At 43.5% G+C, this 72,089-nt stretch overlaps 1 protein-coding gene and 1 long non-coding RNA gene across 2 annotated transcripts; one reads left to right on the forward strand and one right to left on the reverse strand.

The window, feature by feature from the left end:
• Nucleotides 1-18,964: 18,964 nt before the first annotated feature.
• Nucleotides 18,965-37,252, forward strand: DPT (dermatopontin). The gene is made up of 4 exons (XM_082221045.1): nucleotides 18,965-19,304; nucleotides 25,483-25,608; nucleotides 30,526-30,633; nucleotides 35,375-37,252. Exons 1-4 carry the CDS (start codon nucleotides 19,006-19,008, stop codon nucleotides 35,445-35,447), a joined length of 606 nt encoding a protein of 201 aa, XP_082077171.1. The 5' UTR covers nucleotides 18,965-19,005; the 3' UTR covers nucleotides 35,448-37,252.
• LOC309531489 lies at nucleotides 36,642-52,400 on the reverse strand. Its single transcript, XR_014219328.1, has 2 exons — nucleotides 52,357-52,400; nucleotides 36,642-37,638 (listed from the first exon to the last, which is right to left on the reverse strand). It is a non-coding gene; the product is annotated as an uncharacterized lncRNA (long non-coding RNA).
• Between the last annotated feature and the right edge of the window lie 19,689 nt (nucleotides 52,401-72,089).

A 72,089-nucleotide genomic window follows, 5' to 3' on the forward strand; every position in this document is an offset into this window, starting at 1 on the left:
ACCCTACGTAGCGATACCACACATGCGTCATACATAGCAGCGCAATGCGTGTGCAGGCGGCGGTTTGCCCCACCCCGAGTGTTGGTAAGCCTTCGTTTGCCCCTGGTGAAGAAGAAGAAGAGACGAAGAGTTTGGATTTGATATCCCGCTTTATCACTACCCGAAGGAGTCTCAAAGCGGCTAACATTCTCCTTTCCCTTCCTCCCCCACAACAAACACTCTGTGAGGTGAGTGGGGCTGAGAGACTTCAGAGAAGTGTGACTGGCCCAAGGTCACCCTGAAGGCAGAGGCATGGCTGCTAGGTCCTGAAACTGGGAGTTGGGAGACCTTCCCGCTGTCGAACAACCCATAATGTCAGAAAATTATTCCTGATGTTCAGTCGGCAATGGATCCAAACTACAAGAAAGAAGATTCCACCTAAACATTAGGAAGAACTTCCTGACAGTAAGAGCTGTTCGACAGTGGAATTTGCTGCCAAGGAGTGTGGTGGAGTCTCCTCCTTTGGAGGTCTTTAAGCAGAGGCTTGACAACCATATGTCAGGAGTGCTCTGATGGTGTTTCCTGTTTGGCAGGGGGTTGGACTCGATGGCCCTTGTGGTCTCTTCCAACTCTATGATTCTATGATTCTATCTTGAAGCCATTGCTTCAGGCCCTAGCCTCCAGAGCAGGAGAAAACAACCCTCCTTTAGATATTTGAAGATGGCTATCACATCCCCTCTCAGTCTCCTCTTTACCAGGCTAAGCATACCCATCTCCTTCAACTGTTCCTCATAACGCTTGGTTTCCAAACCATTTTATCGTCTTGGTCACCCTCCTCTGCACACGTTCCTGCTCGTCAATATCCTTAAACTGTGGTGCCCAGAACCGCAGTCCTATTGCCCAACCTTCTCCAATCTGTGGCTGGATGGAGTTGTAGTCAAAAATTTCTGGAGGGTGCCAGGTGAGGGAAGGCTGCTATTGGCTATTTTGTGTGTGTATGTGAATTTCATTTGTGTAAACAGCCCATTATATATACATTATATATCTGTTTTTCCAGTATAACATCTATTTGTTGATGCTTGAGTACATTGGTTTTTGTTTTTAAATATTTCCAGGTAGCATCTCATTGTGGAGAACTTTGAACATGACTTTCCCTTCCTATTGTACTGATGGAGATGTTGCTGGGAATTTTTCTTTCTTTCTTTCTTTTTGGAAAAGATATTTATTAGAGGTTTAGAAATTACAGAAAAAAGGAAAAAGGAAAACAACAAAAAATTCAACAAGACATACATTTCGATACATAAAAAAGGAAAATAAAAAACATAAAAACCAATACAACAATAAAAAACACACATCCAATACTCCATATCCTTATCTTTCATTTGCTTGTTTCCTCGACCTCCTCACACCTCCCTAGTTTGTATTCTAGTTTTGTAAACCCTATTTACAAAAAGTGGAAGGCGGACTTCCTGTTTAGAACCTTCCCGCTTCAGTGCCAAATTAAAATGTTTCTTAATCCAATTTTCCGTTTTACTCACGGGTACTTGTTTAGAGTCCAATTGTCCACAGGAAAAAGTCAGCGCTCTCCGGCAACAGCTGTGCGGCTTCACTCCGTAAAAGTAGCGGTCGATTCAAAACACCGCGCCGCTCACCCCACGTTGCTTCGGATCCCCAAAAAGGGGTTTCCCTGCGAGTAGGGGAGGCGCTCCTGGTGTCAGCCGAATCCCACGTTCCCAGGCTTCCTCCGTCTGGGATTTTTAAAGGGTCTCTGCCTTCGCTGCGGCGGCAAGACCCGATTTTCACGGAGCGGGTTCCTCCCAGTCAGAGGAACTCCGCCATTGACGATGGCGCTAACCTGGAAGTCCTGTTGCTGGGAATTTTTCTGATCCCCATAGCTTTTACACTGAACTCTATTTAGATCGAAGGAAGAAGCTCAAAGGATGAGCGTTCTGGCAGAGCACTGTGACTGTTGTGTAGCCAAAACTAGTTCCTATGTGAAGTGAACTATGGGTGAGCTTGGATCAGTCTCCAAAAGGATTATAATTAATATTGTGATTAAGATAAAAAAATCCTGTAATAATTTTGTGTTTTTTTCTTTCCTGAGGAAGGTTTCTGAATGGTGGTGATAGCAGCTGGGAAGCCAGTGGTTTAATCTTTTATGCCTTCTTTATCTGGAAGTAATATTTTCCCACTGATTTCTTTCTGCATCATCAGGTGACCTTGATACTCTGCCAAGTGAGGTGAGCACAGTTAATAAATATTCAGTTTTCCATCATTTTTGCTGGGTCAGAAAATGAACCTTATAAAGATTCAGTTGAGGGTTTATTGCCCAATTCTCCCTTTAGAGAGCCTTCTTTTTGCCTTGGCAATGGAAAAAATGCAGGTAGTTCAAAAGCACATCAAAAGTGCAAGTAGATAAATAGGTACCACTCCGGTAGGAAGGTAAATGGTGTTTCCGTGCGCTGCTCTGGTTCACCAGAAGCGGCTTAGTCATGCTGGCCACATGACCCGGAAGCTGTACGCTGGCTCCCTCGGCCAATAAAGCAAGATGAGCGCAGCAACCCCAGAGTCGGTCATGACTGGACCTAATGGTCAGGGGTCCCTTTATGTTGCTCCATTAGAAAAAAAAATCAACTGCAAATACAAAAACCAGCGACCAAACTTTTTAAGTTCATCTTTCAATAACTCATCTTAATTCTCAATTCAAAGCAAAAAATCCCACCCCATGTATTTTGCTTAACATCTGGCCTGAAGAAGAATTCTAGTGAACCTGAAAACTAGCTCACTTCTTTTTAGTGGAGATTGTGTTGCTATTGCTGTTTGGATTTTTTCAGCCATGACGCTGTGAGCCGTCTAAAAACGGCAAAAGGAAGTGGCTTGTAGTAGGTCCTCGTTTTATTTTTTCTTTCTCCTTTGTAGTAAAATGTTTGAGCGACATGTTGGCTGGATGGCAGCCAAATCACTCTGGTAGTAACCTTTTAGCCCCTTCAACCAAAGGAGCGGGGAACGAAGCAGAAGGACTTCATACGAGCTGCAGGGTGTCAGAAATTCCGAGTCTGAATGAGAAAATGCGGAAGCCACAGGAAATTCACCTATGATGAGTCACTGACTTGTGGAAGAACGTGGGAGAAAAGAACTGTTCATCTTCACGATTTGCCTTTCGTCCTCTGCTGTGCTGCCTTTCTGTCATCACCCTCAACTGAAAGCAGCTACAGTGTGTACGTATAAAAGAAGGTGCTCTTTTTCCTTAGGAAACATGTGACTAATTGTAACTATGAAGGCTGCAACCCCAAAGCCATTTACTAGAGAGTCCCCCCTAAACTAACCTACTTGTGAGTAAACATGTATAGAATTTCATCATAAGCTGGTGGTTTCTGCCTATGAAAAGCAGTGAGATCCTATCTATAAGCAGTGGCATAGAAGCCAATTAGCTCACTTGCTGTGGATAACTATAGTTTGCGAGCACTCAAGAGAATACTAAGCAATATGGAAGAGGGATTATGATGATAATTTATTTATCATTTATACCCCACCCATCTGGCTGGGTTTCCCCAGCCACTCTGGGTGGCTCCCAACAGAATATTAAAAAACATGATAAAACATCAAACATTAAAAACTTCCCTAAACAGGGCTGGCTTCAGATGTCTTCTAAAAGTCAGATAGTTGTTGATTTCCTTGACATCTGATGGAAGAGCGTTCCACAGGGTGTTCCACTACCAAGAAGGCCCTCTGCCTGGTTCCCTATAATTTCGCTTCTCGCAGTGAGGGAACTGCCAGAAGGCCCTCAGTGCTGAACAATGGGGGTGGAGACGCTCCTTCAGGTATACTGGACCGAGGCCCTTTAGGGCTTTCAAGGTCAGCACCAACACTTTGAATTGTGCTTGGAAGCATACTGGGAGCCAATGTAGGTCTTTCAGGATCAGTTTCATATGGTCTTGACGGCCACTCCCACCATTCTACCTGCTGCATAGAGGCACCATAGCCTGCTGTTGCCTGCTCCACCTTTTCCTTTGGGAATGAAAACCGGCTGTGGATACAAATGGTCTAGTCAAACTTACAGACATGGATTATCTCCCCATAAGACTTCTCCTGTACAATATTTGAATCTTGAGCTGTATTTGTTCCTGACCATTTGGGGCACAACACCAAAAAATAGGCATTGTGCCCATGGAGGAGAAGGTTATCACTAGCTACGAGCCATAATGGTTATCCTGGAAGTACTATGCCTCTGAATGCCAGTTGCTGGGAATCACAAACAAGAGAGTGCTGTTATGCTTATTTTCTTCCTGAGGCCATTCCATAGGCATTTGGTTGGCCACTGTGGGAAGATGTTTGACTAGATGGGACTTTCATCTGATCCAGCAGTACCTTTTTATGTTCTTCAGTTCATACACCCATCTTCTTCTTATATGTCAATGTAATGTAACTGTGAAATTATCCAGTTGTATGGGAAGTACATGAAAAGGTGTACTGGAGAAAAAGTCGGCTTGAATGTGACAAATGAAGTTGAATGTTTGAAGATTCTGAACAGATAAAAGAGAGTGGTGGAGTCTACACACCTATAAAAAACATATTGTGAAAAAGCTTTTTAAAAAACTGTTTTGAAAAATGGATTCAATTTGCCATAGCTCACCATTGCCATCTAGTGTCACATTTGTATATTGCTCTTTACAACACACTTAAAACGTTTTATTTGCAGTTGTGTGGCTGAGTCCGGTTTGCAAGTGTTGCTTCACATCTGCATTATCTTGAGAGGCAGCAGGCTACGGCTGGTGTTATTCTGTGAGAACCTTCTTTCCAACAACAGTGGCAGGTTTCCCATATGATTCATGTCTCTCCGATTATGTGTCTTGAGGGGCATTTCGTTTTTGGAAGCCACCCTTGGTATGTTGGGAAGTGTGACAAGTCCCCTCATTAGCTGAATTTCCCAGCTGTTGAAGTGAACAAAATATTATATTGGTAAGCCACAACTGTCCAAAAATTATGACTAAGCCCTTAAGACTGAAATAGGTTTAGATCTTAAAGAAACAGGCACCTCAGTAAATACACTGACCCACATCCTTTTTCTAATTTTTGTTTTCTTTAATACTGAACCTCATTACTCTGCCAAGCTTTCCTTTTGTTTTTTCTTTAAAAAAACCCTACTTTTTATTATTATTGATTTATCATAAACATTTGTACAAATTACAACAGATTTATCATAAACATTTGTACAAATAATAACAGAACCCTAGATGGGGCATATTCAGTATAAAAAAAAAATTACAGAGATGTGGTTACATATAGCCAAGTTTTAAAGATGTTAAGATTGCTGTGTAGTTACTACTTAAAGTTATAATAATGCTTAACATTTGTATAGTGCTTCCAAGCATTGCAAGCCCTTCACAAGCCTTATCTAGTTGTAATCTACCTATAAGGCAAGTCAATATCATTATTTCCTCTACTACAGATGGCTGAGAGAAGATAACTTGCCTAAGATCACTTAAGTGAGTTCATGGCAGAAATGAGGTTCAGACAACAACAACAATTTATTATTTATACCCTGCCCATTCCTAATAATAATAATAATATATTTATACCCCACCTATCTGGCTGGTTTCCCCAGCCACTCTGGGCAGCTTCCAACAAAATATTAAAAACAAAAACAAACAAACCAGACATTAAAAACTTCCCTAAACAGGGCTGCCTTCAGATGTCTTCTAAACATCAGATAGTGGTTTATTTCTTTGACATCTGATGGGAGAGCGTTCCACAGGGCATTCCACTACCGAGAAGGCCCTCTGCCTGGTTCCCTGTAACTTCGCTTCTTGCAGTGAGGGAACTGTCAGAAGGCCCTCGGAGCTGGACCTCAGCGTCCGGGCAGAACGATGGGGGTGGAGATGCTCCTTCAGGTATACTGAGACGAGGAACTTTCCAATTCCTAGCTGAGTCTCTTAACTACTACACTGCACTACACCAGTTTACAAAAAATGTGCCAAGACTCCTCGAGTTTTTATGACAACGGTTGTAACGGATATCTGCTGCCACTGTATTATGTTCACCCTACTGGATAAAGATCAAATCATATGTGTTGCTCCTCCCACTTCTGCCTCTGGCCTCACTCACCATTTGCATGTGGCCCCTGAAAGGTTAGGGTGCAGCCCTCTGTCCCCCATCCCTGCTGTATAAGCACATGATGCTCAAACCACATTGTGTAGATAGGTCTGAACACGTCTGTCATATTGTGGGCATTCTGTCCCAACAGGAGCATGGTGAAGCTAGCAGCAGCCAAGACACCTCTTCAAACAACAGCAAAGTTTGTTGTTGTTAAAAGAAAGAAGCAGGAAAGAGGGGGGAAACCCTCAGCCACCTCATATTTGAAGGTAATACCAAAAATTTCAAAATGAAATCACCTAAACCCTGGAAATCATTGAATACCCTCTTCTTTGAAATACCCTCCCCTGTGAAAGGGGGCAGAATCTCTGGCACAGCTTGAGTACTGACAAGTCTTAGCTAAAAACCTAATGGAAAGTGAAATCAATAGATGGTGAAGCAAAACCCCGGTGCAGAGAACTATTGAAGCACATTGGAAAATTTGCATCTCTGTAGGGAGCTGGTATCCCTTGCCATCTTGAACCTGTTAATCCTAGTAAAGAGATTCAGGAGACAGGCAGTTGGGTGACGACTCTTGTCCAAGCAGAATGTGCCGCCTCTTTGAATAGGCACTGAGTACAAAAGGCTAGACCAAGGACCACTGTAAGCTTTGACAAGATCCTACATGAGCCACATTTTCCATGTCCCTAATGCAACAACTGAAGTAGTGAACATGTTTAATGTGGCAGAAATCCAGAGGAACAAGCCTGCCAAAACAAACCGAGGCAGCCCTCCAGCAGAATGGTTTGGAGTCAAATGTTAACGTGCACGAAAGCTTTAAGGGGGAATTAAAAAGAAAGAGAGAGAGAGACTCTTTTACCAAAGAATCACTATGGTCTAGTTATCGCAAACTGCCGATAAAGTGGTAAACTTGTGTCTGGATTGAACTACTTCCGATTACAGTAGAGGTCTGACATAATGGAATGCTCACTTATGGGGAAAATATCCTGAGTGTCAAAAATGGGAATTCTAGGCTAGCATCCTTCACCCTCTATAGTTTCCTAGGTACAGGGTAGTTTTTTGTATGTAAGAGCATTCCATCATCTGACTCCAGAGACAGCCTTGACCTATGGCAGCAAGTTAGCAAGACAGAATCTGTAGCAGTGTGTGTTAATGATTTTTTAAAAGTTAGAAACAGACGTCCTACACTTCCACAGATATTCATAAATCAGATTAAAAGGCAGTTTCAAATGAAAAGGGGTGAGTGTAGAAATTAGCTCCTGTACTCTACCCATTTTTGCCTTTAGTACAGCCCACCTTGGGCATGTCATCGCCCCCTCCCGAAGCTTGCCCAAAAGGGAATATGGCCCTCAGCTTAAAAATAAATAAATCTCCACTCCGCTTTGGAAGAAGGGGCGGGATGGAAATGTGACAAATATTCCAACAAAGCAGAACTCAGACTACACCCAAATATATAATAACATGCCCCAGAAGAATAATGCTTGAATTGGTTCTGTTTTATTTTAAAAAGAAATGGAATCTCATGCACTTACACAAAAGGCAGCACATAGATGGGACAAGCAGATGACAGGAGCTCAAGGAAGCAGTGAAGTGAAATGATTGGTAGTTGAGTTTTCTCTTGTAAAAGATAAACTTCTGGCACATTTACAAGGAAGCCGTATCCATGCATCACCTCCCGTGTGGCAGCCACATCAGACGCGAGCCACGGAAGACAGAGGAGAGACCTGAGAATTCAAGGAAGATCAATTTCGCTATGCAAATTTCCTTTGTTGTCATGAATACAGAAATGCACAGAACCTTCTCACTCAGTTAGTCTAAACTACCCATTTAGACTATAAATGCATATGACCAAACCAAGGGTCCCTCTTTATTTTTCTTGAGACAATGGTTTTCAGTGGTGTGTGTGTGTGATAAAACTTTTCTTTGCGCACCATCTCACCATGTTTGATCAGGTCAACACACCTTGTAGAGCAGGAGAAGGTAAAGGGAAAGAACAACCAAAATGATTGAGGGGCTGGAGCTACTCCCCTATGAGGGAAGGTTATTTAAGCTTAGACAAACGGTCAGAGGGGGGCCCAATGGAGGCATTTACAATGATTCATTGTGTGGAAGAAATAGTTAGAAATATGTTTTGCTCTGTCTTTCATACTACTAGGAGATGAGGTCATCCAATAAAGATGAATGGTGGGAGGTTCAGGACAGAGAAAAGGAAGGCCTTCTTTACACAGCGCATGGAATTTGCTGACAGCTTGTATGACTTTAAAGGGGGATTAGACAAATTGAGAACACAGCGTGTTGGATCCTATCTAGTCCAGCATCCCATTTTCACAGCCTATGGGAAGCCAGCAAGCAGGCCCAGCTCGTACATTACCAGTCCTTTATGTCTTTGTTTGTTGCTCTCACACAACCTGCTAAGGTGGGGTCTGGCTCCTGAGATGGTACAGAGCAGATTGGCCCAATTTGGGGGCCACAGATCAGGGCCACAAAGTGAATCGGGTGTGGGGGTGTATGCATAGTTTGACTTCTCATTTTGTTCTGCTACTGAAATGCTTTTTGGAATACTTTACTAATGTTTCAACTGTATCTACTATCTTGTTACTGAAACCCTTACCTCCATGAATACAGCAAACATCTTCCTTTGGGATGTCAATCTTAAGGTAATCGTTTATCTTCCCCTTGGATGTTCTGCTCATGAGAATAAGATAATTGATAATTTTTTAATTGTACCATGCAGAGTTGAAGCGCTGATGTGCAGCGTGGCATTCCTGCAAACGCTTACATGGTTCAAAGTTCAGTGTAAAGCCTTGCAGTTTCCTGGAACTTGGATCCTATTGTTAATTTTTGAACTACGTGCGGCTTACTCAAGAAACTCTGCCAGTATTAATAGCTCATTTTAGTATAATGCTGTGGGCACACTGAGTTCAATAAGTGCTTCAGTGAGCAATTCTCTTCTTAACGGTAGATCAGAATGGGTTACCCACATAAACCTTTTGGGAGCAAGCCTTGAGCATCAAGGAATGCTACAGAGATTTCTTTTGCAAGCAAAGGTTTGAGTGTCAATGAGCTTGCTCTGTTCTGTATTATTTTTGAATTTGGTTGTCTTCATTACTGCAAATAGGCTTGTGGTTTTGCCTGAGTAATCTGACGGATAATTAGGGAATTAACCAAAGGAGGTGGATGGTTCTTAATGTTCTGGAATCTCTCTTCAGCCTTTGGAATATTATACCCGTCACAGAATGTTAGAGAGATGGAAAGAGAGTTGGGAGGAGTATGAATTTCAGTGAGTAGGGGAGAGCTATGATATGCCAGAATATGAAGATCCTTAGGGTACATCTGCCTTCTTAAGAGCCTAATGCAGGATTAGCACCTCTGCCTGTTTTTAGAAGTCTGTCTGCTCCCGATAGGCTCTGCTTATATACTTGTGAGTCAATAGATATAGCAAATACATCACAAGTCTCCAGCACTTTTTCATCCATGTTAAATCCAGTAGCACTGAATACTTTCACTTTCGGATGTAATCGGTTGATTACAAAAAAAATATTATATTGCTAATACAAATGAAACTTATTATTTCATGTACATACATATTGATTAGTACTTTTCCTCACCATGAAACTGGCCTGGGATATGGCAGGATTCCTGAAGGTGATTTTGTGCTATATAGGGATGATGTGAAGCAGTCATAAAATCGATTGAGAGTCAGTGGTTGCCTGTGTTTCGGAGCTTGCCAAGATGATTTATCTCCTTGCTGTGTTTATGAGTTCCAAATCAAATGCCCTGTATTTACTGATTTGCCTCTGATGCATCTAGGTTGACGTCATGGTTCCTAGATGTATCTTTACAAAGGGGGTGGCAAGTCAAGGAGGTACTGGGTGGTAGGGAATAGAGAAAAAGGGGTCATGCAGAACGAGTGAACCATAGGAACTAGCCCTACTTTTGGCAGATGGATCTAATTTGGAGGGCTTTTATAGAGCCACGTTTTCTATCTGCCTGCACAAACAAAAGGAATGTATTACACTCATAAATCTTTTCCCCCTCCTTCCCACAAAAGCCAAACAGAAGGCTGGGAGATGTGCACAAGGAGCAGAAGTGGTTTCCAAGAAGATTCAGGGAAAACAAAGCAGGAAAGAATATGATGCTGTGCCAGAATATAAGTATCTCATGCCAGGGGGGGCGTGGAAGGCTTGATGACAGCAGCCATGGCCACAATGGTTTGCTATTTTTTGCACGAGTTTTCAGTTCATGCTCTTCACTCTTTCTTCTTGTCCTCAGCCATGGCATAGGGATGGGGAAGAAATCGAATTTGGATTCCATTTTTACAGGAATGTAACTAACTCACACTTCCTGAAAAATACAAACAACACAGCCATCCTTCAAAATTCTTAGTTTTCTGAATTTTGCATTTATTAGGGGGAAGTGTGCAGGAAAAATGCATATGTTGATGCTGGGGGAAATGGCTTGTAAAGATGTATATATTGGGCAAACATGCAGGAAAAGTTGTAATTGGCTGATTGGTCTGTCCCTGGAATGTCCATAAGGAGCTCTTGCTTCTTATTTCGATAAACTACAGTTTAGTGCTATGTCCGAAACCTAAATAGTTGTTGCTTAACTGGCTTGGTTAGTTGAAGGAAGCCAGATTTATAACCAGTGATTTGAAGTTTGCTCATTCAACTATCTTCAGTTAAGACTAAATTAAGTTTTTTTCTGAGTTTGGGCATAAAAGTAAGCTGTGGTTAATCTAAAGTGAAAATTTCCAATCTCCTTCTCCTGGTTGCACAGGGGGAAGGGCACAAACCTGAGGTTTGCCTGTGATTGTTCCTCTAACCACTGTTTATAATTTCAGCCCAACCCACCCATGGACTGCACAGGGATAAATCTAGGCCCCTTCTAAATTTTCCATGGAGATTGATGAATTGATGGGACTTCTAAAAAAATTACTAAGTATGGGCATACTCTGGTAGCCCATGGGTTTAATTAAGCCCACCAGGCATCCTAATTTGACCCACGGGCCTTTTTACCACAGTCACACCCAGCTGTTTTGTACCTGACATCAGGTGTGGGTCAGGTAAAGCTAATAATCACAATACACCCCCGATTGTTTCACTGAAAGCTAGGCTTGCCTTTGTTGTTGCTTTACCCTCAACAAAAAGGAGCCTAGAATAGCAGGTATAGAGTACTGGATACAAGGGTGAGCTGGGAAATCTCAGCTCAAACATAAAGTCTTTAAGTGCTCTTAGGCAGGTCACTATTCCCTCACGGCTCAACCTCCACTTTGTAATATGTGCATGTCAAGTATCTTCCTTATTAGAATGCTACATTTAAAAATGAACAGATAATGTTTTTATTGTGTTTTATATCATCTTTTCAACATTTTTTTTAAAAAAGCAACATCAAGAAATAATGTAAACAACCTTTAAACTTTGTTTCTCAAAGATGCATAAAGATGGAAGCAGATGAAAATGAGAATACTCTACACTTCCATTGCTCCAGTGTACGTAGCGTGTACATAGAGGAATTAAGCCCTTCAGCAACGCTTTCAAGAATGAAGCAATAATTGTGCTTCCCTGAGAACTACTCAACACACAGGCTGGACTCAATCTCATTCCCATGACCAGCCTGAGAATTACAGTCCACTTCTGACGCTTTAACTCAGAAGATCAATCAAGCGCTGACCTCTGATTTACCCCTGTGGATCTGTGGAGAATTATTAAGAGTGATTAGTTAGGAATTACCCCACAGCAGTTTGCAATGATATTATTATTGTTCTGTCATGGCATAGACACACTGCACAGAACAACAGGAACAAGTTTCCAGCGAAACCCTCATGCTGGAAACAACCCAACTCAATGTACAGACATAGATTTGTTCCCATGACAAGCACCAGAGCTTTTGCACATCTTAGTACTGTTGAGTAAGCACAGCGTTAGGAGGACCCAGAACACTGGAGGTATTGGGTTGGATCAAGACTTAGTCATGCTTAGAGTAGACCCTGTTCCACTGATTTCAATGGGTCTACAACTCTCATCATGACTTATGTCTGACTCTAACCCAATAAGGTTAAGAATGGACCTCCAGAACAAATTAAGTTCGTAACCAGAGGTACCACTGTAATGATATTAATAATAGTAATAATAGTAATATTAGTGACATGATAACAATGTTGGTGAAAAATAACGAAGCAAAACTGCATTATTAAGGAAAAATGCCTTGCAAATATGTATGTATTAGGCAAAACGGCAGATAAAAATGTGTCTATTAGAAGAAATTTGCTCTAAAATGAAGCGTTTGGTGGCAACTTTGACCACATGCACCTCTAATATGCATCATTTGTGGTGGTGGTGGCCAACCTTCAGCGTGGGCTAAAAGGGTTAGCCATCACATATCCTGGATATTTCATTTGCTCATCCACATAATCTACCATTTTGAGGTCTCCGCTTGGCCTGTTCGTGTCTTATAGTTGTTATGAATGTTATTGTGCTTTCATAGGAGAGTGTGATGTATGAAGTCTGGCTGCAGCAAAGAATGGCTCACTCTGTTCCATATCCTGCTCTGTTTGGACATTTGATACCTTGCTGTGCAATTCTAACCATGCCTACTCCAGAAGTAAGCCCTACAGAAATTACTGGGGCTTACACACAGGTAAACAGAGTGAGGATTGCAGCCTTAATTGTGAATTCCTACAAAATTAGCATTTCCTTCTCTAAGAACAAACTTCTTACTATAATCTCAGGAGCTTTCAATGCTAGATGCAGTTTTTAACCTGACAAGATGCTGAAATATGGCAACTCTTGCACTGTATGATGTGGCAAAAAAGAAATGAAAAAGCAGGCGAGTGCTGGTGGTGGAAGAGTCATTGCTATGGTGATTAGCAGCTCTTGCAGAGGCAAACTCTCTTGGGTATAATGTCATCTTCATTGCTGGAGTTGGACATTTTTCTGTACGGTGATGAGTAATCACCCAGGACCTCAATGTAAACCTAGAATGTGTTTCACTGTACAGCTAGTTAAGCATGAGGATATTATTTGGCAACGTGGCAGATTCATATTATCATATAAAATTATTGAGCAATCACAGAGACCATGTGAGAATCTCAGATTTCTTTCTTTGAAGAAGAGAAAGGGTCTGATCAGTCTTGCAGTGCAATCCTATGTATGTGTACTTAGACACATGCCCCACTGTGTTCAATGACGATTATTCCCATGTCTAACTAAACAAACTAAACAAACAAAATATGGCAAGGGTGTAGGAATCCGCCCCCAAGAAATGAATGGTGTCCATTTAATATTTACTGTTTTAATTATTTGTATATATTTGTATAAAGATAAAACTGGAAATAATACTATTACCAACACTATTATCAAGACATGAAAGCACAACTACCTTTTCTTTTTTGTAGGCTGCAAACAGACTTCACTTTCACAAAGTCTAAAAGCATATTTTTTTAAAGTTGAAAATGGAGACATTTGCAGACTTCCGGGGTTGGCGCGATCTGGGAATGGCGGATTCCCTCCGAGCTCCGGAGGGAATCGGCTCAGCGGGGGACGGGTCTTTGCCGTGCCGGCGACACGGGGACCCTTAAAACCGCAGGCACGAAAGCCTGCGGACTGAAGACTCGGTGGGTGCCTTAAGCGCCCCCCCTGATTCGCAAAGAGCCTTTTTAAAGGCTGCGGAGGGGATACGGGGGGTGGCGTGGCACCGAGAGTCCATCGCTACCTCTGCTGAGCGAAGCCGCGAGCCATGACCGGAGAGCGCTGACTTCCTTCCTTGAAATTCGGCTGAGAAAAAGAACCCGTGAGTTAATTGAATTTGGATTCTAAGAATTTCACCTATTGAATTTGAGACGATCGGGGGATGTGTCAAAAGGAAGTCCGCACCCCCCCCTTGCAGACGATCCAGAGCAACGATAAAAGAACTAAGCTGGAGTGCCTACCCTGTAAAGGGTGAGTTTAAAAAGACAGTAACTTCCAAGATTTGGAAAAGGAATTTTTTTTTTTTTTGAGCAGGAGAGAGGAGTGTTGGAAGGGGTATATTTCTGTTGTAAGCAACCCCCCCTCCCGGGCCCGGGAGTGTCCTACTTTGGAGCTGGTATAAGAAGAGCAGAGTTTGACAGCTGTCAAAGCTGTCAAACGGACTGTTAATAGTAGAAAAATTGCTACTTAAGACCCCTCTGGATTAAAAGGAGTTACAATTGAACTAAAATTGTTGGAAACAAAGAATCAATAATAAGACAGAGGACTGTTGGAGAAAAGAACACTAAGTAACCAGATTCCCTCTAGGGGGAAATCTGTGGAATTACAATGGCTGTGGATGGAAAGATACTGGGAGAAATCGAAAGGATGTTTTATTTGGTTGGAATCTTACAGGAACAGACTACGGCTATGAGTGAACAATTGATGACCTTGAATCCTGAAACAAGTAGTTCTGTTCAATGTAATGAGAACCTGGCTGAGAAAGAATCCACAGCTGAGCCGGAAATGATAACCAAAGAAGAGGAGAAGACAAAACAAGAAAGAGAAGAACTGAAATGGGAAAATATTGTCCAGAAGCTGACATCTGTGGAATATAAACAAGGAGACTATTGGACTGAACCTACTACAAACCTACGAAAGATCCAGAAGATGAAAGTGGAGGCCCTGGGAATTTATGAAATCAAGGAATTTAAAATAAAGAAATATAATTGGGGCCTCCACATAGACTCTGACTTTGATTATGTTCAAAATTCATGCCTTGTGGAAATTCCTCAGCAGTTGCTTGCAAATATGGGAAGAGATTTTGGACTGACTGTGAAAGAACTCTTTCGAGACGTGAAGACCGACATAAAGGATTGCCAACTAGGCCGGCGGAGAGGGACTGAAAGAGATTTGAGAGCCTCGGACGTAAGGAATCCGGGCTAATAATTGCTATTTTGGACATGTTTTCGGAAGGGACACAAACCGGGGAAGGGAGGGAGGGAAGAATCTAGTTTCAACAACACTTAAGACTATGGGATTTAGCTAACAAGATTATTATTTAAGACAAAATGGGAAATCGTTGGAAGGGAACTGAGGTCCAACTTAGAATAAATTTAATTTTGCTTTTTTTTATATATATAAAGGACTAATATTAAGATGGATAAGGAAATGCCAATTTGCTGATACAAATTTGGGAATAGGGATGCAAGGGAGGGGGTGGGGGGAAGTCAATGACCAGGGTTAGAAAATAAGTTTTTTTTTGGAAACTATATATGTTTGTTGTTTTACTTTTCTGTTTGTTTGTTTTTATGTTTTTCGTGTTTTTGTCTTTGTCTATATAAAATGTGAAAACCCAATAAAAATTTTATATATATAAAAAAAGAAAATGGAGACATTTGCAGTTCAAAACACAAAGGTCCAGGCTGGATATAGATTATAATTCCCCAGCACCCTGAGAATTGAAGCTGGTTGGAAGAGGGAGCCCTGTGCATGGTGTGTTCATCTCTCTTTCATCCCTGGGAAACAGATTTTGCAGCTTTTTCTACTCTTTCAAAAACCTGCAAATCCTGTTTTTAAGGAAGGCCCATATGTCAGTGGTAGAGCATATACTTTGCATGCAAAATCTCTCAGGTTCAATCCCTTGCCTTTTCAGGGATATATCATCATCATCATCATCATTATTTGCAGTTGGGGGGAAATTACTGGTACTTTCAGAAACCCTGGAGAGCCATTGGCTGTTGGTTTGGAAAATACTAAGCTAGATGGATCAAGTGGCTGACTCACTATAAATCACTTTCCTATATTCCTTCCAACATCAAACAACAGGTGATAATGAGTAAAAACATATACATGCATATGCAAGGACAAACTATCTGAAGTATCAGAATCATACCATCAGAATCAAGCCTCTGACTCAAATCACTTTCTGCCCTCTGAAAATCTGTCCCCCAGCCCCAGAAATAATCAAAAACAAAAACATACTATTCAAGTATTCCAACACTTGGCCGTCTTGAAAATGGAATTAAAAACACCCTACCCAATAAACATTGGGTGTATGGTTTCTAATGTGAGATTCAGCAACTTGCCTATATATCCACTTTTGCTTGGTAATTTTTTCATCCAGGCTGTAAAAAATTTTTTTTATAACATTGGGCCAATGCGGTTTTATGGTAAGAAGTTGGAATGGTCTTTCTATTCAGAAGAAATCTGTGAGTATTTACTAGTAATGCAGTTTATAGGATTGTCAGAGGAGTGCCATTAAAGCTGGATAACTGCAGAATGCAAGATGCTTTTCGGGGAGGTTTCATATCCTGGAGCCGTTATAGGATTAGCATAAATTACCGCTATTTGCTAGGCTGTCAGCATGAGAACAAAACATCAGGTGGAAACTACGTGTTTAGGAAGAGGATGAAAAATAAGCAGGTGCCACTAGGGATGGGCAGATAAGCCTATTTCCCTTCTGAGTCATAAGTCTGTCTTGTCCCAGGTTTTGCACACACAAAATTAGCACTGGCATTGCATGCATTTTTTACTCATTTTGTACACATTCTTCCTCTACAATATCAAATGTATTTCCCCCTAAAATATGTATCTTGGTGTGCATTTTTTTTTTTAACCAAGAGTGCATTGCAGTAATTGGAGAAACACATAATCAAGCACATAATCAGAGCACGCCAGGCACTCCTGTCTTCCACTGCCTCCTGCAGTTTGGTCAAACTCATGCTGGTAGCTTTGAGAACACTGTCCAACCATCTCATCCTCTGTCATCCCCTTCTCCTTGTGCCCTCCATCTTTCCCAACATTAGGGTCTTTTCCAGGGAGTCTTCTCTTCTCATGAGGTGGCCAAAGTACTGGAGCCTCAGCTTCACGATCTGTCCTTCCAGTGAGCACTCAGGGCTGATTTCCTTCAGAATGGATACGTTTGATCTTCTTGCAGTCCATGGGACTCTCAAGCAAGTAGGCATGTATATATATCTGCATATAAGTCTGGGAGTGGCAAACTAGGCCAGTTCTCTTCAAAATGCAGAGCAAGCAGGGGCATCTGTGTCATGCTGGCCCATATCTTCCCTAGTATTATTTATCTTAACTTTCACAGGCAGTGGCTTTCATCTCCAAGTTCACAAGCAGCGGACTTTCCCAGCCTTTCTGCCCAAGATCTTTTCAACAGGAAATGCTACACCTTGTGCATGCCAAACACTCTACTGCCATATGTGCTCTAGAATTCAGAGTCTGGAGTCCCTTCAAACAAATTGTGCTTTTTGCAGAACAGAAAGCAGAATACCAGATTTCAGGGCAAAATACTCCTGTACTTTCTGGTGGCGGGCTTCCCATAAAAGTGGCTCTCTCAACACATGCACATTAGAAGAGAACACATGAACACTTGCTGGATTAAACTAAAGGTTTGTCTAGTTCAGCATCCTGTTCTCACAACAGCCAGATGCCAATGAGAAGACCACCTGCAGTACATGAGGGCAATAGTGCTTTCCCCACTTGTGGTCTTCAGCAACTTCAGAGGCATACTGTCTGCAATACTAGAGGTAGCAGACAGCTATCATCAGGGATGGATTAAATCTGTCCATTTCCATTCTCTCTGTGTCTCATTTTCTCACTTGTTTGGTGACCCCTATTTCCCTTCACAGAGCTACGTTTCTCAGAGTGGTTAAACTATCGTTTCCCCTTCCTAGGGAACTCTGGGAATTGTAGCTCTGTGAGGGGAAATAGGGATTTTCTAGCAACTCTTGACACCCACAGCTATTTACAGTTCTCAGAATTTTTTGGGGGAAGCCATGACTGTGTAAAGTGGGGTGATACTGCTTTAAATGTATAGTGCAAAATTGGGCCTTGGTTAAGAGAAAAGTGGGAAGAGATATGGGTAGAGGTGGCATGTTTAATAGGTACCCAAATAGTATTTTAAAACTGACAAGGAAAGTAAAAAGGACATTAGCAGGCTCATTCAACTGACCAAAGAGGAGACACATGGCAGGAGTTGAAACTAGGAAGCTGGAGGCTGAAGAAGGCAAGTAAAGCAAGCAAGTTTGTTTATTATTATTAATCATGATGTGAAATCAATTTTGCAGCAAGGGCAGCCTCAGATGTTTTTCATTCTTTGCCTCCATTTCCACGCTTGTACTTTAACACTAACTGTTCCGTGTGAGGAGGATTTCAGGACGAAGTTTTGGGACATGAAATGATTGGAAATGAAGCCTAATATCTGTCCAGAGACCTTTGCAGGTGCAAACAGCATGGAAAATGAGATGGCGTATAATCATCATTGAGCACAAATAACCATGACTGGCTAATTTAAAAGGTGTCTGGAGGTGCCCTCAACTGTTCCACAAGAGTTGCACGTTTTATCCTTTCCTGCCTCCCCAATGATCTGTTGATTTTATCACAGGGCAGCAAGCTTACAGTGCAACAAGTTGCATAGGTACATACTTGGATCCAAGACTGTATTTTTTAATCTATGAAGGAATATTTTTCTCCAATATTTTTTCCCCCTCCCCAAGCCAAACAGAGGCTAGGGGTGGAATATTGCAACCTGAAGTTATTTCATTGTGATTCCTGGAATTCCAGCTTTTTGCCAAATCACGATTGCCTGCAGCAGTAGCTGTGCTTTCAAATGGAAAAGGTTTTCTCCCCCCCTCCTGTCCCCATCTTCAGCTACTGTATGAACATCTGTGATATATAACACTCACCTCGTTTTATATGGGAGCCCTTGGGATTGCAACTGGTTTATAGTCCTAGGAAATCCCAGCTCAGACGATGTCAGGAATTAATGTGCTCATAAAATTCCACCTTAAAACTAATTGAATGTGTCTGCGGCCAAGTCTTTCGCCCAGAGAAGCTTCGCTAAACGGTGACACATTGTGTTTGGAGCTAGATATTCCACATCTGGAATCCAAATGTTTGACGTGATGCTAAAAAAAAAAAAAGCCAGCACAACAAACCAGCAGGACACTTTACAGCCAGAAACACAAGCAACATGGACCTCGCTCTCCTCTGCATGGTCCTGCCGCTGCTCACGGTGGCCTGGGGCCAATACATGGACTATTATGACCCGTATAGTGACTACAGGGGCAGCGACGGATGGGTCAATGTGTACCGGCAGGGTTTCAATTTCCAGTGTCCTCATGGACAAGTGATAGTGGCCGTGAGGAGTACTTTCAGCAAAAAGGAAGGCTCTGACAGACTGTGGAACTATGCCTGCATGCCTACCCCTCACACCTTGGGAGAGCCCTCAGAGTGCTGGTGGGAAGAGATCAACAGAGCTGGACTGGAATGGTAGGACACCAAGCTTAAACTTTCTTGAGGAGCTGCCATTGTGTGTGTTTGTGTGAGAGAGTATGTGTGCGCGGAACCCATGTTGCTCAGTGCCAGGCTGATGCGATGGTTAACAGATAGCAATGCATGTGGCACTAAAACAAATTAATTAAGGAATTATCGCTCTGCTTAAGCCAGTGTGAACAATCCAACAAGCTGCAGTGATGATTCTGCTATGTATTTCCATAGATGAGGCAGTCGCAACTTCATTTATTTATTGGATTTATAGCCCACCTTTACTCCAAGGAGCTCCAGGTGGCATTTTTGGCTCTTCCCATCCCTATATAACCCTCATAACAACCCTGTGAGGTGGGTTAAGCTGAAAGGCAGTGACTGGACCAAGGTCACCCAGCGAACTTCATGGCTGAGTGGGGATTGGAACCCTGGCAGTGGTGGCAAACCTATGGCACGTGTGCCAGAGTGGGCACTCAGAACCCTCTCTGTGGGCACGCATGCCATCGGTCCATCCGCGCCGTTGCTGGGGGTTGGCAAAGTGGGCAGCTGTCCCCCCCCAGACCACTGTGGGCAGGAAACTCTCACTAGAGTTCCTCGGGGCCCCCATGCCACTGCAAGCTGGAAATGGGTTATTTGTTGCTTGTGCGAGCTGGAGATTGTCTGTGGTGATTGGGCGGGAGATTATTCCCTGTTGTCGATTGGCTTCCTTGTGTTAGTTTGGTGGCTGCCTCTTGGCATTCCCCTCAAAAAAGCTCAACAAGCCTGGACAAAAAAACACACACACACACCCTGCAACAGCTAAACAACTCCTGGCACCTATTTCTCACAAAGTGCCAACACTAATTGGGTTTTGGGTTGGGGTTTGGGCACTCGGTCTCTAAAAGTTTCACCACCCCTGTCCTGGTCCAACGCTCTAATCACAACACCACAATGGCTCCCATTCGTTTTGTTCCATTCCTTGCTTCCTCTACATTGTGAATGCTCCTTGATTTGTCTCCCTCCTTGTCTTGCAAGCATTGTACTTTTGTCCACTGGTTCAGCAACATTGGCTGGAGTTAGATGGATAATAGTTCTTGTTGTTGTTTGTAATGAGAAGAATTTTTGCTTGGCATGGCTATCATATTCTGTTCTAGCGAAGCAGATTTTAGCAGCGCCAGGAAACCTTGCAAAATCTATTTGACTAGAGAAATATTCCATGTGGGGCGGGAGGGGGGAGAGCAATGAACGTACATGAGCAATGATAGCTCTATTAGAATATGTTCAGCTCTCTGAAGAAAGTGCTGTTGATCTCCCGCCAACATTTTAATGATTTGAGAGATCTGCCCAGTGCTGGATGAATTTTGCAATGAAAGACTCCTGTTCCTGTTCAGTTAAGAATGATTAAAAGTCCTATCTACCACCTCAAAAGATAGGGAGGGGATATTTTATGTAGTCCGAGTTCTCAGTTTCTCTTCATATTATGTGTGCAGAACATTCTGTCACACATACTCACTGTGCACTAAATATTTCTTGGCAGAATATATCTAAACATATCTTCTAATGGTTCGGTGTTAAGTGCACTGCCTCATTTCCTTGCTTATGATTCAATACATATATATTTGTTTAAATTAAACTATAGATGGAAGAATTATCTTGTCCTTTGACTTGTGGTCAAGTAATCTCGCCCCATTCCCCCATTAGTAAGTTCTTCTTACTAAGGTGTTAAGTTGGTTGCAAGGTTCTTCACAATCTCATTTTTACGTTACTGTCTTTAAAAATGGTGTTTGTACTAAAACGACACCACAACTTTCCCTCAATATCCTAAGACCAAAAAAGAATACTGAACAAGAGGGCATAATCTCTCACCACCCCACCTCCCCTAGGAGCCTTTGGCACTTTGTGTTAAACATGAAAATGTTAACTGAACTCAACAAAACATTTTCACATCTTTTAACTGTATTGCTCATCATTGCATATATTTTTCTTCTTCACTTTTCTCACACAGAATGTGCTTATTTGGCACAGGGTAGGAGAGGGAGACCTGCCAGTTTCTTTGCTAAAAAAGAAAGGAAGAGATGGTCTGGAGTTATGTCTTTAAAGGCGAAATGGAAATAAGAAAAAGCATCTAAATCTGGAAAAAATATGCATGTTAAGAAAGCATTAACACTGACCTCTTAAGACTCTGGCTTGGAAATACAAATGAGCATTTCCCCCCATGTATGCACAGATATTTTGCTATCGTTAGCTAATATTTTGCCTAGAAATGCTGATGGAGTCTATGAAATAAAACAGGCCTAGATGACTCATCGTACCAAAGGATGTACATTTATTTCCCACCCTTTTCTTAAGGCCTGGGTTTAGGAAGTAATATATCTTTGTGCCATTTTATCCTCACATTGTTGAATGGTCTCTTTAAATTTGAAGGTTCAATATTGTTCTACAAGATGTGTATGTCTTTAAGGGCCAGAGCAAATAACTTGTTCCAGTTTTACAGCTGTGAAACAGTATAGCAGGTGCTGCTAAGTTGTGTTAATTAAGCTGTGTCAGCAATTGGATATAGTATATAAAGGGCAGCACCCAGCTCTCTCAGTACCCTGGGGGGAGGGGATGGGTTGGTGGTTGGGTCATGCTTGTTGATGTATTTAGTGTAAAAGGAGTTTTTGGTTTTTTTTATTAAAACCTTGTTATTTTTGAGTTCCTTGTAATGCGTGGTCTCCCCAGCAAGCTTTCTGCAGCGCAACTAAACTGCAAATAGCCAACAAGGCTAGGCTAAGAAAGAGCTGGGACAGCTTTATGAGCCTGAGTTCTCCCACTTGCTAGCCTAGCTCTCTCTCTACTCCACCACACTTTCCCTGTGACTGGGGCCACCAATGATGATTTTGGTAATGCTGCTAAAACTTGCAGAGGCAGTTACTAGTGGTGACAGCGGTACACAAGAGTGTGTAGCCACAAGCAGTAACAGGTCTACCGTACTGCCTTCTACTCTTTTAAAAAAGCATTGCTTGCTTCTACCTATGCAGCTGGCGATAACATAAGATGTTCCAGCACACCATCATAACATTAGGTCACATCCACTCCAGACATTTAAAGCACATGGCTTCCCCCAAAGAATCTTGAGAACTGCAGTTTCTGAAGGAAGCTGGGAACTGGGGGGACACACCCTGCACAAAAGTAGTTGTGGGGGCAAGGAGAAAGGGCTTGGCACTGAGGGAGGCTAGTATGGGGCAAGGAGTGCTGGAGCCTGGGCAAACTCATTACAAACTGGAGAAGGGATGCAGCTCATTGGTAAGCAAAAGGTCCCAGGTTCAGTCTGTGGCCTTTTCAGGTCGAGCTAGGGATTGTCCCTTGACTAAAACCCTAGCAAGCCTCTGTGATGGGTCTGCCAGAGTGCAAGACAGCTTCCTTTGGTCTTTGAAAACTGTTATAAGAAAAAGAACCCTGCTCCCTTTCCCTTATGGGGTATTCCGGAGCCCGTATAGAGTCCTTAAGTGGGTTCCCCATTGGTAGAAGAAAATAACAGAGGCCAACCAGAGTATACTGAGAAGCAAAGTGGCTAGTAAGCCTGGCCTTTATTAAAGGAACTGTTGCAACAGGGTCCCCACTCATCACATGCAGGAGGGAGGGGAACCCTGAACAATGGTGCCCAAGCCCTTATATAGACTTTTGAAATTGCCCACCCTGTAGCCCAAGACCACCCCCCAAAACATCACAGAGGGAGGCGGTCTACAGCAGAAATCCTGATAATGGTCACTAATTGCATTACCTGGGCAGTCTGGCCATTCTTTTGTGATGGTTAATACTTTAGTTCCTGAATCCAGGTCACAGGCTCAACCTATTCATACACAAATATGCCCTTAAGACAGTATATGCAAGTAAAAAGACAATGGGAAGGCTTTCCTCATTTGCCTCCCTTACTACGGAGGAATATTTGAGGTCATTGGGAGAGTCAAAATGGCTTCAGGATTGCTCTCCCATACTATTGCAGATACGTTTCATATATTTAGATATGTGTGCATTTATGAATATTCTACATCTGAGACCTTATTTTTTATTTTTTTTAACAAAACCATATCCAAATGCAACTATCTTCGTTCACCCCTTTTTGCTGACAAAGTCGAAAGTGAGTTAAGGGGAAAATGACTGGTTAACAATTCAAGGCTATAGAGCCATTTGAGGTCATGTTCCTTTGGAATGTCTGGCTTTACTTATCCAAGCTGAAACTGAAATCCTTATGTGGAAGTTTTACCTAATCTTAGCACCTCAACCCACCTTTGTACCGTTTAATGATTTAAAAAACAAAACAAAAAACTTCCTTGATGGTGGCACTGGTGACTGTGAAGTGATAGATGAAGCCATTAGCCCCAACTGCTATTTGATGGTGATATGACACAGTAACTGTATCAGCGCTTGAGAAAGAAAAGCACATGAAACAATCATCTTGAAAGAACTGCATGGCTTTTATGGTAATAGCTGAGCAAAGCATCCTTAGTTTATCGGCTGTTTTGAAAAACAGAACACAGGGATTTCTGTGAAATAGTGCCAGCAAAATAACTGTCACACAGTGGTGGCACTATTAGAAGTGCTAATAGATTTGGTTTCCATGACAGGCAAATAGATCTTTAAAAAGCACTTATTCCTAGTCTACAGCAGCATTTCACTTTTGGAAGAATTTACACCTTTGCCAGCAGCCCCTAGAGACTGCAGATAATTTTCTTAGTGCATGTATGGTAGACTCTCACAAAGGAAGGAGAATCATCATTATTAACTATTATTACGTTATTGATTCTGCTGATTTATAAACTATTTCATAGCTACAAGCTATCAAAGCGATGTACAATAAGTTAAAATGAAATACAAAAGATAGACTGCAAAGACAAAAACCGTTTATAAGATATGCAGTTAGCAATCCATAAAACAAATAGCTCATGGGAAAGCCTTCTTAAACAAAAATATATTTAACCTTCAAGGCACCAGGAGCTTGTCTGATTTCAGCTGGTAATTGACTCTGGAGGGTTGGTTTCTGGTACAAACTAAGAGGAACCTTGTGGCATGCACAGCAGTGCCCTATCTGAGGAGCACAGTTTTTGGGCAGGCATACAGCTACAGGTATGAGACCATTTAAAACATGAGAAAAAGTTAAGCTTCAAGGGTTGGCGCTGTTGGGGAGTCACCAATGTCCCGTGTAGGTAGTCCTTTCAGAGTCTGGGTTGCTTCTCCATATTTTGCAATGTTGTTTGCTAGCAGTGTACATATAAATGCATAGATTACTGAGAATACCATACAAAAAATGCAATACATATGGGGAAATTCTTTACAAAAATGTGTTCGTGAGGCAAATTTGCACACAAAAGGTGACTATTAGGAGAAATTTGCACTAAAATATTGATGAATTTTCATGAGGACTTTTTTTAAAAGTTGTAAACTGATGTAGAAAATAGAATGACACAGTTGCACATCAGCCCAGTCTCTGAGTTGCACATCAGCCCAGTCTCTGAGTTGCACATCAGCCCAGTCTCTGAGTTGCACATCAGCCCAGTCTCTGAGTTGCACATCAGCCCAGTCTCTGAGTTGCACATCAGCCCAGTCTCTGAGTTGCACATCAGCCCAGTCTCTGAGTTGCACATCAGCCCAGTCTCTGAGTAGTGCTAGAGTCCAGGGGTTCCATGCACTCACCGTTTCCTTGGAATGAGAGATAGCGGGGACTGTGGTGTCCTTTAGGATATGTGGTTTCTTTACACATATATACAACCTGAGCCTAAGATGGAGGGGCTCACAGCATTTACACTTTCTGATAGTCACAGCCTTAGAATCAAGCAGAAATCAAGCATGTCTCTCACTCTCTGGCTTCTACTTGCTTCTAGCTGAAGCCCCAGGACTCTCGCTATTGCCCTTCTAAGTAGCAGCCAGGGAAAGGCTCGCTCATTTGCCCAGAGGGCACCATCACTTCTTTTGCTACATTAATGGTGGTCCTTAGGTAACAACTATGCCCATTCTCTCACACAAAAACTTGCCTGACTAACTCTGCAAACTCACAACAATAATATTGGAAAATTAGGAACCGAGAAATACCAAAATAGTCATATTTGCTCATCCCTAGTTGCTAGATTCCAGTACTCTGCAAGAAAGTGTTTACAGGCATGTTTACAACAACAACACTGCTACTACTAGTAGTACAACTTATTTTCATTATCATTTTTCTCTTCAGGTATCAAACATGCTCAAATAATGGGTTGGTGGCAGGATTCCAGAGCCAATATTTTCCATCGGTGCTTGATCGAGAGTGGCAATTCTATTGTTGCCGCTACAGCCGGAGATGTCCATATTCATGTTGGTGAGTTCACAAAAGTGCACTGAGTTTTTAATGCATTGAGAGCATTTCTAAAAAAAACCTCCAATATCATTCCCTTAAACTCTAAAAGAAACAAAACCTTTCCAGAGATGTACAATTAATATTTTGTAAATGATTCCTCAGAGAAAGCCTTCTTAAATAAAAATGCCTTCAGTAGGTACCTAAGCATCAAATACTATGTGCCTGGCTGTCCGACTTCAGTTGGTTGACCGCAGAGGGCTGGAACTGTAATACAAAAAAACCAGTTTTTAGTACAAACTGAGCTTTAATATAGAACAAAACAGGGTAATTTGATGTATCACAAGCTGAGCAACTGGGTTGCTGATATAGCTGTCCAAATTAGAAACCAGGATGATTTTTGTCTGTGCAGCTAAGATGAGCACTGGCAAATTGCTTCCTTAAATGGACTGACCAAAGGTGATTCAAAGTATCATAGACAAACAGAACTACAAAGGAAGTGAAGTTTTCAATTAGATGTGCACAAGATGTTTACTTGCCTTTTAGTGAGCCAGCTGCTGACCTACATGCAACAACAATGCATACAAGTCCAGAATAAAAATTGCCTTGCAGATAGGAGGGGAAGTAATCTTGGATTTCCCTTCATAAAATCTTCAAACATCCTTCCAAGTGTCGGCTGATGTTCTGCAGCTGCGCGTGAAGCAACAGCCCTGCCAAAAGTCTTCCTTGTGAAGGAGGTGCTCTTTGCTTTACTAGCGAAGGTCATCATTAAGGCCTTTGCTTACATTTATGAAGGAACTGGTTTTGTACCTCAGTGGGACAAGTCACGCTACTGTATCATTCAATTCAGTTGTAATCTTGGAGCATCGATTTGCCACGTCAATTGAAGGCTCTTGCCTGGCAGCTTCTGAAGCCTCACCTCCCTGCTTCTGCCATCCTCATGAGTGTGTGCTTAGGTATCCATCTCTATCTATACACATGAGAACATAAGCAGAGCCTGCTAGATCAGGGCCAATGGCCCATTAGTTCAGCATCCTTTTCTCACAGAGGCCAACCAGATGCCTGTAGGGAACCTGTAAGCATGAGCTGAGTGCAACAAGATGTTCTCTATTTCTGAATCCCAGTCAATGGTGTTGTCCAACCCACTTTTTAAAGCCATCCAAGTTGGTGGCTGTCACTACTAGCGAATTCCATAGTTTAACTATGCACTGTGTGAAGAACCATGTTCTTTTGTCTGTCCTGAACCTTCCAAAGTTCAGCTTTATTGGACATCCACGAGTTCTAGTTTTATGGGAGTGGGAGAAAAATGTTTCCCTGTCCACTTTCTCCACTCCACACATCAGTTTATATACTTCTATCACCCCCTCCTTTGCTCACATTTTCTCTGAACTGAAATAACTCCAAATATTGTAGCCATTCCTCATGGGAGAGTTGCTTCAACCCCTCACTTGCCCTTTTCTGAGTCTTCTCCAGCTCCACAATGTCCTACACTGTGCACAGAATTTACCCCTAAGACTTTTCAGCAAAGATACATTTTATCATAAAACCTTGTGAAGTGTAGCCTCCTCCTAGTATATCCATTTTACAAACTAGATACAGTTGAACCTTGGTTGATGAATGCCTTGTGACGCCTTGTGCAGGAGCTTCCTGCAGCCAATTGGAAGCTGTGCCTTGGTTTCCAAACGTTTTGGAAGTCGAACGGACTTCCTTTACAGATTGTGTTCGACTCCCGAGGTACCACTGTACTCACTTTGTGTTTGAGCTGGCAGGCTGGTCCAGCAACTTCTGTGTTCAATCAGGATTTGTGCAGAGTCCCTGAGTCCACATACTGACTATTACAGTACTTCGTCATTTAATGAAGCCAAGCAAACCTTGTGCTCAGAATCCTGTTGGTCGGTGTCTTAATGGTCTGACCTTGCCCACAAACAGCTATTTGCATTTCCTTATTATTATTATTCATTTAATTTGTATATTGCCTTTCATCCGCAGATCTCAGGGTAGTTCATCACAACATACCCTCTTTATGACACAAGTCTATGCTTTTGTTAAGCCCATGAAGTTCAGAGGGATTATTTGTACATCAATGTGCATAGGATTACAGCTTTAAAGTGTAATCTTATGCACCTCTACTCAGAAGTAAGCCCTGATGAAGTCTATGGGACTTACTTGCAGGCAACTGTTCCAGAACTCCAGCCTTCATTTACTAGGAACCTGTGAGATCTCATTAGTGCTGAACATGGTTGTCTTGTTCTTTTATATGGGACAGTTTTATTGAGCTATCAAAATATAATATTGGAAGGCAAAGTAAGGTATTTCCCTGGGAAAGGCTCTAGCAATCAGCTACATTTTATGGTTCTGTGATGAGAGGCCAGCTGTTCTATAACTTCCAGCATTAGCCTGGAAGGAATAAAGAAGAAAGTTAAATAGAGAAGTAGCAAATTCTTTGCAGATGTCACTGTGATGTTGCATCTATCTGCAAATCTATATAGGTGGAGGGAAATCTCAGTCCTCAGCTTGAAGCAGTCTGAAAGATAAACAGCATTTGGAATGCTGTTTATAATAATTTCCCTGCTCCAAGCAAGCAGGGCTGCCGAGGTCCAGAAAGGTTTGGCTGGTGCTACAGCTGCTCTCGCTCACCATTGCCTGTCCAAGCAATGACCACATTTACCAAGACCTTACAGAATTATGGACCCTAGCGGATACAACCGTTTCCTCTACACAGTTTGCCATTTGTTAAAGGTGCTGATGTTCATGGACTCTTTCACTGGCAATGTCAGTGTCCGGAAAATGGAGCAACTGCAGAATACAGCTGGTATCCCTAGAAGGGAATGGAGGAAGTCTCTTTTGCCCTTCTTCATGCCTCCTTCCAAGGAGACAGCCTTGCTCAAAGGCTGCTACCCTTCCCATGTTGCCCTCAACATGGCTTCTGGCCACTTCTGGTGATTTTCAACACAATGGCCTGGAAGGAGCCAATGTGCAGCTGGTCCCCCTCAATAAGAGCAGGGAGAAAGGTGCTTTCTTCTCCCTCCTCCTGAGGAGAGCTGCTATGGCGCTGATACTGCTGCAGGGCAAGGAGGAGGAATGACCACCTGCACCTTGGGGCCTCTTCTCTCTCCTATGCTGTGAAGAGATGCCACCTCCTCAAATTTGGTGCCCCAAGCAAATGCCCCGTTTCCCATAAATACATCATTGCCTACCTGGGAATGCCTGGGATTGCACCTGGTTGGTTATTATGAGAATAGGGTGCTGGATGAGGTGGGCCATTGGTCTGATCCAGCAGGTTCCTAAGGACTTTCCATATGCAAAGCAGATGCTCTACCAATGAGCTACAGTTCTTCCAAGGTTTCTTGTGTTTGAAGATGACACAGACATAGCAGGAAGCCTGAAAGGCAATTGTACATCTCCCTTCCATCTTCCACACATGCACACCACATGGCAAGAGAGAAACTTACATAGTACCATTGCTCTCTCTATAAGGCATGGGAGATAAGTTCCCTTTTAAGAATTTTGAGCCGTTCCAGAATTCCAGAGTCAGTTGTTCTTGTTTGTGTTTGTTAGAGAATGTTCTTCTATTACTGGCAATGTTTAGACAGTGCACCGAATGGTCTTTTGAGGGCGGGGGCGGGGGAGATGAGAAAAAAGAGCCAGGAAATGATCTGTAATTAAACCACATCTGCTATGTACATGACATAGTAAACTACTAAACAGAAAAACCAAGTTGTGGAATATATGTTTAATTATATAAAAAATAGGGCAATTTCAGTGTGTCTATAATCACCGAAAATAGCTAAGGGCTTTGTAGACAGAGAGACTCCACTGAAGTAGAATAACCAAGTGAGACACTATGCTCTCTTCATTTCCATTCCTGACTCTGACACAGGCTTCTTGTGTGTACTTGGGCAAGTTGCCTAAACTTTCCATTTCCCTTAATCATTTGACCAAATGGTGCCTTGCAGACTACAACTCCCATCAGCCCCAGCCAAAGGGTGAGAGGGGTCTCACAGGGGCTGAATTTTTGAGGATGCCCAGCAACCCTTAAAAAAGTAAAAGAGGAGGAAGAGCAGCAAATCCAGGCCCAGTACAAAAAGTGATTCCCTGGGCCAGTCTCTAAGAATGCCCTGAGTAGCAGTAAGACATCTGTATTTGATGAAGCATGAATGGGTAAACCAACATGCTGCACAAATGCAGACAATGTTGTTGTTGTTGTTTTATTTTGCCCATCTGACTAGGTTGCCATGGTGACTCTGCATGGCACATCACATGTCACACATCTGAAGCATTTTCTTTTCATTGAAGAAACTAGCAAGAACTAGCTGAAAAGTACTGAAGACAAGAACTGACCAAGACACAACACACTCTCTCTCTTTACATTGCTTTAATTTATTTGTTTATTTGGGGGGGGGGAATGTATTACCAATGTTAAGGTGAGGGTGGGCATCATGGCAGCGAGCAGCATAGTATCCATTACAGAGTTACATCCATTAAAAAAAATTGTCACCCATCAGCTTAATATATCAACCATAGATGGATCAGGTGTGTTTCAAGCAGGTGCCTAAATGCCAATACTGTAGGTGCCTTCCTACATTCATTGGGAGTGCATTCCAAAGGGCTGGTGCTACCACACTAAAGGCCCTGGACTTAGTAGACACGAAATGGACCTTAAGAGAAGACCTTGCTCCAACAGAACCATCTGCTTAATGCTACATTGAACACAGCCCCTCTGTGTTTGTCAAGAGCAGACATGAAATCACAGGATACAGGGAAACTATCCACACTTCAGTTCAAAGTGGGTGTGATATGCACTAGGTTAAGTTACATGTGTGAACAGGTTTTTCAGTGGGCTGACAAAAGCAAAAGTCATAACATTTGAAGCATAACTGTTCTTACTTTTTCTAGAGAAGGCAAATAACTTGGTTTCCCCCCACTCCTCCTGTTTAAAAGGTTGACAACAGAACACCCAGAACACTACGGGGAAGATATGGACATGATGATGTATACCTATGATCATTACATCCGTGGAGCATCCACAACTTTCTCCGGTGTGGAAAGGTCAGATACAGAAATACTCTTGAAACCTGTGCTGCAAAGAAATGGTTTGTTACATTGTAATATTTCCCCCCAAAAAACAATGGTGTGGAAGGTACAACATAGACCAAGGGAGGAATAATAATAATAATAATAATAATAATAATAATAATAATAATAATAATAATAAATAATAATAATTTATTATTTATACCCCGCCCATCTGGCTGGGCTTCCCCAGCCACTCTGGGCGGCTTCCAAAAGAATATTAAAATACTATAATACATCAAACATTAAAAGCTTCCCGAAACAGGGCTGCCTTCAGATGTCTTCTAAAAACCTGGTAGTTGTTGTTCTCTTTGACATCTGGTGGGAGGGCGTTCCACAGGGCGGGCGCCACTACCGAGAAGGCTCTTTGCCTGGTTCCCAGTAACTTGGCTTCTTGCAGTGAGGGAACCGCCAGAAGGCCCTCGGTGCTGGACCTCAGTGTCCGGGTAGAACGATGGGGGTGGAGATGCTCCTTCAGATATACTGGACCAAGGCCGTTTAGGGCTTTAAAGGTCATCACCAACACTTTGAATTGTGCTCGGAAACGTACTGGGAGCCAATGTAGGTCTTTCAAGACCGGTGTTATGTGGTCTCTGCGGCCGCTCCCAGTCACCAGTCTAGCTGCCGCGTTCTGGATTAGTTGTAGTTTCCGGGTCACCTTCAAAGGTAGCCCCATGTAGAGTGCATTGCAGTAATCCAAGCGGGAGATAACCAGAGCATGCACCACTCTGGCGAGGCAGTCTGCAGGCAGATAGGGTCTCAGCCTGCGTACCAGATGGAGCTGGTAAACAGCTGCCCTGGATACAGATTTGACCTGTGCCTCCATGGACAGCTGTGAGTCCAAAATGACTCCCAGGCTGTGCACCTGGTCCTTCAGGGGCACAGTTACCCCATTCAGGACCAGGGAATCCTCCACACCTGCCCGCCTCCTGTCCCCCAAAAACAGTACTTCTGTCTTGTCAGGATTCAACCTCAATCTGTTAGCCGCCATCCAACCTCCAACCGCCTCCAGGCACTCACACAGGACCTTCACTGCCTTCACTGGTTCTGATTTGAAAGAGAGGTAGAGCTGGGTATCATCCGCATACTGATGAACACCCAGCCCAAATCCCCTGATGATCTCTCCCAGTGGCTTCATGTAGATGTTGAAAAGCATGGGGGAGAGGACAGAACCCTGAGGCACCCCACAAGTGAGGGCCCAGGGGTCTGAACACTCATCCCCCACCACCACTTTCTGAACACGGCCCAGGAGGAAGGAGCGGAACCACTGTATAACAGTGCCCCCAGCTCCCAGCCCCTCAAGACGGTCCAGAAGGATGTTATGGTCGATGGTATCAAACGCCGCTGAGAGATCCAGCAGAACTAGGAAACAGCTCTCACCTTTGTCTCTAGCCCGCCGGAGATCATCAACCAGTGTGACCAAGGCAGTTTCAGTCCCATGATGAGGCCTGAATCCCGACTGGAAGGGATCCAAATGGTCCGCTTCTTCCAGGCATGCCTGGAGTTGTTCAGCAACCACTCGCTCAATCACCTTGCCCAAGAATGGAAGATTTGAGACTGGGCGATAGTTGGCTATCGTGGCCGCATCTAAAGATGGTTTTTTAAGAAGCGGTTTAATAACCGCCTCTTTCAGCGAGTCTGGGAAGGCTCCCTCACGGAGGGAAGCATTCACCACCCCACGAAGCCCATCGCCCAGTCCTTCCCGGCTAGCTTTTATAAGCCAGGATGGGCAAGGATCAAGGAGACAAGTGGTTGGTTTCACTCGTCCAAGCAGCCTGTCCACATCCTCGGGGGTAACAGATTGGAATTGATCCCACACAACTTGACTAGACAGGACTCTAGCACTCTCCCACCCCGGCCCTGCTCCCACGGTGGAGTCTACCTCTTCTCAAATCTGAGCGACTTTATCTGCAAAAAACTTTGCAAAGTCATTGCAGGAGATCATGTTGCCCCTACTGGGCCCTGATGGAGCAGGTGGTTCCACTAAATTGTGAACCACCTGAAAGAGTCTCCTGCTGCTGTTTTCCGCAGATGCAATAGAGGCGGTGAAGAAAGTCTTCTTCGCCGTCGCTATCGCCACTTGGTAGGCTCGACATTGAGTTCTAACCCGTGTCCGGTCAGATTCAGAATGGGTTATCCGCCACCGGCGCTCTAGCTGTCTCAACAATTGTTTCATTGCCCTCAGATCCGTGGAAAACCATGGGGCTGTCCGGGCTCCATGCAATCGGAGAGGGCGCTTTGGAGCCAAACAGTCAATAGCCCTGGTTAACTCCACATTCCAGCGGGCCACCAGGGAATCAGCTGAAAGGCCATCAACATGGGATAAAACATCCCCTACCACTCTCTGGAAACCATTTGGATCCATTAAGTGGCGGGGGCGGACCATCCGAATCAGTCCCACCTCCCTGCAGAGGGGAAGGTTCGCGGAGAAGTCCAGCTGCACCAGGAAGTGATCTGACCATGGCACTTCTTTGGTTTCACTTTTACTTAATGTCAGATCACCAACATCCATAGAGGTGAACACCAGGTCTAAGGCATGCCCGTGGCTATGAGTTGGGCCAAACTTATTCAGGGACAGCCCCATGGAGGCCATGCTTTCCATGAAGTCCCGAGCGGCCCTTGTAAGGTCGTGTCGGCATGGATGTTAAAATCCCTTAGGACAACCAAACTAGGTGTTTCCAGGAGGACATCCGCCACGACCTGAAGCAGCTCGGGCAGGGAATCCTTGGTGCAGCGGGGAGGTCGGTACACCAATAGGAATCCTGTACTGCCCCTATTGCCCAACTTCCAGAACATGCACTCAGAGAACTTGGTCTTTCCAATAGGACGCCTGGTGCAAACTAATGACTTCCTAAAAATCACTGCAACCCCCCCTCCCCGCCCACAAGGCCTGGGTTGCTGTGCGTAAGAGAAACCTGGTGGACATGCAGCGGCAAGGACAGGCCCATCTGCTTCATCCAACCAGGTCTCTGTCACACATGCCAGGTCAAAGCCTCCATCCACAATCAGGTCGTGGATAGCAGTGGTTTTATTCATCATTGACCTGGCATTGCACAGCAACACTTTCAGGTCATGTGGGTTTCCCTTGCTGATTCCAGTATCCTTCCGGTCAGGACCAGACCTGGAGGCAGGGATAGTCCTCAGACAACGACTAAGCCTGCTACCTCGACACAAGTTCCATGATGATCCCTCTTCATGCATTCACTGAGCTGGAGACAGAGTGGCAATCTAGCCCTTACCCAATCAGAGCAGTATGGGACTTTTGTATTCCACCCCCTTCCTGTCCCTTAACCAATCAAAGCAATAGGGGACTTTCCGTACCCCAACCCCTCCAATGCTTGCTTTGCTGATCCTCCTCAAGGAACCCTAATTGCAGGGGCAGAGGACTTCAGCTCAAGGGCTGATTGTAGCCCTCTGAGTCTCTCTATTAGGCTCCCAATAGACTCCACCCAACCCCCCTACCAACACCACAGCCCTCACCAGCCCTGCTCTCCTTGAGTACTTTTTCCAGGCTGCAGTTTGTCCTTGAATTGTGATAATTCTTCTTTTGCTTGTTTGGAAGGAGGATTGGGAGATGTGAGTAGGTGGGAATGGAGTGGGGAGAGACCTCTGATTGTTGAGTGTCTCTGGAAGGCACCCTACTCTCCAAAGGTAGAGGCCACACATCCATTACTCTGCCTAATTTATGCTTCTGGCCCTAACCACCACTTGTATGTGGCCCCCAGAAGCTGGCCCATAAAGGAATGTGGTCTGAAATTGTATTGTAGGCCTAGCAATGCCTGGTCACATTTGCAGCTTCTCCTTTGGCTGAGGGCAGGAGTATTCATTTCCAGGCAAACTCTGCCCGCCTTCTGTTTTTCTTTTCTTTTTTCACTTTCAGAGAAAATGAGGTCAAATTTCATTGAGAGCAGTAAAGGACTTGCATTGTACTAAGGCATTTTTGTATTTGAAACAAAATGCCAAAAATGATGCCTTCTCCCCTGTTCATTTTTAATTATGGGAAATGTCCACCACATACCGAGTGTCTCTCGCCAAAGCATCTGTTTCTGTTTGCTTCATGGCAATGCCTTCTCTCTCCCATTGTTTCCTGGAGAAAGCTAATGTCTAGAAGTACCCTAAACATCAAATTAAGGTTCCTCCAACAACCAGAACCCTGGCATTTAGGATCAAACACCCAATTTTTGTTGAAGTTTCCACCTCCAATAGTTCAAAATCATGAGATGATGATGATTAAATCATCACCTGCCTTTCACAAGCAGATCCCAGGGCAGGTTACATTCAAAATTCAGAATTAAAAGCAGTTACAGATTACAGCCACAACAGACAACTCAGGTGTCAAAGGCCAGAGTAAAGATGTGCGTCTTTAGCATTTGCCAAGAGCTGTATGTTGAAGTACCCAGACACACCTCTGTGGGGAGGGAATTCCACACCTTAGGGGCTGCCACAGAGAAGGCCATACCTCTGGCTACACCCTCTGAACTTCCAAGGGCGGTGGAACTACCAAGAGTTGATCTCAACCCCCAGGAAGCTCTGTAGGTAAGAAGGCAGTCTTTTATATATTTTGGGCCTAAGTCATTTAGCTAGAGATGATCAAGTTGAAAGAAACGAGCAAAGTTCATCCTGACAGATCGCAAAACAAAAACAAAAACAGAAGCCTTGCTCTGTTGCAATGTTCTGTCTTGGTCACCACTTCTTTCCTCTATCTTTTCCCTTGCAGGGATCGCCAGTGGAAGTTTATCATCTGCAGGATGACGGATTTTGACTGCCAGTTTGACAATTTTAAGAAGTGAATATGTGCCATGCTTCTGGGGGTGGGGTGGTAGGGGGGAATGAAGGTAGAGGGGGGAAAGGAGAAAAAAACAGCAAAGGCAATATATAAACCATACACCAGTTTCTTTGCAGATGAGTAAGAATGACTCTTCTGCGAAGAGGGCTGCGAAGAACACTGAGCTCAACTTTACAAGACAGGCACATCCATTTGGCTCTTAATTAGGGATTAGATGGGCTGGGTTGATTTACATAATCTCTGCAGAGCATGTGTGCAGAGTACTTCCACTTCCACCGCTTCCTGGCCCTTCAACATACCTGGTGGATGCAACGGCAGGGGACCCATGTTAACACTGTAGTGTGTAGTGTGTGTATCTCTGCCCTTCACTGGGTCACTTCCAGCACTGACCTGAGAGTATGGGTAGCTGCCTTGTGTGTGTGTGCCTTTAGACAACACTTTGGACCATTCCCTTTATTTTTTGATTTTTATTTTTTATTCACAGCTACTTTACATTGTTTAGATGCTTTCTGATATAAACCTAGATGAAGCCATTTCCTTTGCTGTCTAGCTCACCTGTACAGATGCATCTTGATTTTGCATGACATCTTTGTATCCACTGCGCCCCGTTGTCAGTTTACAAAAAGGAACACCAAAACCCCCAAAACTGTGCTTTGCTGATGTTTCAGAGCTAATCATTTGCCAACAAATGCTACCCGTCTGCATGCCTTCATCAAAATAACCCAGAGCAGCAAGCCAAACCACATAGGATGTTAATCATGCCCCTTCGCTTGGAGTCCAGACTTCTTATTGCACAAACTAAGCAGTGTGGCAACTCAATCCATATTGAGTTCTTGGTGTGGGGGCAGGAAGGGGGCTTTAGCTCTCTGTCCCCTGCTTTAGTCTCATTGCCCTCCATGCCCACAATTTGTACTGGGGAGGAGAAGCAGCTGAGCAAATAGGAGCTCCCCCACCCCCCACAAAAGAATGCCAGGTTCCCTCATCATCTCGACTGGGAATGCAGTGGTGGTGATATAGGGCTGAAGCTTCCCTACCCCTGATCCAACTCAAGACCCCATCATGTCAATTTCTGCAAAAAATAAATAAATACTGCTCCCAGTGCCAAAGAACATGATTAATGTTGTGCCTCTAAAATTAGAGGATAGCAGAGGCATTTTTTTTCTATGCCACAATTTTGCAACCCATGCAAATATATCACATTCATATTATCTGTTGTGGGGATCCCTCCCCCCCCGATGTTGTTTACCTACAACTCCCCTCATCCTTGGCCATTGGCCATGCTTTCTGGGGCTGATGGGAATTGTGGTTCAGCAATATCAGGAGGATCAAAGTTTCTCCACACCTGTAATAAAGCAAGCCTGTCTGACAGGAAGGATGCCAGAGATTGCTTATCAACACCATTGCCTGAAATATGATCACTTCTACAATTAATATGTCTAAATTTCAGGTGAACTTGGAAACGGTATCAAGTTGTGTTTTTCTTAATGTTTCTTTTGACATCCTGAATAATCAGAGGCCCACGATGAATAAAATAATACCAACCATCTCCAACTTTTAACTAAAAAGGGAATATAGAGTTGCAGTTTTGCAACTGAACACGATTGTGTAAAACTGACGACATCCTGATGATGGGTGCTATGTAAGTCAAATGTGGGGTATAACTTTATTGGGCATTAAAAGTGTGACCATGTCCCTGTAGCTGGTGACAATTTATTCTATCACAGGAGAGGATTAAATAAATTTTAAAAAGGGAGATACTTAAGAACCCAAAGACAACCCTGTTGAAATAAACTATGCAACTTACTCCAATTGCCTGTATTAGGATATCTTTATTATGTCCGGTATTTACAAGCACATTGTCAATTGTTATCCTAATCAACTGAAAAAAATAAAATAATTTGGTGATGCAGTAACTTTAAAATATTCTCTCTCACCCCCCAACTACCGTATGTTTCTACATTTGCTGGTTGCCAAGAAATAAGTCAATCGTGTTCTTGAGGACTCCAGGGAAAGAAGCAACATTCAGTTTTCAATCAATGACAACAGGAAATATAACTGCTGGCAGATGGAAGCATTATAACTTGTTCTCTTCATTTGACATACCAGGGGTGGGTGGGGGTCATAGCCAGAAGTTGTCATGGCCAGAGCCCAGAGGAGCAAAGATACCCCTTTCTCTCTGAGCTGCTTCCTTTTATCTGAAAAGGAAAATGGAAATGCCATGTTAGAACTGGCCTTATATCACTGTAGGCCCAATGGTGCCTCACACAATGGGTCCCTCATTTAAAGTAAACAAATAAAAGAGTTGGACACTTTCTCTTTAAGTAGCGATGCCCTGAACAAGCACAAATTTCTGGAAAAGACGAGAGACTGCATGAATTTGCAGGCGATAAGATTACAGATGCCTCTGTGAAGAGCAAATGACTCAGTATGATACTGCCGAAGACCTGCACTTTGTTCACAAACGTTTCCTTGTTTGTAGAAGAGCCTCAATGGATTTGTTCTAGCCTGCTTCAGAGACTTTATCTCACTCTAGTCCCTTGCCAGCTCCTGCTGCTCGCCTTGCATGTGGCTCCTCTCTGTCTCTTTAAACAGTTGTGCCTTGTCCATTGTAATGCTCAACTGCAGCAGCCTAAAAGTCACAGGAAGTATGCATCCGCCGCTCTTTTTCTTCATCATGAGTTGTCCCAAATCACTCGAACATATGGAACATAGGAACATAGAAAGCTCTATGGTGCCAAGTCCGGCCTACTAGTCCATTTAGCTCAGTATTGTCTGACTGGCAGGATGAAGCAGATTCACAAGGCTTCAGACAGGGGACAATTCCCAGCCATGCTGCCTTCAGGTAGAATTTATAATGGCCAAACTTAGATGCAAAGCTAATGTGTCTTTGGGGGTTGGGGGTGGTGGCACAATTTTAAGCACATTTGGATATTTGAGCAAGTCCTATGGATCAGCCCTCTGCCCGGGACAGACACTATTCTTTCCCAAGGGATCTGTGTAAAAGTCAGATCCAGTAGAATTCATCTGAGTCTTGAAAAATTCATTGAGCTGAAAGAGGAAGTGGTAAAAAGACTTACTCTTCTCATTTCCTCCCCTAACTCTACGATCTGTTCAAGGGGGGGAAAGGTATCCATCACCTCATGATGACTAAGGAGGCAGTGAGGGGTGGGTACCATAACTGTCAAGGTTTCCCTTTTTTAAAGGAAAATTCCCTTATTTTGAATAGGATTCCTCGCAAGAAAAGGGAAAAGTTGACAGCTATGGTGGGGACTCAGAGGCTTCATGGGCACCAGGGGAAGACCTCAAGGAGACAACAGTGCCGCTGGGCACCATGTTGGCAGTCCCTGCAGTGTCATACCATCCATCTTTTATGGAGCCCAAACCGGGTCATGTGTCTTCCGGGCCGTGCTCCCAGGTGAGTCACATGGCCTGTACCATGCTCTCAACCCAAAAAGTAATTTTTTGAGGTGAGAGCATGACCTGAGATTGTGTGGGATTGAGGGTGTTCTAAAGACCTCTAGGCTACGCGCGGAGAACGCTTGTTTCTCTTGGGCCCGTGGGCCCGCCTAGGGGAAAGTCCCCGGACCCTGGGCAGAGAGTGCCGCGTGCTTTGCAGCGCGCAACAACCCGTCTCGCGAGCCCACGCTTTACTTCGCCAAGAAGCCCTCAGGGCCGAGCGGGTGGGCGCGGGAGGGGCCTCTCGTCACCTCCATAGTCACGCAGGTAGTGTGCATGTGCATCTTTCACGGAGATCGCCGCACCAACAGAACGGGGCTCATTCTCGAGATTGTGTGAGATTGTGGCGCCCAAAATGGCCACCATGATCTTGTGTGGAACTGTATTGCAAAGTCTGGATATGCACAAATTTTGAAAGGTGTTTGTGTGTCGATTCTTGTATTGTTACAGAAAGGGCAAATTTGATATGCAGTGGTACCTTGGTTATCAAACAGTTTGGCTCCCAAACACCGCAAACCTGAAAGTAAGTATTCCAGTTTGCAAGCTTTTTGGGAAGCTGAATGTCCGACACAGCTTCTGTGGCTTCTGCTTGAGTGCAAGAAGCTCCTGCAGCCAATCGGAAGCTGTGCCTTGGTTTTCAAACAGTTCTGGGAGTCGAACAGACTCCCAGAACGGATTAAGTTCGACAACCAAGGTACCACTGTATTCACCTCTCTGTGTGGACTGAATTGAATTTCTGCCCCATCCCTACCCCCGTCTAGGTGTCTGTCTCAGTTTTACAAGTCTCAGACATGGTAAGGCAGAAGCATGTAATCAAGTGGGGAACACTGTGGGAAAATCCAGACATTAAGATTGAAGACTTGCAGATGATAAGCTGGAGAAGGTTCAGAGAGACTGGTCCGATGAGCGCCTGATGCTTACAGAAATGTTATCAGAACTTCGTGTATCTCTTGCTTCCCAGTGCAGCTGGAAATAGCTTGCTAGCCTCTTCTCCCCAGAGAGATTGCAACAGCCCTAGAACTGCCTGGCACTTGAAAGGACATGGTGACATGCAAATTCTTCTTCTTTCCATTTCTTTTTAAAAAAATAATAATAGCTGTGTGATCACCCTGGAGTCTGGGAGACTTGCAAAGCTATAACTGCGCCTTAGCCGAACTGCTGGCTCTTATAACATAAAAAGGAACTGATTTCTCCTGTTAGTAACAATACAAATGGGAACCAGGAGCGATTTCACTGAATGGAGTGAAATTAATTTGAAATTAATGGAATGTAATTTCCATTCAGTGTAGTTAACCTAGTGTAAAATTAGTGCTAATGAGATCAGCACTGGGGATGGGCTCTGGCTCAGAGCAAGAGCACATGTTTGAATGCAGAAGCCTCTAGGTTCAACCCCTCACATCTCCAAGCAGGACTTAAAAAATACCTGAAAACCTGGAGAACCACTACTAGTCAATGCTGACAATAGTCAACTTGGTATAAGGACATTTTCTCTCATCCTAGTCAGTTCCTCAGAAGAAGCCAGTGACTACGCTATGGGTTGATTCTAGAGGTTAAAGGTTATGGGAATGCAGTCCTATATTCACTCACCTAGTAGTACTTTACTTATTTCTGAGTAAACAGGAACATATGAAGCTGCCTTATATCAAGCCAGACCATTGGTTCATCTTGTTCAGTACTGTCTACATTGACCGACAGCAGCACTTCAGGGTTTGAGGCAAAGGACTTTCCCAGCTCTATTTGAAGATGCCTCTGATGGAACAGCGACTTTCAGCAGGTCAAGGATGTCCACCACCACTAAGCAACGTCCCTTCCTATTCAATGCAAGCCTAATAACTTTTACTCAAAAGCATGTTTTGCTATATTTAATTCAGCTTTCTCACATTGCAACAGAAGTAAGCACCAATGAGTTGCATGGGATTTACATCCAAGGAAATGTGTAAAGGATTGTATCCTTAACCTCCTTGGTTCTGTTCAAAGCCATTGACTTGTTTGGGCTGGGTAATGTTATTATATGGCTTATGCAGAACATCAGCATAGGCTCTCCCTACTGAGGTGATATCTTATTCTATGCCATCACAGTTATATCAGAAAGTATTGCACAATAGTAGTGATTTGTCTCAATGAAGCCAATAGTATGGCTCTAGATGACAACTAGACACAGATCTATGTCAAAGAGTTTGCTATCAGACAGAAATTCAATGAAGTATTGGAAGCTCTTTAAAAAGCGCATCTGTGTGTGGAGTGGGGAGGGGAGGGGATAATCCTTCAGCATGGTCTTTTTACGGTGCCATGGGCTGCTGATTGACCATTGCTTTTGCTAGGAAGGATTAATAGTACAGAATAACTCTCTTTCATACACAAATTATTCTAGCTGCATAGGAGTACATTGCTGTCAAAAGGCCCCCCTACTCATGGAGGCCCTTCCAAGGACAACTCAAAAGTAGAATCATAGAATCATAGAGTTGGAAGAGACCACAAGGGCCATCGAGTCCAACCCCCTGCCAAGCAGGAAACACCATCAGAGCACTCCTGACATATGGTTGTCAAGCCTCTGCTTAAAGACCTCCAAAGTAGGAGACTCCACCACACTCCTTGGCAGCAAATTCCACTGTCGAACAGCTCTTACTGTCAGGAAGTTCTTCCTAATGTTTAGGTGGAATCTTCTTTCTTGTAGTTTGGATCCATTGCTCCGTGTCCGCTTCTCTGGAGCAGCAGAAAACAACCTTTCTCCCTCCTCTATATGACATCCTTTTATAGAGGATTTATAAAAGTCTTAATGCAGTGTCAACAGCTCAGAATAGTTGGTTGATATTTCCTCTCAAGTGGGTGAGAAGATAGTTGGCAATTGTTTTTGCTGCCTTGGATATCTGAGTGAAAAGTAGCTTATAAATCCTGGCAACAAACAAATAAATAAGCTTCTCTGTTGGCTTGAACAATAACCTGCCAGAGAATGGGGAAGGTGAAGACACATCTCAAGCTATTGGGTGTGGGATAATGGAAGGATGTGTGTGAAGATGAGAAGAAAAGACACACTGAGGAAGAGTATGCCTTTGCCTACTGTTGGCCTCCATGTTTGGCAGGAATGGAGAACATTTGCTCTTGAACTATAACCTCCATCATCCCTGATCAAAGGCCTTGCTGGCTGGGGCTGGTGGAATCCAACAACATCTAGAGGCCACAGATTCCTCAGTCTTGACTTGGGGTGTACCTTGTATAAAACATATATTACAACAATAGTTGAGGTCCTTCTGAAATGTCTTCTTCAAAGAAGGATACTACTGTCTGTTGAAGCTCTCAACATTCAAGGAAAGCACACAATACTATGCTATCGATTACGCAAATTATGGAAAGTTGTTAAGGAAACATCTGCACGGTACATCTCCAGTACCTTTGACCTTACTCCCCACCCAGTTGATCTGGATGAACTGAAGCAATACTTTCTTCCCAGAAGGGTTAAACTACAATTAGAGACGTGGGTGGCGCTGTGGGTTAAACCACATAGCCTAGGCAGAAGTTTGGCAGTTCAAATCCCAGTGACAGGGTGAGCTCCCGTTGCTCGGTCCCTGCTCCTGCCAACCTAGCAGTTCAAAAGCACGTCAAAGTGCAGGTAGATCAATAGGTACCGCTCCAGCGGGAAGGTAAACGGGGTTTCCATGTGCTGCTCTGGTTTGCCAGAAGCAGCTTAGTCATGCTGGCCACATGACCCGGAAGCTGTACGCCAGCTCCCTTGGCCAATAAAGTGAGATGAGCGCCACAACCCCAAAGTCGGCCACGACTGGAGCTAATGGTCAGGGGTCCCTTTACCATTACTCGACTACAATTAATGGCATCAGCATCTGGGAAGGAGTTATCAAAATACTTCCACATACACACTCTTCCCAAAAAAGAAACACATATTTGCAGTTCCCAACAATAAACCCTGGAGAGAATTGGCTTGGGGCCTCCTCTAGATTAGCATTTGAAATTTCGTAAAATGAGATAACCTTGCCAGGGAGTCACAGGACTCCCAACTGGCTAAGAGGAAGCTAGTGCCTGGCACAGCGATGCTTTTGGCAGAACATCAGCTGGTTCTCAGGAGAAGTCTTTAGATTTCAAGGGACCAGCCCTCAGCTCTCAGTTGGCTCTAAGTAAACAAATCTATTTCTGTTTGCTAAGATTTATCACATCAGTGGGAGGTTCCAGCTGATCTCTTTTAAACAGTACCAGTTTTTTGTGTACCGTGGGATTGTTTGGTGAAATTTCAAGAATTGCATAATTTCAGGAATTGCAAATGCATGCAAATGCATGCAACGAACGCAAGGCTCAAATGCAGATTTCTCATGCTATGAAGAATCCACTTATTCTCTTCAGTTGGGCACCCTGTTGCATTTTGATCATAAACATGACCGGGGCAGGAATTACCATGTATTACAGATTTGCAACCTGGAGAGAAATAATTCCTAGTTGTGATTTGGGTGTGATATCAGTGCTTACTTGTAGCTCTGTAAGACATGGTGACTATCTATGATGGCTATACTCTGCCTCCACAGTTGGAGGCAGTAATGCTTCCATTGCTGGAAACCACAGGAGAGGAGAGTGCTCTTGTTTTTTGGTCCTGCTTGCTACTTTTCCACAAGCATCTGATTGGCCCTGTAAGAATTGGATGCTAGCTTAGTTTGCCCATTGGCAATGCCTAAGCAACACGATGACCACGTACATATGCAATAGACAATCTTTATAGAATTCCTTCAAACCATAACAAGTACAAAATGAAATCTTTAGTCTCAAAGTCTCTGAAAATCTTGAAATGAAGCAAGGTACCAGACTTTGTACGATGAAAGACAAGCTGTGATGCTTTGTGTATTCAGCAAATATGATGTCCAACACTGAACAGTGATTCTGGATATTGACTACTGTTTCATAGAATTCTTCATCAGCGTGGTGGGAGGATATAGAATTGCTTCATAAACTGAAAATAAAATTTTACTAGTTTGCCTATTGGCCTAATCTAGGAGGCTTTTCTTAGGATCTTACGACATGTCTTTATTGGTTATATATTTACCTAGATATGTATTTTATCATAATGTCTACATTTTGTTCTAAATACACACTTTTAAAAACACATTCATTGAACATTTTCTTTTGAGCCAAGAACTGTACAGTGGTACCTCGGGTTACAGATCCTTCAGGTTACAGACGCTTCAGGTTACAGACTCCGCTAACCCAGAAATAGGACCTCGGGTTAAGAACTTTGCTTCAGGTTGAGAACAGAAATCATGCGGTGGCAGTGGGAGGCCCCATTAGCTAAAGTGGTACCTCAGTTTAAGAACAGTTTCAGGTTAAGAACGAACCTCTGGAATGAATTAAGTTTGTAACCAGAGTTACCACTGTATCACAAAATTCAGGGAACTGTGAAATCTAAAGAATAATTACACTCCAATCTGCATATGAGTCTGGGAGGCACAAATTAGGTCACTTTGCTTAAAGAATGTGGACCAAAATAAATTCTCCTCAATCACTATCCACACTGTTTCATTTCTGACCCTGATTTTCTTTCCTATCTAGGAAGAGGAGAAAGCATATCACCCACAGTCTAACTTGCTTTCAGCAGACTGAAATCAGCAAAAAATAAACAAAAGACTTGTGTAGGTGTGAGAGGTGGATAAGGGGACTAGATTGAGAGACTTTAAAAACCAACTCAGCCCGCAGGGTCAACCCAGCCACAGAGGTGAACTGGGAGTGATAGTTGCCTCAGTCATGTGAGTATCCTGGAGAGGGGGGAGGGGGGAGATTGCAAAAAGTAGCTCAAGAGGTCTCCTCTCCAGCTGCCCTGGGGTATAGGCACAGTTGCAAACAGGAGGAAATATGGAAATGACAGGCACCAATAATGAAAATAAGAAAACAATCTTACAGTTGGTTCTTTAATGTTATTTTATGCTACTCAACATACAACAAAATGGGAAGGCTGGGTAGTTGGGGCTGGATTTTAATTTGCTTACAGCACCAAAAAGCTTGGTCCAGCCGTAGCCTGGTGCTTGCACATTGTGAAGATTTCCTTTGAACTGTGTGTGTGTGTGTTTGCTTAACAAATCAGGAAACACTTTAATCCCCACCACAACCAATTGTCTTACATTGGCTTTTGAATACTATTTGGCATTAGGCTTCAGGACAAAATACAAGAAGAAAATTGAAGACTGTGGAAAAGTGGAATGTCCCGGTTTTCGAACATTTTTTAGAAGGCTGATGCAGCTGTCGGCTATTGTTTCCAGTGCGCCTGCACCAATAGGAAGCCATGCCTTGGTTTTCAAATGTTTCGGGAGTCACACGGACTTCTGGAATGGATTAAGTTCAAGAACCAAGGTTCCACTGTATTTAGAAGGATACTGTCTCTGATCATGCTGGCAGAGCACAGCCATAAAGGCCAGTAGACGTTGATAGTCTTATCCTCCATGAAGCATACCCTCCCAGGACACAAGTGTCCCAAGACACTTGTGGGGTATGCATAGAGACAGATGTTTAGCCACAAAATCAAACGTTCTAAACTGGACAGCTCTAAGCAATGGACTTTAACATTCATCCCTATCTGGCAACTAGGACTCAGGTGAAATGGGAAGACTCAAGATAGAAACTAAGGAAAGCCACATTCATTTGGTAACGAGTTTGCTCAGTGAATGCCAAAGATGGGGACAAAGATGAAGGAGTTTAGAATTTAGTAGTGGTGATAGAGCAGCAGACCTGGTGAAAATTTTTGTATACTGTAGTGTTCAGTGAAATAATGAAGAATGGCTGTCCTGTACGGCTAGGTGTATACAAAAATATAAGTTGTGAAGAATGGGGTAATTTTGCAGTCATTAAACTAGATAGCCAAGAGAGCCTTCCAAGTGACTTTATAAATGAAAATGTTAGCCCTCTGGATATCAGATACCTGTCCGACAGGAGAGTGGCATGCCAAGCAAAATGAAGCCCTTGGGTAGTTTTGATTTATCCTTTTAAAATCTCTGTTTAGAAACTCAGATCAGAGAAACTGGGCAGAGACATGAACAAAAGGACAATAAAGGGACAGACATGCAGGCAGCAGGGATAATAAATATGAATAAGATAGGAAGAAAATGAGTCCAGTAGCTAGGTAAGCTATATTTAAAAGTTAGATTTGGGTGTTTGTGGATGCAAACTAAAAGCTACTTTCTAGTGTGCTTCCCCCTATAATACTTGATATATGATGCTTAGGGATGGGAGAATCTGACAGCTTTGGTTTCTCATTTTCCCAATCTTAGAATAACAGAATTGGAGAGTAGGAAGGGATCCCAAGGGACATCTACAAATGAAGAGGACAGAACAGTTAAATTACTCCATGCCAGCGTGTCTTAATAACAATTTATGCATCCAGTGGCATCCATAAAAGAACACAAGACTCTATAATGTGGAAGCCTCACAGGAGACAGGGTCCCCTCTCCATTTTCTCAGCACAGACATGCCTTCCTAAGGCAGAGCAAACTTGCATCGGCATAGAACTCTGCTCTTGAAATCTTACTTAGGTGGTGCCTTTTAAAAGACGCTGTTTCCACACTTTGCCAATGAGACAGCAGTGAACTGACCTTGGGGGCTCAGCTGCAGCATTTTGTTTCATTCCACATCAGGCAGTTCAATTTCTAATACTGTACCCCCAGTCTCCGTATTAAGAGGATCAGTGTATGAGTGTGGATATGTGAGTTGTTTTTGCCAAATAGCTCTACCAGGCTCTCTGAAACCTATTCTTATCTTAAACTATTCTTATTTTACTAACTGGCCAAGAATTGCTGACAAATGCACTCTGACCAGATCCAAATGGAGTCAATTGCTTTGAACCAGAGCAGCGGTTGTGGCGTATCGTTTCAAGAGGGATGCCCTTTTTGTCTGATAGTTTCCTATTATATCGGCGGCAGCTGCTGCAGCTGAGTCACTCTTCTTGTGCTGAAAGTCTGCCACAGTTCTTGGGGATTCTGCAGAGTCATAGGCTGTGCTGAAAGGATACTCATATGAGCAAATGTACAGCAGGAGTTCACCTTTCAAAAGGCAGTGGGGTGATGTTGCAGAACAACTGTCTTCCTGATCTTAACACAAGTGAAACAACATCACCTAGAAAGGAATTGCCTTCACTTTCAGAAGGAATGTATGATTTCTTCTATAACTGCTGTTTTTCCTTTAATTACGGTAGCTCCTAATTGTGACTCCTCTCTTTTAAGACCTGAAGAAGCAAGTCCAGATGTGTGTTTTCCCCCCTTCTACTTCTGAGTATTGCAATATGTACAATTATTTTAAGTGGAGTTGGGAGATGGCTTTAAAAAAAGAAAAAGAAACATTATTTTTAAAAAGAAACATTATTTTTTTAAAAAGCAACATTATTTACTTCAATCTGAAAAATGTTTATCTTTTATTGGAATATGGTTATGTATTATTATTATTATTAATATTATTATTATTATTAATAGCCTTCCACATACATGTTCCAAGGAGATGTGCAAAATACAACAAAAACAGTTAAAAATAAGTTAAAACAACAAAGAAAATAACAGCAGATAAATCTTCAATCTTCAGATGTAGTGCTAAATTTTCAATAGTTTCCCCCCTCCCTCTACATAGTTGTATTTGTATCTGTATAATGAATTAGTTACAGCAACTCCATCATTCTAAATGAATTATTTGTTTTTCTTTTGTCTTAGAAGGTATTTCACTTGTGCAATGGCATTTGTATTTTATGTGTATTTTGTTGTTTAGTCGTTTAGTCGTGTCCGACTCTTCGTGACCCCATGGACCAGAGCACGCCAGGCACTTCTGTCCTCCACTGCCTCCCGCAGTTTGATCAAACTCATGCTAGTGGCTTCAAGAACACCATCCAACCATCTCATTCTCTGTCGTCCCCTTCTCCTTGTGCCCTCCATCTTTCCCAACATCAGGGTCTTTTCCAGGGAGTCCTCTCTTCTCATGAGGTGGCCAAAGTATTGGAGCCTCAGCTTCACGATCTGTCCTTCCAGTGAGCACTCAGGGCTGATTTCCTTCAGAATGGAGAGGTTTGATCTTCTTGCAGTCCATGGGACTCTCAAGAGTCTCCTCCAGCACCATAATTCAAAAGCATCAATTCTTCGGCGATCAGCCTTCTTTATGGTCCAGCTCTCACTTCCATACATCACTACTGGGAAAACCATGGCTTTTACTATATGGACCTTTGTTGGCAAGGTGATGTCTCTGCTTTTTAAGATGTTGTCTAGGCTTGCCATCGCCTTTCTCCCAAGGAGCAGGCGTCTTTTAATTTCGTGACTGCTGTCACCATCTGCACTGATCATGGAGCCCAAGAAAGTAAAATCTCTCACTGCCTCCATTTCTTCCCCATCTATTTGCCAGGAGGTGATGGGCCCAGTGGCCATGATCTTCGTTTTTTTGATGTTGAGCTTCAGACCATATTTTGCGCTCTCCTCTTTCACCCTCATTAAAAGGTTCTTTAATTCCTCTTCACTTTCTGCCATCAAGGTTGTGTCATCTGCATATCTGAGGTTGTTGATATTTCTTCCGGCAATCTTAATTCCGGCTTGGGATTCATCCAGCCCAGCCTTTCGCATGATGAATTCTGCATATAAGTTAAATAAGCAGGGAGACAATATACAGCCTTGCCGTACTCCTTTCCCAATTTGGAACCAATCAGTTGTTCCATATCCAGTTCTAACTGTAGCTTCTTGTCCCACATAGAGATTTCGCAGGAGACAGATGAGGTGATCAGGCACTCCCATTTCTTTAAGAACTTGCCATAGTTTGCTGTGGTCAACACAGTCAAAGGCTTTTGCATAGTCAATGAAGCAGAAGTAGATGTCTTTCTGGAACTCTCTAGCTTTCTCCATAATCCAGCGCATGTTTGCAATTTGGTCTCTGGTTCCTCTGCCTCTTCTAAATCCAGCTTGCACTTCTGGGAGTTCTCGGTCCACATACTGCTTGAGCCTTCCTTGTAGAATTTTAAGCATAACCTTGCTAGCATGTGAAATGAGTGAAATTGTGCGGTAGTTGGAGCATTCTTTGGCACTGCCTTTCTTTGGGATTGGAATGTAGACTGATCTTCTCCAATCCTCTGGCCACTGCTGAGTTTTCCAAACTTGCTGGCATATTGAGTGTAGCACCTTAACAGCATCATCTTTTAAAATTTTAAACAGTTCAGCTGGAATACCATCACTTCCACTGGCCTTGTTATTTGCAGTGCTTTCTAAGGCCCCTTTGACTTCACTCTCCAGGATGTCTGGCTCAAGGTCAGCAACCACACTACCTGGGGTGTACGAGACATCCATATCTTTCTGGTATAATTCCTCTGTGTATTCTTGCCACCTCTTCTTGATGTCTTCTGCTTCAGTTAGATCTTTACCACTTTTGTCCTTTATTATGGTAATCTTTGTACGAAATGTTCCTTTCATATTTCCGATTTTCTTGAACAGATCTCTGGTTCTTCCCATTCTGTTGCTTTCCTCTATTTCTTTGCATTGCTCGTTTAAGAAGGCCTTCTTGTCTCTCCTTGCTGTTCTTTGGAAATCTGCATTCAATTTCCTGTATCTTTCACTATCTCCCTCGCATTTTGCTTGCCTTCTCTCCCCCGCTATTTGTAAGGCCTCGTTGGACAGCCACTTTGCTTTCTTGCATTTCTTTTTCATTGGGATGGTTTTAGTTGCTGCCTCCTGTATAATGTTGCGAGCCTCCATCCATAGTTCTTCAGGCACTCTGTCCAGCAAATCTAAATCCTTAAACCTGTTCCTCACTTCCACTGTGTATTCATAAGGGATTTGGTTTAGATTGTATCTTACCTGTCCAGTGGTTTTTCCTACTTTCTTCAGTTTAAGCTTGAATTTTGCTATAAGGAGCTGATGATCTGAGCCACAGTCAGCTCCAGGTCTTGTTTTTGCTGACTGTATAGAGCTTCTCCATCTTTGGCTGCAGAGAATATAATCAATCTGATTTCGATGTTGCCCATCTGGGGATGTCCATGTGTAGAGTCGTCTCTTGTGTTGTTGGAAAAGCGTGTTTGTGATGACCAGCTTGTTCTCTTGACAGAACTCTATTAGCCTTTGCCCTGCTTCGTTTTGATCTCCAAGGCCAAACTTGCCAGTTGTTCCTTTTATCTCTTGATTCCCTACTTTAGCATTCCAATCCCCTATAATGAGCAGAACATCCTTCTTTGGTGTCACTTCGATAAGGTTTTGTAAGTCTTCATAGAACTGGTCAATTTCAGTTTCTTCAGCACCAGTAGTTGGTGCATAAACTTGGATTACTGTGATGTTAAAAGGTCTGCCTTGGATTCGTACCGAGATCATTCTATCATTTTTGAGACTGCATCCCAGTACAGCTTTCGCCACTCTTTTGTTGACTATGAGGGCCACTCCATTTCTCTTACGGGTTTCTTGCCCACAATAGTAGATATGGTAGTCATCCGAACTGAATTCGCCCATTCCCGTCCATTTTAGCTCACTGATGCCCAGGATGTCAATATTTATTCTTGCCATCTCATTTTTGACCACATCCAACTTACCCAGGTTCATGGTTCTTACATTCCAGGTTCCTATGCAATATTTTTCTTTACAGCATTGGACTTTCCTTTCGCTTCCATGCATATCCGCAACTGAGCGTCCTTTCGGCTTTGGCCCAGCCGCTTCATCAGCTCTGGATCTACTTGTACTTGTCCTCCGCTCTTCCCCAGTAGCATGTTGGACACCTTCCGACCTGAGGGGCTCATCTTCCAGTGTCATAACTTTTATATGCCTGTTGTCTTTGTCCATGGAGTTTTCTTGGCAGGGATACTGGAGTGGCTTGCCGATTCCTACTCCAGGTGGATCACGTTTGGTCAAAACTCTCCACTATGACCTGTTCATCTTGGGTGCCCTGCTCGGCGTAGTTCATAGCTTCTCTGAGTTCTTCAAGCCCCTTCGCCACGGCAAGGCAGTGATCCATGAAGGATGTGTATTTTAGCATGTTATTTTTTTTTGGGGGGGGGGGAGGAGGAAAGATTGAAACCTGTACTCCAAACTGAGTCTGGATAAGAAGAGAAGAAGAAGAGTTTGGATTTGATATCCCACTTTATCATTACCATAAGGAGCCTCAAAGCGGCTAACAATCTCCTTTCCCTTCCTCCCCCACAACAAACACTCTGTGAGGTGAGTGGGGCTGAGAGACTTCAAAGAAGTGTGACTGGCCGAAGGTCACCCAGCAGCTGCATGTGGAGGAGCGGAGACGCGAACCCGGTTCCCCAGATTACGAGACTACCGCTCTTAACCACTGCACCACACTGGCTCTCTAAGGAATAGGCAACCAGCACAACGGGTACAGTCTTGCTATATTGGTGTCCTCCAATGTCTAACACACACACACACCCCCCATTTCAGCAACTGTCTTCTGTGCCCACTGAAGTTTCTTTAAGGGCTCGAGTAGAAACCTGCATACAGAGGAAGTCCAACAAGCCCATTAGCGTGCAGTACTAGATATATGAGTATCTCAAGCACATTACAATGGAACAGGCCTTCTGGGTATCAGTGAAGGAGTCACGAGAACACTGGGAATGAGTGGCTATGACTAATTAGTTAAAAGGCACTTCTAAACATAATTATGCAGTGCTGGAAAACTAAATGCAGCTATAAAAGACTTCTTGCTGAGAAGAAGCTTGTAGAATAATGCACAGTTGCCTTCATTTCCATGGTTACCCAGGTGCACATTAAGTCGAAGCAAAGTCAAAAACATGGGGGCTAGTTTCTCACTGCTTACCTGCTCTTTAATCTTCAGCTCGTGGGTCAAATGGGTGGTAGAAACTATAATAAAATTAGTAGAACTTTGCACTTGGATGGTAGAAGCAACAGGTGGTCTCCTGTTTTAATTGGCAGTATAACATTTCAAACCTCTTTCCTTTCCCTGCCCCCAAAAGAATAAAGCTAAATTCCTGTTCTATAGCTGAACTGAAATTTTGCTACCAAATCAAAAATTGGAAATTTTCAAATTTGACTTTTCAATCCAAATCTTGATGGTAAAATGTTACCATCTTGGCACTTCAGATAGATAGATAGAGTGCTTTTTTTCTTTAAAAAATGTTTAGCGGTACTCTCATTTTCCTACTCATATTGAAATACTGCCCCTCAATGAGGCCAAATTTAGATTCACAAATTTTTTAGGGGTATGTGTACCTCTGCGTACACCCAGAAAAAAAAGCACTGGATAGATAGATAGATAGATAGATAGATAGATAGATAGATAGATAGACAGATAGATAGATAGATCGTCAGTGTTAAAATATAGCATGCCATTTGTAAAATCATGCCCTATTTAACTTCAAGAGTGGCTGCTAGCCATGACCTCTCCTCAGGACCAAGGCAATAGGACAAATGAGGGCACAAATTTGCATAAAAATTGCACGTGTTGATTTCTAGGTAGAGATGCAAATTTAGAAATACTTCTTGTAATTTAAATAGAAATACAATTTGTCTCACCATGGTAGGGAAGAGAGCCTGTGGAAGCAGGGAAAAGAGCTTGTCAACAATGAGCTGACAGTGTTCCCCGGTAGTCAAACTGCATATGATATTAGGTAAAGGTAAAGGACCCCTGACGGTCAAATCCAGTTGCGAACGACTCTGGGGTTGTGGCGCTCATCTCGCTTTACAGGCCAAGGGAGCCAGCGTTTGTCCGCAGACAGTTTTCCTGGGTCATGTGGCCAGCATGACTAAGCCGCTTCTGGCGAACCAGAGCAGCGCATGGAAATGCTGTTTACCTTCCCACTGGAGCAATGCCTATTTATCTACTTGCACTTTACGTTCTTTCGAACTGCTAGGTTGGCAGAAGCAGGGACCGAACAACGGGAGCTCAACCCATCACAGGGATTCGAACTGCTGACCTCCCGATTGGCAAGCCCAACACTCAGTCGTTTACACCACAGCGCCACCCATGTCCCACACTGCATATGATATTAGTCACCATTAAATGCAGGGATTGATTTATTGATTTATTTACAAATACCCAGTGCAGAGAGGGGGTCCAGTTTGGGTGCATGAGGATGACGGGAAGGGGGGGCTTCATCTGAGACCCCCGGGTATAGGGCAGTATATAAATTCAATAAATAAAGAAAATAACAAATTGCTCCTTCCATCTGCCATTTGCCTTGCTTTATATTTTAGGGGTAGGGGGACCTATATCAACTAGAGAGCTACATTCCCTCAAGGGCAGCCTCCCACATGCCTCATACCAATGGCTTGTGTGGCAAAATAGAGCATGACTGGACTCGCATCGTTCTCCATTCTCCATCCATGGAAGCAAAAGGTATTATCACAGTAACAGTGACATGTTCCAGCCCAAATCACTAGAGGAGCAGGGCCAGTGAAGGGTGTGGCCTGTCAGGAATGGCCTGGACAGAGTCCTGAAAGTCCTCTGAGCTGGGAGTTTCTCAGCCCTGCCCTGAAAGGTCCCGCAAAAATGGAGGCCTCCCACACCAGTTTTTGGTCTCCCTTCAGTAGAAGTGCCCCTTCGGAGGAATGTGGATGCTGCATGAGACATAAGAAAGAAGCAAGATTGTTGTTGTTGTTTTCTTTCTTTCCATTTTTGTGCTCTCTGTGGCTCTCTGGCAGAATTAGTGGGTGTTTCGTTTTCAGTTGCAGGAGTGGGAGAAAGTGGAGGCAGATGTCAGATTGTTTAGAAGATGTCTCTGCTAGAGCGCTGGGATATGATGCGCAGCAGCTGTTCTGCTGGCCACTTTCTCGTTTTTACACTCCTTACGGTCAGGCATTCATTCTCTCCACAGCAGATGGCTGGGGCAGGGGAGGGGGGGGGGAAGCAGCAGCAAGATTTTATTTATTCTTCTCCTATAGAGAGAAAAATAATAATAGCCGTCTTCAGATAGCTTAAGGGCTGTCACATGGAGGAGGGAACATGCTTGTTTTCTGTGAACCGCCCTCAGACCTCTGGATATAGAGCAGTATATAAATTCAATATAATAATAATAATAATAATAATAATAATAATAATAATAATAATAATAATTTTCTCCTGCTCTGGAGGGTAGGACTCGAACCAGTGGCTTCAAGCTGCAAGAAAGGAGGTTCCGACTAAACATTTGGAAAAGCTTTCTGACAGTAAGAGCTGTTTGACGGTGGAACAGTCTCCCTCAGGAGGTGTTGGACTCTCCTTCCTTGGTGGTTTTTAAGCAGAGGTTGGATGGTCATCTGTCATGGATGCTTTAGCTGAGATTCCTGCATTGCAGGGGGTTACACTAGATGACCCTGGGGATCCCTTAAAACTTAAGAGTCTATGATTCTATCATTTCCTTCTATTTCTTTTTTTGTTCGTTTATCAGAATGCAAGTTTCATTTTGTGAAAACCCTACATTTTTTTCTTGTTAATTCTGTTTTTAATCCAGAATTCCAGTAACTTTCTGCCCCCTGTCCTTGAACTCTGAAGGATTCCAGCCTAGCTCTTACAGACGGCAGATGAAATGGGAGATCTGGATGGTGCCACATTCATATAAAGGCGAATCTTACCAGTCGCTGGCTAAGTGGGGAGCACACTGTTGCACTCAGGATCTGTTTGAGGGCTTCCCATAAGCATCTGGTTGGCTACTGTGAGAACAGGATGGTGGGCTAGATGGAGAAGTCTAATCCAGCTTTTCTTATGTTCTATGTTCCTTTGGTAACTAGTGGTCATCAGCTGGGCTGCTATCTCTATACTAAATCAATCAACACAAGATAATATCACCAAGGCAACTGTAAACAAGCAATAAACGTCCATAAGGAGGTTTAACAAACTGAAGGACATTCTCCTCTTTCTATGTGCCTCCTGATGGAAACATGCGGATGGGGACAAATATACCCCTGCTTTAAGTCATTTACATACCCTCTTTTCTTGTATATTATTTACTACAAAGCTCGATGACTAAGCTCTTTAGCGATGAAATGTCAAATTACTGGAACGGCATCCGAGCACTGAACCACTGGTATATCAGAACTGGACTCTTTATTACTGCATTTGCAATTGTTCAAGATAAAATCTATTTTGGAAAGAGTAGAAATGAGCACTGAACCACTGATATATTACAAGTAAACTCTTTATTTACTGTGTTTGCTATTGTTTAAGATAAAACCTATTTGAGAAAGAAACTACTTTTGCCATTTTTGTGGATGTTTATTGTTTGTTTACAGATAGTTGCCTTGGTGCTATTATCCTGTGTCGATTCCAATAGTCATTGTATCACCACCCTGTTCATTGTTATATCTCTATATTAGGCCAAGAAGGAAGGCAGTTGAGGAAGGGGACTGAGCTAAGTTTGCAGTTTTTGGAAAACAAGATGCTAGACTAGATGCTGCATTGGCCTGCCCTTATCTAGCATGCTCCAGATCTTAATAATGTGGTAACAGCATTACAGAACAATTTTTGAAGTAGAATGATGTTTGGACAGTCCAGTCTAAATCCATCACCATTGCACTATCATTGCCTCAAGGACACGTTACAGAAGACACCCACATTAAAAACCCCACTTTAGAGGGGCTTCTATGGGCAATAACATAACTTTAGCAGCTTGCATCTTTTCTTCCAGCTAGACAGATTTTGCAACAGAGGTTTCATATAAAATGCAACAGTGGATGATCCAAAGAGCCAGAACTGTTCCCCACTGGCTGTTCAATGGTGTAAGTTTCATTGGGCCTCCCAGAGTCAGCTGGTTGATTCTCACTAATCATGTGCCAACTCTGCGTGATTCAATCACCACTGCAAATTCCCATTCATCTCTACAGACAGGTACTCTCTGTGCTCGAACTATAATTAGATGATCACTGGGGATGGAAGCCACCTGCTAAACAGGCGCTGGCTTATGTTGGCCGTTGCAACTTTTGTTTTGTTTTCATTCAAGAGCAGAGAGGAGATGGGCCACTAATGGCGCAACTGTTGTCCTTCCGCTGGCTGCTAATATTATGTTGACGGACATTCTTTGAGAGGGAATTATTTTATTGAGAGTCTGCAAGAGACACCAGGAAGAGCACCAGAGGTGTGATTCTTGTTTTTTAACCCCCTTTCCCCCATTTCTTTTCAAAATGCTTAAGTGTGAACTGTAAGCCATTCCAGAGCCTGGGAGAGAGGTGTTCTGATGAAGTAAAATAAATAAGGAGCAAAGTGTAGGACTCAAAGTTGGGATGTTGGGCTAATTCATCATTTATCATTCATTTAACAAATCTATAGGCCGGGGAGTATGGGATGTTAGGGAGGGCTAAACCAGGTGAGGGTAGCCAAGGACTTTCCCTGTATGCGAAGACAGGCTCCAGAGGATTGAGCGAAGGAGACCAAAAGTGGGTCCAACAGTCAAGAAGGCAGTTTCTGCATGTACTGTAGAGAGAAGTGAGAGGCAGATATGGCTCATCAATCTGGGAAGGTAGCCCATCCAGGAAAAGGAAAACCCTGATCCTAAACCTCTGCTACCTTGCAGGGTATCTTTGGGAGAAGAAAGGGCTAAGGAGTGAACCCCACACAAATCCAGAGTGGAATCCCTAAGACAGTTGGATGGCACCTTATACGCCTCCTTGTGGCAACTTCTGCAGCCAAGCTGGTGCCAAGTGTATTGCTCTGCTTTCTTTAGGACCACATCAGTGAGGCCGGGGGGGGGGGGGAGGTTGTCTTTTGGGCAGCCCAGAACCTCCATACACACTGCCCAGGCATGCGCCCCAAGGATATCAGTTTGGTGCTGCTAATGCAGTGTTTTGACTTCACCCCTTGAAGCGCACTCCATTGTTTCTTAAGACCAACTGATGACAACAACAACAACAACAACGTTTTTCAGGGCAAAACTCTGAAAGGCCCACAACTATCATCCTATCTGTTTGTGCTCTGCTCTGTTTCCTTTTTTTTTTTCACGAAATGAATTTCTTGACCCCCTACTGTATAGCCTTTCTTGCACAGGGTTCTCTCTTCCCCTTCAAGCCTCCTCTGCTAAACCTCTTGGACTCTGTTCCATTCTCACATTCTTCCTTTCCATCCTCATAACTATTGCTTCCCAGTCTCCCCAGCTTGCTAGAAGAAGACTGGGAAGCGGATGGAATCTCAGCTTCTTTCAGCCTGACCTATAAAGCCTTTGGCACCTTTGTTATTATGAGAAACAACAGCTGCAAAATCCAAAATATGGGCGGGGATGTGTGTGTTGTCCTTGATCCAGAAGGACTTTTAAGATTTCCTGTCCCACAGGCCCTGTTTTCCAATTTCAGGAACAGAAAGGGCATGGAAGAACGTTAGGATTGATTTCTTTTCTTTTTGAATAAAATTAGCAGATTACAATTAGGTCAAAACAACCTTATCGGAGAGATGAGGTCATCATCCTTACTGAGCTGTGTCTAAACAACTGAATTGCATGTCCCTGAAACAGTTACATCCCTATCTGCTAACAATGCTCTGAAAGCTAGGAAAGTAGCAATTTTTTTCTCCTTCCATAGACCCCTTCTTGCTCCCTGATGTCCTTCAGGCTCAGGCACACCCCTCACACTTTTTTTCCGTGGCACCATTCGCACATGGCTGGGTATGTGAGAGAAAGGCTATGCCAGCACAGGTCACACACCTCCTATTTGCACGAGGACGCAATATAAACTAGTGTGGTGTAATGGTTAGAGTGTTGGACTATGACCTGGGAGAGCAGGGTTCAAATCCCCACTCAGCCATGAACCTTGGGGCAGTCACCATCTCTTAGCCTAACCTGATTCATAGGGTTGTTGTGATGAAATGGGGAACCATGTGACCACCTCAAGACCCTTGGAAGATAAAGGTGGTATATAAATGTAAGAAGTGTGTGTGTGTGTGTGTGTGTGTGTGTGTGTGTGTGTGTGTGTATGACTAAAGTGATGATGAATTTGATCCAAGCATCCTTCCAGACATTGGCAGATATACGGACTCTGACCAAGAGGCTGACCCAGAAAGCCATGGTGGCCCTGGGATGGACAAACAACATTGTGGTGGAAGTGCATCAGCGGTAGAAACAGCACCAAGATCAAACTCAGCAATGAGGACTCATTTGCAACATTAGATACAGGTCTTTCCCTTGCAGAAGATGAAGCACTAGTATTACATCTGCTCAACAGCGAAAGCTAATCCCCCCCCCCTTATTTTTGTCTTTGTATCAGAAAGGCACCCGGACAGTTTGGTTGCCAATAAATATTGCCACAGACATTTCTGAGATTGTGGTCTTTCCAATGAGTGACTCTTGTCCAGGTTTATTAATTGTCTTACTTTAAATGTTGTGAGGATCCTATGCCCTTTTAAAATGTTTTTTTTTTGGGGGGGGTTATTGGGTTGTTTTTAGTTTGGTTATGTATTTTGTGGTTTTATATTATGATTTTATTCTGTGAACCGCCTTGAGACCTCCAGGTATAGGGTGGAATATTAATAATAATAATAATAATAATAATAATAATAATAATAATAATACAGTGGTACCTCGGGTTAAGAACTTAATTTATTCCAGAGGTCCGTTCTTAACCTGAAACTGTTCTTAACCTGAAGCACCACTTTAGCTAATGGGGCCTCCCGCTGCTGCCGCACGATTTCTGTTCTCATTCTGAAGCAAAGTTCTTAACCCGAGGTACTATTTCTGGGTTAGCGGAGTCTGTAACCTGAAGCGTCTGTAACCTGAAGCATTTGTAACCCGAGGTACCACTGTAATAGACTTTTATCAATCCCTCATTCATGCCAACTTAGATGCCATATTTTTGAGTGTCAGAGATGTGGTTTACAAAAGAACAGAACTGACGTGGTTCAGGTGTGTCGAGCTGTTTATTAGTTTGAACCATGTGCAAATTGGAACGGCTTCAGTCCATTGTGGTTTCAGCTGTATCAGAAATGACAATGGTTTAATTCCTAGATTTTTACACATCTGTAGGTCTTGGGCATGGCTTATGATGTTAAGATCATATCAGTAAAAAAAAAGTAACACCTGAAAAACTCTTTCCAACAAAAACTACCCTGAAGTTCCATGGTTGTGTATTAGATATAGGAGCTCACTCCTAGGGGCTGTGGGGGCTTTGACCCCCACAATAAAATAATTGAGGGGCCGTGGGGGCAATCAAATAAAATATTTGATAAAATAATAAAATATGTGAGGGGGCAGGCCCCCACAAAGTTGATGGGCATTCCCATTCAAATGGTGTGTGTGCACTGCATCATGTGATCGATTATGTGGGGTAGGAATTACCTCAGCCCCCCACCAATATTATATTCAATTTGGCATCCTTGGTACGAAATATGAAGAAAGCCTCTCTAATTGCCCAGACTTGGTGTATTTTAAGGAATAGTTATGATCAGATGTTCAGAGAAATGGAACTGGGGCATAATTTAGGAGCCACCTTTCCAAACAGGGTAGTCCCAGGAAGGCACTGCAGAGCATAAAAAGCAACAACTATGCAATCGTTTATTCGCAAAAGCCCTGAAGAGGGATTCCACAATGAAACATAAAACATTTACGAGCATACAGTGTAAGACTGAAGAGAGATTATTGGATTATACAGGGTTATAATAAATATGAATATAAGACTCAGAAGCACAATAAGCTTGGTATCAGCATTCTCATTTCATTAAAAAGCTGTACTCTTGGGTGAAGATTTCAGATAAAGACAAAAATGAGACAAGGTGACTGTCTGGTGCTGAAAAGCAGCTCTCCACTGATCATCTTCATCATGTCTAGAGATGGACAACATTTGCTCTACTTGAGAAACAGGTACCCACCTATTTCCCCCCTGCTGGGCAAATAGCTGGAGCAACACCATCTTGTTTGCGGCTCTTTGTTCCCTCTCCTGGCCGCCATGCAGCATCTCAGGTTCCCACCCGACCCAATTTGAAAACTGGCCAATCGGCGGTGGCCTGGGGGGTGGGGCTTCGGGAGTGGACCTGAGTGCAGCAGTCTTCACTCAGGTCCACTCCCCACCCATATAAGGTGGCCAGCCCTGCTCCTCACAGTGAAGTCAGCCAGGAGCTTTAAATGTATGGCACAAATGTGGCCTTTCACTGGCTACATTCATATTGCCAAGCTGTTCATATCCGACAGTGAAACATGCAAGAGGATTGTGTTCAGTAACTAGTAGCCACTAGCCCCCAGTCACCATTAATGCTGGTTTAAGAATAAATTGTCTGTCTGCAACAGTTAAAGAAACGTATTTGCATTAACAATAGGAAATATCAGAGAAAAAGGCAATCTTACTTGATAGCCTCAACAGCACATAAAATGCAGAAGGAATGTCCAGAAGATATCTATGTACCTAGAAATATTAGGCTATAAGGGAGAACTTAACACTGTAACTGTTCCAGGAGATCTGCAGAAGACCAGAGATTGCTTCTCCTGCATTTGTTTACAGATATTCCTGCCTCTTTTCACAAAGAAATGGGAAATGTAGCTTCATAAAAATATTGTTCAAGTTAAACAGCCGTATCTATACAGAGAATGAGTGGAATTAAATAAGGCTCTTTCCTGCATTCTGCACAGCAGCAAGCCAAATTATCCAGATTTACAGAAATGGTTCTTAATATTCTTCAGAGCATTTCTGAGGCTCATAGATTGTAGGCAGCAACCTCCTCCTTTAGACTCCAATTACTTGTGCAAAATAAGTCCACCCAGTTGATGCTTATGCTTGTTTAGAGGTGCAGAATGCTGACCCCTCTTGTGGTAGAGATCAAATGAGAAATTCTTCTTGTGTATTTGCAGAGAGTGCGCCTGTTGTTTACAGCTTCCCCTTCAAATTTAGAAACAGGGACTTTTCTCCCCCTGCTTTCTTCTGGCTACAGAAAGGTCTATAGCTATTTCAGTCCATTGCAGAGATGCCAAGGGACATGATATATTTGGCAGCCTCCTGAGCGCTTGGCAGGAAGAACATTGTAAGTCTCCAGATCTTTTGGAGGACACATTTCTTAGGGATGCTTCGAGTAGTAAGCTTCACATTGCAAAATATCTTTCACTCTACCACAGTTTTTAAAAACCGCTTTCTTAAAATGTTGACCAGCGCTTAGCTGTTCAGGAGTGTCTCATTGGACTGTGTACATAGAAGGCCCATTAAAGTCTATGAAAGGAATAGATGCTTGCTGTTGTCTAAGTCTAAGTTATCTTGCCATGGCTATGCTAAATTTGGAAGATTGCCCTGCCCATTAAAGGACAGTGTGATGTCACAGGTTAGAGAAAGATACTGCCAGGCTAGGATGTGAATTTTCAAAAGTAAAGAGGACCATTGCCATATAGCTATGGTTTACACTATTATTACGGTAGGTACAATTCAAAACAGGGGATTGTCCTACAGAGCAGAAAGCAGGAGTGACAGTACTGTGTAACCCAGTGATACAAACTGAGATATCCCTTATCTCACATAGGCTCTGGAGTCTATTGTCCCTCTTGGCTTGACATTATGGTTTGCCAAACAATGATATGGCTTACTTCACCTGTTCAGTGGTGGCACCCGATCTTTGGAATGTCCTTCCGAGGGAGGCTGGTCTTGCACAGACACTGCTATATTTTTTGGTTAAGGTGAATGCCTCTTTTATTTGTTCCGTTTTTTAGTTCTTTTTTTATCCTGTTTCAACAAAATGGATTTAAAACTTGGTACTGGACTTAATATTTGGTTATTTGTTATTTGATATTTAGTGAATTGATAAATTAATGGCTATTTAGCCTTTTGATTTGTGAGCTGGCCTGGGAAGTCTCTAGCAGTGAAGAGTGGAATAAAAGTATATAAACTAACCATGTAAGGCCCCTCGTTTCTACACAGTCACATTAGCCAGTGGCCCACTGCTGTGGACCTTGCCTCAGCCTTCTATGTAGCTTCCAGCCATCCCTGACCCTGATGCAGTTCTCCTGCATCTCACTCCTCGGGCCAACAATAAGAAGCTGTCTATTTTGGGTTTTCTCAGTTTATGCCAAGTTTGGAAACTCTATCTCAAGAGGCAACCAAACCAAGGCAAAAAAATGAAGCCACACCAGAGTAGTGTTTTGATCCAACATCTTGAATCAAAATGGCGCCCAGCATCTAAACATTGATGAAGACTGCCTCTCCCACCTCAGGAACCCTTGTGATGAATTTGGCAATGATATCTTGAGAGTCGTCCGAACACATAGAGAACAAACATATCATTTCCCACATTATATGGTAGATATAAAAACAGTGCACACATAAAATCATTTCCAGTTCAAAATGGATGTGAACTGGGATTAAGATTTTAAAAGGAACATTTTTAGCAGGTGCCAAAAAGGCAATAGAGAAGGTGCCTGTTTGGCATGCAATGGAAGGGTCTTGGCGTGCAATGGAAGGGTAGATGATGCCATAGCAAAGGCCCGATTCTGAGATCACATGAAATGGATCTATATATAGAATAGTATCTGCAGGATACCTTCTAAAGTGGAACACAATGGTTGATTGGGTGTGGAGGGGTTGAGATGATCTTTTAGGTATCCAGATCTCAAGTATTATACAGAAATACAGTACTTCTCACAACAGTGGGGAACCTGGTGACCTGTGTGCTCTCCAAGTGCTAAGTGCTGATGGTCAAGTTCAGACCTCTGCTATCCCTGCACATGGATTACCCTTCACACAGAGGACAGTCCTCTGTTAAGTAGGAGATGTGGCCATCCTGCTTCCATCTGGCACTGAATCAAAACTGCTGCCTGATTATGGCCAAGCGCAGCCTTCCCAGAAGGGGAAAAGTCGTTCAGGGTTGCCTGATGGCCTTGGTCAGAACTGCAAATTGCTTGGATGGTTTGGGACTTTGTCTCCCTCATCTTATTCTTGACATTGCCACTTTAAAAATACACATTGCAGGGGTTGAAAGAAGGAACAAATAATTCCTTGGCATGCCAGCTGCTTCAGTTAGTCACCATGTACTCAGCTCATATTGCAAAAAGCTAAAATGTACATGTGAGGCATCTCCAGACCTCGGCTGGCTTTGCTATTATTCTCTCCCCAAGAAACCTTAGAAAGATGAGGGGTTGCCTCTTTTCCACGTTTCAAATATCTGTATCTCATCTCCCCCTGTGCACAGGGCAGCTGGGTTAAAATAATAAAACTGACAGAGGCATTCTAAAATAATGATTAAACTGCTGAAATACAGCAGGAAAAACACACCCACACCTGGAAGACAATCCAACACCACAAACCCACAACTCCTTCCAAGGTGAAACCTGTCCTTGCTAGCATTGTGTACAACTCCACTGTGGGGCACATCCATCCAAATTATTTTGGGTTGCTGCAACCCTGTGGGGTGCCACAGGGTTCTGTCTTGGGCCCGGTCTTATTCAACATCTTTATCAACGACTTGGATGATGGACTCAAGGGCATCCTGATCAAATTTGCAGATGACACCAAACTGGGAGGGGTGGCTAACATCCCAGAGGACAGGATCACACTTCAAAACGACCTTGACAGATTAGAGAACTGGGCAAAAACAAACAAGATGAATTTTAACAGGGAGAAATGTAAAGTATTGCACTTGGGCAAAAAAAAATGAGAGGCACAAATACAAGATGGGTGACACCTGGCTTGAGAGCAGTACATATGAAAAGGATCTAGGAATCTTGGTTGACCACAAACTTGACATTAGCCAACAGTGTGACGCGGCAGCTAAAAAAGCCAATGCAATTCTGGGCTGTATCAATAGGAGTATAGCATCTAGATCAAGGGAAGTAATAGTGCCACTGTATTCTGTTCTGGTCAGACCTCACCTGGAGTACTGTGTCCAGTTCTGGGCACCACAGTTCAAGAAGGACACTGTCAAACTGGAACGTGTCCAGAGGAGGGCAACCAAAATGGTCAAAGGCCTGGAAACGATGCCTTATGAGGAACGGCTAAGGGAGCTGGGCATGTTTAGCCTGGAGAAGAGGAGGTTAAGGGGTGATATGATAGCTATGTTCAAATATATAAAAGGATGTCATATAGAGGAGGGAGAAAGGTTGTTTTCTGCTGCTCCAGAGAAGCGGACACGGAGCAATGGATCCAAACTACAAGAAAGAAGATTCCACCTAAATATTAGGAAGAACTTCCTGACTGTAAGAGCTGTTCGACAGTGGAATTTGCTGCCAAGGAGTGTGGTGGAGTCTCCTTCTTTGGAGGTCTTTAATCAGAGGCTTGACAACCATATGTCAGGAGTGCTCTGATGGTGTTTCCTGCTTGGCAGGGGGTTGGCCTCGATGGCCCTTGTGGTCTATTCCAACTCTATGGTTCTATGATTCTATAAGCAATGGAATGGTTATTCTCCACAGGAAGACTTCTGTTCCACGCCATGCCTCCTCCCATCAGGATAGAGATAGAATGTTCAATCAGAGTTCATGGGAGTATCACATTTACAGCTCAGTCCTTTCCCTTGAGTTATGCCAACTGGATGAGGCTAGGATTGCACTTAGATCCCCTGAACTGGGGTAGCTCAAAGTTCTGGTGATGTAGGCAAGTTATGATGGAACTGTGACATAATTCTACATCACTGCAACTATGATGGAGGGAGAGAGGAAAGTTGAAGACATGGTAAAAATAAGTTTGGAAGAATAGTCTGGAGTCTACCTGTGCCAGCAGAAAGCTCTGACAACAAGATAGATGTTTTATGTACCTAGTCAAAGGGAAATTGGGCAGCTCGAGGCAGTTTCTTTGTCCCCACCCCCCACTTCCATCCTATATATCACTTGGTCCATCAACAGAGGACTTTCATCACACAGCAAAGGAGAACATGAAGCCCACTGCATATAAACAACTGCAGCGCAGAGTGAGCTACACCAGCTCTGCCACTGAGTGTGTGCAACTATATGAATGACAAGTGGGCTCTCTGGGGAAAGGGAGCATTTAGCACAAATGCTGCAATTTGCACAAGCATCAAAGAGCTAAGAGAGAGGGGGGAGAAGAATGAACAACATGCATCTTCTAAGAGCCTCCTTGCAGGTACCTTCCACTAGGACTCCAGATGCAAACCTCCACCAGTAATATCAGTTCCACAGCTGGGGCTGCAAGGACAAGGCAACCCACATAAAAAAGCAAGAGAAGGATCCCCTGGAAGGTGAACTCCTCAAAGCAGAATGCCTCCCCCCCCCATACTCGGCCACTTTGATCCCTGGAACCAGCACTGTTACAAGTTCCACATAAAAATCATTCCACATTTTTCAGAAATAGATATTTTAGTCCATGCTTGGGAACTCCTTTCCTATTGATGCCTTCATCGTACTCTAATTGGCACCTGACATGTACTTAAATCTGGCTTAAATTTAGCTTAAAGATTTTTTGATATGTTTTGAATAGCTGTTTTTAATTGCCCCCCCCCCAGTTTCATTGTTTCATTATTTTTGAAACACTTTGAAGTGTGTGGTTTTTTATAAAAGAAAACACACACACACCATCAAGGGGTATATAAATTTTATGAAAGAATACCTCCCCTGCTCCGCTCCAGAAAAGAAGCTGAGTACTCAAAACACTAGTCATGACCACCAAGCATCTCCAATCTACCTGACTCCTTAATGATAAGCAGAAAAAACCATATCCATCAGGGAAAGATGTTCTGACACTCTTAGCACAGTTGATATATTGGAATCTGGCCTAGCGCATTCTTCCTTCCAGAGACTTAGCACCTGATGTAGGTAGGTCAAGGTTGCCTCTTTCTCCTCCTGCACACCTTTTCCAGCACAGCCTCCTATCAGTTGACTGAACGGCACTATAATAAGGACACGTTCCTTGGGGTCCGTGCTCCTTGTCTGGTGCAGAGCCAAACTACTGGGCTTCTAAGGTCTGCAGACACTTGACACTGGCCTGTGGCCAGGATGGTCTCTCACAGCTTCCATTTCTGCCACCATTCCACTCACACGAAAGATCTTTAATCTCCAGTTCAGATCTCTCCGTGTCCTTGGCTTGTTGGTGGCATATCAAAGGCTGTTCAGTCTCAGCCAACTGCTCTTCCAGAGAGGGTGGCATGCAGCTCAAATTGCTGCTTTTCTGAGTCACCTTCTATGTACTGACCAGGTGAATTCCAGATCCAGCAAGAGCAGCTTCCCATCATTGCTACCTAGACCTTCTGCAGACCCTCTTGCATCAGAGGAAGGGGCGGAGCTTAGGTGTTTAGTGGCAAACCACAAACTCGTTAGTCTCAAATCTGCCCTCTGCTGACTAGAGGCATGCAAGGTTGCTGGCACCCAGTGCTGGCAATACCATGAAAGAGGACATGATATTGCATTGCTGGGGGGAGCCCCACAGTTTGGTCTGACACCACCATATTGGTGGGGTGAGGGTTAACCTGTAGGGCAAATAGGAACCTTGGGAAGAGGATTTCAATTAGGAAAATGGCATGAGGAGAACAGTTATCCCTTTCCGCCTGACTGCTAGTAATGCTTGAAAATTCAGCTAACACCAGGGCAAGTAATACCATTAGGGAGAGTGGTGCCTGGGGGTGGAAATAAGATGCTAGGAGGACAGCACATTTTATTAAAAATTGCTTGATTTCACTGCTTGATTGTAAAAAATATATATACAGTAAAACAACACACATTCAAAGCAGTTTACGGAAAAAAAGAAATTATCAGTAAAAAACAAATCAAAGCAGTTTGTTCCTCAGCAGCGGAGCAAGTGCTTTGCAAATGGCGTCTTTAGTTAAAAGGTTTTTCGGACCCTGTGCCTGTGTAGTTGCTGCCACTGAGGGAGATGAAGCAAGTGGTTGAAAAAGGTACCTTTATAATAATATGCTTGTTGGGCCAGAGACAGAGTATGGCCACATTCACACCTATCATTTTCAGCACTATGATACCACAAATCCCCCAAAAGCATTCTGGGAGCTGTAGTTTGTTATGGGTGGTGAGAGTTGTTAAGAGATGCCTACTGCCCTTCCAGAGCTACTGTTCCTGGAGTTCCTTGAGAAAAGGGATTGGCTGTTAAACCACCTGGGGAATTGTAGCTCTGAGGGTGGAAACAAGGGTCTCCTAGCAACTCTCAGCACCCTTAACGAATGACAGCTCCCTTTGGGGGAAGCCATGCCTGTTTAATGCTGCTTTAAATGTATGGACGTGGCTGAAGACAGCACAAGGCCCTAGTGCCCAGGAGACTGGCCATGCCCTTTCTGTCTTTACACCGAAAGAAAAAGAGAGGCTTCCTTAACCCCGCATTTTCCAACACAAGCAGGCACATCTCAGTCTTGAGAGCTGCAAATGTGAGTCACCACCAGCCCAGTGATGACTCACGGCTCCTCCTTCTGTCTCAGATTACAGAGAAGTACAGCAGTACAGAAGAGGAGGAAGGTCGGGCTGAGGACAGCCGCAGCCAAGCCACTTGGTGCTGTCAGGGAATTTCTCGGCCTCTTGCCGCGTCAACACTCGGATCATGAATCTTTCACGTTCGGCAGTTGGCGTATGGTGAGGAAAGAAACAACCGCACGAGGGAGGTGACAGGAGGGGAGGGGTTTCTCCCTTCTTCCTGCCTGAGCCGTTACTGACAGTTGCTGTGGCCATGCTCTTCCCAGTAAATTAAAGCACTACAAAATAAGTAAGGTGATATATTTTATTGGAGCAATGTGGGGAAATGGTGAGAGTAGGGACAGCTGGCTCATCTTGAACTGGCAGGCATTTCTGCCCACAGGGTGCCTCTTCCCCTAACCCCTGGGTCCTTCTCTTAAAAGGAATCCTTTGCGATTGCTGTAAAAGGTGGGATTTGTCAGTGCAAATCCACATTTTCCTTATGAGTACCACAGAAGAAGGCTCAGGCACCCGGGCCCTGAAGGTGGTTGCCCAGAGGCAGAATAAAAAGGACATGGGGAGAATAGAACCTTCTGGAAGAGACTCCAGTAGTCTACAAGGTGGAAGGATGGAGCTCGACTCACCACGATATAATAATAATATATAATTTATTATTATTATTATTATTTTATTATTTTGTTTTCTGTACCCCACCCATCTTGACTAGGTTGCCCCAACCACCCTGGGCAGCTTCCAACATATATAAAAACATAATAAAACATTATACCTTTAAAAACAAGGTTGCCTTCAGATGTCTTCTAAAGGTTATATGTCCTTCACATCTGATGGGAGGGCGTTCCACAAGGTGGGTGCCACTACTGAGAAGGCCCTCTGCCTGGTTCCCTGTAGCTTCACTTCTCATGCTTCTTCTCATTGCCAGAAAAGCATCCATAGCACCAAAACTGGTGCTCTTCTTCCAATGCTAACAGCAAGTGCTTAAGACCCACTGAAATTAAAGGGAATAAAGCTCTCACATGTGCACCAAAATTTTCAGTGGAAAAAATTAAGGATGCTTAATCTCCTCTGCATTGTGCTAACAATGTTGGCCCATCTAGTCCAGCAAGCTGTTCTCACAGCGGCTATCCAGATGTCTGTGAAAGTCCTCAAGCAGCATCTGAGGACAAGAGCACTCTCCCCTCTTCTGGCTTCCAGTACCTGGTACAGTGGTACCTCGGGTTAAGAACTTAATTCGTTCGGGAGGTCCGTTCTTACCTGAAACTGTTCTTAACCTGAAGCACCACTTTAGCTAATGGGGCCTCCTGCTGCTGCCGCACCGCCGCTGCACGATTTCTGTTCTCATCCTGAAGCAAAGTTTTTAACCCGAGGTACTATTTCTGGGTTAGCGAAGTCTGTAACCTGAAGCGTCTGTAACCCAAGGTACCACTGTACTCAGAAGTGTGATGGCCTCCCACTGTGGAGTCAAAGCACAGCCATCATGGCTAGTAGTCATCATCAGCCATCTTCCCCATGAATTTGTCCAATCCTTTTTTTAAAGCCATCTAAGTTGCTAGCTGTTTTATTGATATTGTTATTATATAACAGAGTGCATTATATCCTTATCCTGTTTACGGTGTTGCCCCAAATTTATCTCCCTTCCTCCCCAAGTAAGGCCTTGTCTGAAGCACAGGGGACAACAAGCCGTGTTTCCTTAGCGACACAGCCTGTCTGAAGACCGCTTTTCACAAGGCCGGAGCACTTGGGCAAAGTGGGTGTTTCAAGAGGGTGCCGTCGGTGCCTGCGAGGCGTCCTGATTGTGGGTCGTATTTATAACCCACTTCACAGGAGCAGCAATGATTGCCGAGAGGGTACAGTGGAAAATCTGAGGCAAGAGTTAGAGCTGGGTCTGGGTGCTCTGCAAGGGGAAAGTCCCCAATCAACTTGTTAGGAAGGAGTTGGGGGGGAGGGGAGTGAAGACTCATTGCTGCTGCAAAGTCAATTCACTCAGAGGCTTTTATTTTAACAACAAAGGGTCAGGTTTGCACAATGGCAGCCATGCATGGTTGGGAATGAAAAGTCCACTCCTTAAAAAGTCTACCCGTTGCACAGGCTTACCTGCCTATCTTGTATTTACAAGGGAAGTTTCCTCCATATTCCCAGGTGGACTATTTGTTCTACCCCAGAAGTCATCAACATTTCTCTTTTGGGGGCCAGTGGGCACTTCAGAGTGATGTTGTGAGGGTAAAATAGTGAGGATGGAAACATGCACACGACCTGGAGCTTCTTGCAGGGGAAAGTGGTATGTAAATGTAATAAATGAATAAACAAACAAATAAACTTCTGAGAAATTACTGTGGGCTCCAGTCACAAAATGACAGTGTGGAGACATAGCAATAAATGACTGCACAAAAAGCGCAGAGGAATGGTGCGGGCTTGAACCCTGTCTCTCCCCAACCAGCAGCTCCATCAGTGGCTCATGAGGATACCTCTGCCTTGTTCAGAACTAATGGGAGAGTATGTGTCCAATCCTGGCAACCCATGAAATGTGGACACGTTTAAAGGTGTGTGTTCAATGCAGGAAAGGCAAACAGGAACTGAACACAAAGAGCATGCAATCTCTTTACACATTGTGGGTTTTGAGTGGATATTTACTGAGGCCTTTCACGGATGCCATAGGTGGTGCTAGCCAGCACACGGGCACCACATTGGCAACCCCTGGCCCACCCTGAGTAGCAGCAGCTCTCTGTGGTCTCAGGCCAAGGTCATTCTCTTCACCTGCTGCCTGAGCCTTCTAAACCAGAGATGGTGTGACCTGAACGCTGTGTCTTCTGCACACAAAGGATGTCCATGACCTCTGGGCTAGGGCATGCTCACAAAGTCAAGGCCTTTCCTTCCTAATGCTGGCAATTGTTTTCTGAGCCTTATATCACTTCAAAACTTCCATCCAATTATCACCGTGTACGTTAGAAACGTTTATGAATTGGCCTCGCTACGCAAACCGGTTCCTGCCAGCCGCAATTGGCTCTGAACACGGAGGGAATTTAAAGCTCATTACTGCTGGCCGCCCAGCCAAGCCGCCATCTGATTGCTCTGCCTGATGCCCAGATCAATTTTCAGCTTGTGATGAAAGGAGTTAAGAATAAATCACTGCCATCATTGTCCACTTTTTTAAAAAAAACAACAACCCAACAACAACCAAAAGCAATGATCTGGTTACAGGATGGAGCCATCAGACAACTTATTTGCCATGCGGCCAACCCTCATGTGTTCTGGGCCAAAGCTGGGCCCTGTTTTTTGTGTATGGTGGATAAACAGGATTATATCCCCGTGGGATTTTGTTAATCTGCACATCTTTATAAAATTGCGGGCAAGTAAATAATAGTGCCCAGGACTCTTAACTCCCAGTCCTAAACCACAATAGTAGCATTTGATCACTACTATTTGAGCACAAGAGTGGCACTTATTTCTGCTCTGAGCTCTTATCATGTACAGTGGTACCTTGGGTTACAAACACTTCAGGTTACAAACTCCACTAACCCGGAAGTAGTTGCTCTGGGTTATGAACTTTACCCCAGGATGAGAGCGGAAATTGTGCGGCAGAGGCGCGGCGGCAGCAGGAGGCCCCATTAGCAAAAGCGCACCCCAGGTTAAGAACGGTTTCAGGTTAAGAACGGACCTCTGGAACGAATTAAGTTCATAACCCAAGGTACCACTGTACATGTCTGTTTCCTGCATAAACTCGGTTGTGTGGTTGTGGCTCAGTGATTCAGCACCATCTTTTTCATCCAGAAAGTCTTAGGTTCAATTCCCAGAATCTCCAGGTAGGGCTGGTAGAGACCCCACCTCCGTCTGAAACCCTGGAAAGCTGCTGCCAGTCAGTGTTGACAATATTCACCTAGATAGGCTAATAGTCTAACTCAGTATAAGCCAGCTTCCTATGTTTTCTACAGCACCATCCTGAGATCTGGGCCTAAGTGTGAAACACAACTGACCTTTGTAGCCATAGAGTGGTCAAGCACTGTGATGCTATGTCAGTGCTGTAGGGATGTTGCAGGCAGAAAAATCCTAAGCATTTGGCCTGAGGACTCCACACATGTTTGGGAACTTGACTTTCTTTCTACTCAGTAATGCTTTTAAACTCTGAAACCTATTGTTTCGCATGCCTAACTGTTGGCTGGTTCAGCTGTTGTTGACTTTATTCTTCGGGCTTTATTTTATTGCATGCTCTGTTATTTTAATTATATGTAAACCACTTTGTATATGTTGCTGCTGTTTTAGGAGAAGTTAGAATAATTAAAAGAACAGAAATAATAATGATGATAAATATTTCTTTGGTATAAGTTTTGCCCTTGGCAAAGTTCGTTTAGGTCACTTGATAGCATATTTAAAAATTATTAATATAATGGAGCAAGGATTGATTCCTCCAATCCAAATCACTGAAAATCCACATGCACTCTTTTCATAGAGATAAGGATTGCATATGCTTTCAGAACTGTGGCCAGGCCAATTACTATTCATAATTTTGCCCCTCATAAGAAACAGCTAGGCTTTTTCTCACAATAATATTAATCTGGATTGACCTTTGTATCACCCCTTAATTACCAAGCACATGATTTTACTTTAGAGTGTTATTTTCCCCGTTCATCATTACAAATAATCCTGTTTGGGGAAAGCACACTCCTATACATGCCTATTGGGCAGCAAGTCTCATTGAATTCAATGGTCTTACTCCCAGGTAAGTGTGTATAGAATTGTCGTCTAAATTCAAGAGGATGCGAGCCAAGACAGCCAAACAGAAGGCACATTCACACCACACATTTAAAGCACAATGATGCCACCTTAAACCGTCATGGCGTCCCCTAAAGAGTCATGGGAAATGACGTTTGCTAAGAGTGCTGAGAGGTGTTGGGAGACCCCTCTCCCCCTCAGAGAGATACAGTTCTCAGAGTTCCCTCCCAAAGAGAGATTGCTTTTTAAACCACTTTAGAAACCGTAGGTCTGTGAGGAAAATAAGGGTCCCTTAACAAATCTTCGCATCCGCAACAAACT

Source organism: Podarcis vaucheri (genome assembly GCF_965113315.1).
Source record: "Podarcis vaucheri genome assembly, chromosome: 4".
NCBI classification, from domain to species: domain Eukaryota; kingdom Metazoa; phylum Chordata; class Lepidosauria; order Squamata; family Lacertidae; genus Podarcis; species Podarcis vaucheri.

Bases quoted from the DNA above. Each gene is read 5' to 3' on its own strand.
- DPT (XM_082221045.1), top strand. From the start codon at position 19,006: ATGGACCTCGCTCTCCTCTGCATGGTCCTGCCGCTGCTCACGGTGGCC. The intron at 25,609-30,525 runs GTGAGTTCACAA...CCTGTTTAAAAG, and splicing joins AGATGTCCATATTCATGTTG to GTTGACAACAGAACACCCAG. The intron at 30,634-35,374 runs GTCAGATACAGA...TTTCCCTTGCAG, and splicing joins ACTTTCTCCGGTGTGGAAAG to GGATCGCCAGTGGAAGTTTA.